This window comes from Podarcis melisellensis (genome assembly GCF_964234715.1).
Source record: "Podarcis melisellensis genome assembly, chromosome: 14".
Classification (NCBI taxonomy): Eukaryota; Metazoa; Chordata; class Lepidosauria; order Squamata; family Lacertidae; genus Podarcis; species Podarcis melisellensis.
The window spans coordinates 1,089,514-1,159,846 of record NC_138546.1 but is presented as its reverse complement, the minus strand read 5'-3'; the positions used below and the strand labels follow the sequence as shown (position 1 = coordinate 1,159,846).

Below are 70,333 nucleotides of genomic sequence, written 5' to 3'. Positions count from 1 at the left end.
CCAGAAGCAGCTTAGCCCTGCTGGCCACATGACCTGGAAAGCTATCACTGGACAAACGTTGACTCCCTCAGCCTGAAATTGAGGTGAGCGCCACAACCCCAGAGTCATGTTTGGCTGGACTTAACTATCAGGTGTCCTTTACCTTTTGTTGTTGTTTAGTCATTTAGTCATGTCCGACTCTTTGTGACCCCATGGACTAGAGCACGCCAGGCACTCCTGTCTTCCACCGCCTCCCGCAGTTTGGTCAGGCTCATGTTTGTAGCTTCGAGAAGTTGCCGTGGCAAACGGGCTTGAATAACTCAGAGAAGCTATGAGCTATGCTGTGCAGGGCCACCCAAGATGGACAGGTCATAGTGGAGAGTTTTGACCAAACGTGATCCACCTGGAGCAGGAACCGGCAAGCCACTCCAGTATCCCTGCCAAGAAAACTCCATGGACAAAGGCCTTTACCTTTTAGTTCATAATAACTGGCACCTTCAAGAGTGAATGGGAAAGAAATAGGAGTCGGCGGGCTTCTCCTTCCCTTTTTCATAGAATTTTAGAGTTTGAAGGGACCACAAGACTCCTCTAGTCCAATTCCCTGCAATGCAGGAATCTTTTGCCCATTGTGGGTCTCAAAACCACAACCCTGAAATTCAGAGCCTCCTGCTCTTCCAGTGCTTTTGAAGTGGTGCCTTCAACGCCGCAAGACTCGGGCTGCTGCCTCTTCCCGATTCTCCCTTGCTATTTCCAAGGGCAGATTTTCAGCAACAGAGGTTTTCTGGGCTTTCTTTCATGGCACAGCACTTGGGGGTTTGTGCTGCTCCGAGATCTAAGGTCTCCGGTCCTTCTTTATCCCTGCGTGGGAACGCTGTTGCCGGTTTTGCAGATTTTATTTTATTTTATTGCATGGCGAGTCCTACGCCTTGCTAAATGCAAATGCACCAAGTTAACGACTCTCGGAGGCCGAGTAAAGACCCTCCGCCGACTCCTTCTTACAGGCAGCAAAGTTTGCTTGGCATGGCAGATCTTGGCTGAATAACCGATCTATGGTTGTGTTAAAAGGGGGCCCTGGAGAGAGATCAAAAATGGGGGGGGGGGGGAGACATCATTTGCATGCTTGGGACGCCTTCATGCGTGGTGTCTGTGTGTGTGTGTGTGTGTGTGTGTGTGTTTGAAATGCACAGGGAAAGAAGAGCAAAGGTAGCAAGATAATCACAAGCTGCCTGCTGGTGTAATGGGGTTGATGAATATGGATGCCACCCTGACAGAGATGGGGAATCTGGATGGGAAATTAAGATTCTAAACTGTACCGCCGCCTTGCTCAGCCGTCACAATTAGGGGCATAACTAGCCCCATGCTAAGCGAGATGCTGAGAGGGGCCAGTTTTATTGGTCTGGAAAACGGGCGCAGCAAAGAGTTCATCGTCTGCTCCGTTGCAATATCAGACCTGGTGTGCGGTGGGATGTGGTTCACATCCACCAGCACTTACTTTCTCCCTAGGCTGGAAATAAAACTGCCCGTAGACTAGAAAACCCTCGCAGTCCCTTCCAGCCCTACAATTCTATGGTTCAATGATCAAACCTCTCCATTCTGAAGGAAATCAGCCCTGTGCTCCCTGGAAGGACAGATCCTGAAGCTGAGGCTCCAATCCTTTGGCCACCTCATGAGAAGAGAAGACTCCCTGGAAAAGACCCTGATGCTGGGAAAGATGGAGGGCACAAGGAGAAGGAGACAACAGAGGACGAGATGGTGGGACAGTGTTGTCGAAGGGACCAGCATGAGTTTCACCGAACTGCAGGAGGCAGTGGAAGACAGGAGTGCCTGGCGTGCTCTGGTCCAGGGGGTCACAAAGAGTCGGACACGACTAAATGACTAAACAACAACCACAACAATGATCATGCCATGATACAAATCTAGGGTGCAACCACATTTGGAGTGCCGCGTACAGCTCTTCTCAAAAAGGATATTGCAGAGTTGGGAGAAGTTGAGAAAAGTGCAACCGACATGATTTTGAGGGGATGGAGAGACTCCGCTATGAGAAAAGGTGGCAGTCTGGGACTTTTTAGTTTAGCGGAAAGGTGAGAAACAGGAGATACGGTAGAATTTTATACAATTATGCACAGCGTGGAGAAAGCAGCTAGAGAAGTTTTCCTCCCTCTCTCATAAATACAACCCAGGTGGTTTGTTGTTTAGTCGTGTCCGCCTCTTCGTGCCCCCCTGGACCAGAGCACGCCAGGCACTCGTGTCTTCCACTGCCTCCTGCAGTTTGGTCAAACTCATGTTCGTAGCTTCGAGAACACTGTCCCACCATCTCGTCCTCTGTCGTCCCCTTCTCCTTGTGCCCTCCATCTTTCCCAACATCAGGGTCTTTTCCAGTGAGTCTTCTCTTCTCATGAGGTGGCCAAAGTATTGGATCCAGCAGGGTTCTTCTTATGTTCTTAAGATAGATACCTCTAGAAAACCACCTTTGGTGGTTGCAAAATATGCCTGCGTATCGCAAGCACTGATGGCTGTCAGTGAGTCGTGGCTGCTCCCTGCTGGACCCATCTCCCCGGCTCAGCTGAGATGGAGGCTCAGAGGAACTGTTTGGGTGGATGGCATTGTTGTAAACAAAAACCTGCCCTTTTCCCTTATGGGGTATCCAAGAGCCCATAAAGAGTCCTTATGTAGGTTCCCTATTGGTAGGAGAAAACAACAGAGGCCAACCAGAGAATATTGAGAAGCAAAGCAGCTAGTAAGCTTGATCTTTATTGATCTGTTGCAACAGGGTGCTCCCCTCACCCCACGCAGGAGGGAGGAGGAACCCAGAACAATGGTGTATATAGACTTTTGAAGTTGCCACCCTGTAGATCAAGACCACCCCTAGAAACATCATACATACATCACAGAAGGGGTATAGCTCAAGACCCCCCCCCAGATACATCATACCTACATCACAGAAAGGGCGGTCTACAGCAGAAATCTGAGTGCTTTGTTTACCTCCTGTCTGCCAGATTCCCTGTTTAATGGTCACTTGACTGGATTGCCTGGGGAGCCTGGCCAGTCTTTTGTGATGATAAATACTTAGTTCCTGAGCCAGGACAGGCTTACACCCTATTCATATCTTAAATATGCCCTCGTGAGGATTTTTGAGGAAAGAGACAATGGGGAGGTTTCTCACTTTGAGCTTGCAGAGAGGTAATTGAGGTCAGTTTGGGAGCCAAAAATGGTTTCAGGTCGATCTTCCTGTGCTGATCTATGTACGTGCTTGGTTGGTACATTTATGAACATTTAACATTTGAATCCTGGAAGTGTCGAATATGAGAATCAGAGAGTATTGTGGAGTTGGAAGAGATACAGTGCAAAATTCAGCGGCCAGGTTCCTCAGCAGGGCTAGACAGTCTGAACATATTATAGGGCTGCCATATGTCTGGAATTTCCAGGATGTAGCTGGAATACTAGTCAGAAGCAGTGTCCAGGCAGAAATCGCTGAAATGTACGGGAAAATCCGGATGCAAAGTCTAGATTTGGGTAATTTTGCTTAAATATGGCTCAAAAACTTTGGGCAAAAGTTTAAAAAAGCTTAACCCCCCCACCAAAAGCTCAACATCTCTTTTGAGTCTGGGTTTTCACTTTCTGAAAGATGGCGAACCTAATATTACACCAATCATGGTCTGACTGCACTGGTTGCCAATCAGTTTCCGGGCCCAATTCAAAGTGCTGGTTTTGACCTATGAAGCCTTAAATGGCTCAGGACCACAATACCTCAGGACCAATACCTCAGGAAAAGTTCATTTATTTCAGTAATTCAACTTAAAAGGTGAGGCTAATATATGAGATAGACTCATGACAGGCAAAGCGAGATACATCAAGCCTTTATTTGTTATAATTGTGATGATTATGGTGTACAGCTGATATTCTATTTTTTCGAGTTTCACCTGCAGGGCAGTAGACAACTGTTGTTGTTGTTGTTGTTGTTGTTGTTCATCATCATCATCTTGGAAACTAGAAAACCTAGACAGGTGGATGTTCCCTACTTCCTAAGGAAATCCCCTCTTGTTAAAAAAAGATGACATTTTTATACCTATACAAAAGTCAGTGTTAGACTACTCCATGGTATGCTGTGTGGGGCTGCCTTTTTACGACACGAAGAATGTGGCTCTTGCGCCAAAGGGACTGGCTGTTAGGAACATAAAGAGAGCCTGCAGGATCAGGCCCATGGCCCACCTAGTCCAGCATCCTGTTCTCCCAGTGGCGGAACAGTGGCCTCTGTGAGAGAGGGTCAGTGGCTCTTCCGGGGGCCGAGTGCGAATCCTCCGCAAGGGGCCTCTCCTTGCAGAGCCAGCAGCAGCCCACCCAGGAGGCCGAGGGAGGGACTGTCTCTCCCGCAGGGGGGAAAGGCGATCCCCTCCTTCCTGGTAACGTGAGTGCCAGGAAACATCCTTATCAGATCGGCACCCGGTGTGGCTCTCCGTTCCGCACCACCTTGTGACATTCGGATAACACTTTTGGTAATTGATGTCTTAATCGAGCTTGTAATGGGATGCAACTCTGCTCAGCTTCCGCAGGAGGCTTCTAGAATCCTCAATGAAAACCGGAGGCCTTGTTAATTAATTAATTAAGCCTCTGTCCTGTAGTGCAGGGATCACAACTAAAGCAAGGGTAGGCAAACTAAGGCCCAGGGGACGGATCCAGCCCAATCGCCTTCTCAGTCCGGCCCACAGATGGTCCGGGAATCAGCGTGTGTTTACACGAGCAAAATATGTCCTTTTATTTAAAATGCATCTCTGGGTTCTTTGTGGGGCACAGGAATTCGTTCATTTTTATTTTTATTTTCGAAATATATTCCGGCCCCCCACAAGGTCTGAGGGAAAGTTGACTGGCCCCCTGCTGAAAAAGTTTGCTGATCCCTGCAACGGAAGCATCCATGACAGAAGGGTTATTGCTGTTTGTTTGTTTATTTTTAAGTATTCTAAATTATTGTCATTATTTAAATCTGCTCTCCTCCAAGGAACTCAAAAGCGGCTTGCCTAGTCCTCCTCCTTCCCATTTTGTACTCACAACAGCCCTGTGAGGTAGGTCAGGCTGAGAGGAAGTGATTCCCCCCCCCCCCGGTCACCCCATCAGCTTCATGGGAATCTGAACCCTGGCCTTCCAGGTCCTAGTCTGACACTCTGAGCAGTGCCCCACACTGGCACTCTTTATCTTCCCAATGACCCTGTGAGGTAGGGGAGAGAGAGAGAGAGAGAGAGACTAGCCCAAGGTTCTTCAGTGAGTTTGAACCAGGGTTTCCCAAGTCCTGGCTTCACCAGGCTGCCTCTATCAGCAGTGCAGGAAAGAGCTCAGCTTGGATCAAAGCGGAATCGAGGTATCAAATATGCCTTTGTATGGCAACAGTTTTCGAATTACTGTACAGTGGTACCTTGGTACTCAAACACAACTTGGAACCTGAACACTGCAAACCCGGAAGTAAGTTGCAAACCTTTTTCGGAAGCCGAACGTGCTCCATTTTGAGTGCCACGCTTCCAATTTGAGCGTTACGCTGAGGTCTGTTTTTGCTATTTATTTTGCATTTTTGTATTGCAGCTTTTTTTTTTTTTGTTTTTGTGTGGAACCCAGTTCCGCTACTGATTGATTGTGTGACTGTCATACATTGTTTATTGCTTTCATTTTATGGATCAATGGTCTTGTTAGATAGGAAAATTCATGTTCAATTGCAGTTTTAGGGGTTGTTTTTAAAAGTCTGGCACGGATTAATCCTTTTTGCATTACTTTCTATGGGAAAAGGCACCTTGATTTAGGAATGCTTTGGTTTTGGAACGGACTTCCTGAATGGATTAAGTTTGAGAACCAAGGGACCACTGTATGTCCATTTTTTTCTTGTACAGAATAATTCATCCTGTTTTCAAGACCAGCAAACGAAAAGTCAGGTGCTTTTCACATGCAATGTCAAACCACAGTTGACTGTTGCATGCATGAGTAGCAGCAAGCCTCGGTTTTGGGTGCTCTCCCTTCCCCTCTCCCCCAGCATGGCTGTGAGGAAGAGGCCGGAAGCATCTATTTCTGCTTTTCAACTAACCAGAAATTCTTCTGTCATCCAAATGTGCAAAGAGGTGTGGGGCTTGTTCAGAAGCTTAGGCAGGGCCTCATATCACAGACGAGGACTTCATTTTCACAAATGGGTCAGACAGTGCACAGAAGACACATCATATGGGGACTTCTGGAGAGGGAAAATGGCGGGCGCCACGGCAGCGAGCAGCTCCTGAAGCCAGCCAGAGCCAACCACGCTACCAGGCTGGCTCCGGGCTTCTGAGGCTGCCGCTGCCACGTTTCCCGGGAACAGATTTGCACATCTGGGGATATTCCGGGGATGGAATTTCTCTGGGGACAGATTTGCAAATCCGGGGACTGTCCGCGGGAACCGGGGACGTCTGGTAACCCTAGCTTAAAACCCTCCAAGGAAGTCCACCATCTTCAAAGTGAGCCCATTGCAAACAGGTCACAGGCAACAGGGCGTTGTTTTTTTAATTGCTAGGTTTTTGCACGCGAAGGCCAATTCAAAATTTAACAGGGACATTTTGATACCAGGGACATTCCGCACTGTGTGAGCCCCACCAATTCTCCAAGAAACGCTCAACCCCTCCAGGCTGCACAAACAAGGACAGGATCTTTTGCTGTTGTGGTGGTGAACGATTAAACCGAAGTGTTCCCAGCCCTTCGAGGGGATAGAGACTCCCTCTGGCCTGGTCCTGGGGTCTCCCAGTCTGCTCAGCAGTGTCAGGAAGGGCACTGCAGCCCAAAGGACAAGTTAATATGTGTTTTTGTTTGCGTTTTGCAAATGGAAAACCGTACCACAGAGCTATCAAAATTCCTTCTCACAATTCCCCAGGCTTTCATTTGCGAAAGAAGCAGGCAGCCCAGTCGCTTCCTCTGTCTCCCCCCCCCCCCTGGAGTTTTAAAGTCTGCTCTATTCCATTGCCCGCCCCTCCAAGGGCCCTTTTCCTTTGGATATCGTTTCCTCTTCTTTTGCCTTCTGGAAAATGTTTTGCTGGAAATGTCACTAGTGTAGATTCATCGTTCTTCAGTCCCAGGACCGGCACCAACAGTCAGGGGTTCCTTGGTGATGACACCGGTCTTGTAGGGGGCCGAACCAAATGACCCTTTGGGGCCTAGGTAGGCAATCGTGGGGTGCTCCAAGGACTCCCTTTTACACTTCCAACCTGCTTGTCCACCAGCCTCTTGCCAATTTTGCATTTGCTGATTTAGGTATATGCATGGGTGCAAATCTGCTAATTTGTTGTTGTTCTTTAGTTGTTTAGTCGTGTCCGACTCTTCATGACCCCATGGACCAGAGCATGCCAGGCACTCCTGTCTTCCACTGCCTCCCACAGTTTGGTCAAACTCATGTTCGTAGCTTCGAGAACACTGTCCAACCATCTCGTCCTCTGTCGTCCCCTTCTCCTTCTGTCGTCCCCTTCTCCCAGCATCAGGGTCTTTTCCAGGGAGTCTTCTCTTCTCATGAGGTGGCCAAAGTCTTGGAGCCTCAGCTTCACGATCTGTCCTTCCAGTGAGCACTCAGGGCTGATTTCCTTTAGAATGGAGAGTTTAGATCTTCAGCACCAGAATTCAAAAGCATCAATTCTTCGGCGATCAGCCTTCTTTATGGTCCAGCTCTCACTTCCATACATCACTACTGGGAAAACCATAGCTTTTACTATATGGACCTTTGTTGGCAAGGTGATGTCTCTACTTTTTAGGATGCTGTCTAGGTTTGTCATTGCTTTTCTCCCAAGAAGCAGGCGTCTCTTAATTTTGTGGCTGCTGTCACCATCTGCAGTGATCATGGAGCCCAAGAAAGTAAAATCTGCTAATAACTGCCTCTAAAATTTAGGCAGAACTGCAGTATGTCTCGCCATGGCAAGGAAAGCTGTGACCAGGTGACCTGCTCAGTCTCCTGCCTATTACTGATGGGCACCTTCAAGGTGCCTCCCTAAACAGAGGGTGTCTTTGGATAGAGGCAGTGGCATAGCGTGGGTTGCTATTGCCACGGGGCCACGTGGATGGGGAGTGGGAGGGAGGCAAACAGATGTAGTATGCACGCTCATTAAGCTGCCTAATGGCATCTGCATCACCCAGGAGATCGCAATCATTCCATGGAGAGGTCACTTCCTGGTTCACTGGAAAAGACGTTTTTCAACGGAGCCCAGGCACGGAAGCGCACAGCTGTACTGAAGCAACGCTGGGTGTTGGATTTTTGCACCTGGGGCACCATCCCTGAAGTGTAGGTGGGTTCCCATAAGGCAAGACGTAGTGATAACAGCAAGAACCTTTAGTGAACTACATAGCTGGGAAACAGAGGCAAAGCAACTCCTTATATATATTCCTGAAGGCCTGGGCCACTCCCACTCCCAACGTGATTGGCTGTCTAAACTTCCAAGCTGCGAATCATGACTCAGAGGTCAAGAGCCAATGGCAGAGGCCCAAATCCTGAAATGTTCTGTGATTTGACATCATGTATCAAAACAAAACACAGGTGCTCAGAATCCTTAGTCCAGACTTAAGCTCAGACAGACACAGACCACTGAATACATAACATTCCCTGTGCCGCCCCCCATGCCATGCCACTGGAGAGCGGACTGTCCTCCCTAAAGTAAGACACACATACCCGCCAACATTTCTCTGATGAAAATAGGGACGTCCTAAGGAAGAGAGGGACACTCTGGGATCAAATCAGAAACCAGTACTGCTTTTGCAAATCCAGGACGGTCCCTGAAAACGTTGTTTTTATATGCAATGACGGCAGCAAGAATATTATTGGCACAAAAATGGAAGCAAGAAGAATTACCGCCGAAAGAAGAATGGTGGATGAAATTGATGGACTATGCAGAACTGGATAAATTAACGGGAAGGATACGAAACCTGCGGGACTAGAGATTCTTAGAAGACTGGAGTAAATATACAAACTATTTGAAAAGCAATTGTAATGAACAGATTACGTTAGTAGGACTGCAAGAAGTTTTGTAAGGAGGACTATCTGAAATATTGCAAGAAAGACTATGAGGAGAATTATTAGTTAATGATAATTAAGAGTAATAGAGAAATTAAGAAATGCAGAATAAGTGATAAAGTACGAAAAATCATCAGAGGTGTCGACAGAAGTCGAAAACATTGTAGAAGATAAGTTATGTTACCGTATTTTTCGCCCTATAGGATGCACCGTCCCATAAGGCGCACCTAGTTTTTTTGGGGGGAAATAAAGGGGGGAAATAATTATTTTTTTTCCCCCAGGCACGGGCCTGGGGCGGGGGAGAGGTCCGCGAAGCCTGGACGCGCTGAGCTCAGCGTGCGCAGGCTTCGGCATGCAGGCAACTCTCCGCAGCAGCGGGAGTGCTCCCGCTGGTTGCGGAGAGGTCCGCGAAGCCTGGAGAGCGAGAGGGGTCAGTGCGTACCGACCCCTCTCGCTCTCCAGGCTTCAGTGAAAGCCTGCATTCGCCCCATAGGATGCACACACATTTCCCCTTCATTTTTTGGGGGGAAATAGTGCGTCCTATAGGGCGAAAAATACGGTATATGACTGTTGGAAATGATATATTTAAAAAACCAATAAAAGTGTGTGTGTATATATAAATATAAAAGGAAAACGGGGGCACTTGGAGGGTCTGGTCAATCCTGCACCTTTTGCCAATGCAGCTACCCGGTAGAAGGAAAGGCAGCAGAAGGGATCTCGCAATCGCACTGCTTTCGAAACCAAAAAATGCTCAGGAATTGGGGGCACCCCGTGGCCGCACCTGTCCAGAACGAGCCAAGAGGGCTCCCGCATACAAAAAGTGCGCCCGCGGTTCCACAAATGCGAGTTCCGGCAAGCTGCCTGCAGCACTGGAACGAGGCTTCAATCCTCATTAAAAACTCCTCATCAGATTCTCAGCTGGCCTGCTTCATTTTGTTTCAACATCCCTTCAGAACAAAACCCTGCTTTTCCCATTCAAAGCGCTCCGCCTTTCTGCAAATTTCACATTCCCTGGGAAGTTGGCATCTGAGGCGCTGCTGCAATAGATTTTATACACACACATATATATGCCTGTGTACATTTAAAGCAGGGCCCATAGAATAGCATGTATTTATACTTCAAAACAGCTTGTTTGTATAATTGCCCATTTCCTTCCCCCACCCCCTTTTATTACAATGGCTAATTAGTCGGTTTCTTGCTTGGTACCCTGTAAACAAAAAACTGTTTTTGTTGCCAATTTGCAAAGCACTTTTGCAGAAGCCTCCAGAACACTCAGGCCTGTTTGATGCGTTTGACATTAATTTGATAATAGCGGCTTAGCAAGAAACCCGGTCTCCATGCCTATAAATGCAGTGCTTTCAGTACTTCCTTTTATCTGCACTGTGAAATAATGCGTCCCCCCCCCGCCCCGCCCCACAGTAATAACAAGCACCCAGGTCCTTTTTTCATAAATGCCCTGCATGTCCTCTTTTCAAAGCATTTGTTCAGCAGGTGGGGTTTTGTTTTTTTTGTTTTGTTCTGTTTTTAAAGGATTTTTTTAAAACATAGCTTTTCTTTATTTATTTTATCTGACAGTAAAAAGCCATTTGACAGTGGGAACGGTGGTGGACTCTCCTTCGTTTTAAGCAGAGGTTGGATGGCCATCTGTCAAGGATGATCTAGTTGAGATTCCTGCGTTGCAGGGGGTTGGACTAGAGTACCCCAGGGGGTAACAACTTCTTCTTCCTCCTCCTCATCTTCTTCTTCCTCTTCTTCTTCTTCTTTGGCGATCCCTCGTAGCTGAGTATGATCGTCTTCCATGAACACGGTTTTAACAATGAGTCTGTAAGTGACTGTGGAGGCCAATTCTGGATCCACACTCCTTCCACAGTGGGGACATTGGTTTCCAGGTGGCAGTTGATCACGGTGTGGATTTGCCAAGTGTGCCTCCCTCTTAGCATGTTTCTCTCTTGCGTCCTGAGTTCAAGTATCTTCAAAGTCCATGACGCCTTTGGTAAAGGCTGCTCTCCAACTGGAGCGCTCGCAGGACAGTGTTTCCCAATTGTTGGTGTTTATACTACATTTTTTAAAAAATTGCCTTGAGACAGTCTTTAAGCCTCTTTTGTTGACCACCAGCATTACACTTTCCATTTTTAAGTTTAGGAATAGAGTAGTTGCTTTGGAAGATGATCATCTGGCATCTGCACAACAGGACCAGTCCAACAAAGTTGACATTGACGAATAATTGCTTCAACACTGGTGAACTTTGCTTCTTCCATTACACTGGCATTAGTTCGCCTGTCTTCCCAAATGATGTGTAGAATTTTTGGAGACACCGTTGCTGGAATCTTTCAAGGAGTTGGAGATGGCGTTTTTAAGTGGTCCATGTTTCACAAGCAGACAGTAAGGTTGGTAGTACAATAGCTTTGTAAACAAGCATTTTGGTTTCCCTGCAAATGTCCCAGTCCTCAAACACTCTGCACTTCAATTGGGAAAAAGCCGCACTCAAAGACCTCAGGCAATGCTGGATTTCGGCATCAGTGTTGGCCCTTGTGGAAAGATAACTGCCCAGGTAGGAGAAGTGATCGACATTTTCCAATGTTACACCACTGAGTTGGATTTGTGGCGCTGCAGAGGGGTTATTTCGTACTTGTTGGTGCAGCACTTTTGTTTTTTGGATGTTGACTGACAGACCAAGCTCTTTGTAAGCTTCTGCGAAGATATTTAGGATGGTTTGGAGGTCATCCTCTGAGCATGCACACACTACGCTGTGGTTTTATGAAGGTGTGAAGGGGAAGTTAAGGGACAATGGCGATGACGGAGGTACTTTGAAGCTTGCATAGATTTGCTTAAAGGTGAGTGATGAGTGAGCGATAATAGGATACGAAGTGCCCATGCATCTCCTGGTCCAACCTCATCCCTTTTCTCCCAATATTTCATTATTAAACCATCTACCAGCTCCCTCTCCTTTGCTCACACAAGCAGTAAATGTCAATTTGATGACATTTAACTTTTAAGTCATTTTGGTTTTTAAACAAAGCTATAATTCCAAAGTTGCCACGCAGGCCTAGAACCATGTTCCGCTGGGTAACAAATTAAACTATGCCGGGTTGGTTGAAAAGGAGGGGTTGCTTGTTTTGTTCGACTCTCAGACCCAGCTTGTCACTTTGACCATGGATATTAAGTCCCAGAGTGGTAAGATCCAGATCTCAAAAATGTCTGAACCATCTTCATTGATCTACACCAGCGAGACTTGAACGGGGGGGGGGGGGGGCACGTCACACAGCAATTGCTGGAATGCTTGGGCGAGACTTGATTGACAACCACAAACCTAGGCAGGTCTACTCAGAAGTGAGCCCCTTCCCCAATCCTAGTGCCTTCCAGATCCGTTGGGCTACAATTCCCATTGTTATGAGAATTATACGGTCTAAGATATAAAATAAATGTTCATAAATGGACCAGGCAAACACATACACAAATATATAAACCACATGTCTGAAACAGTACAGGAAAACAGTCCTAAAGCCATTTTGACTCTTTCAGTGACCTCAAATATTCCTCTGCAGTTTGGATGCAAATGAGGGAAACCTCCTCATTGTCTCTGTGCTCACAAATCCTGCCTCAAGGGCACATTTGGGTATGACTAGGGTGAGCCTAAGGGACGCAGGTGGCGCTGTGGGTTAAAGCCTCAGCACCTAGGACGGCGGTTCGAATCCCTGCGGCGGGGTGCGCTCCCGCTGCTCGGTCCCAGCGCCTGCCAACCTAGCAGTTCGAAAGCACCTCCGGGTGCAAGTAGATAAATAGGGACCGCTTTCTAGCGGGAAGGTAAACGGCGTTTCCGTGTGCGGCTCTGGCTCGCCAGAGCAGCGATGTCACGCTGGCCACGTGACCCGGAAGTGTCTCCGGACAGCGCTGGCCCCTGGCCTCTTGAGTGAGATGGGCGCACAACCCCAGAGTCTGGCAAGACTGGCCCGTACGGGCAGGGGTACCTTTACCTTTACCTTAGGGTGAGCCTATGACCCTGACTCAGGAATTAAATATTTATCATCTCAAAAGAATGGCCAGGCTCTCAAGGTAAACCCATTAACAGCCAGGTAAACCCATCAACAGGTTTATTGCCAGACAGGATTTCTGCTGTAGACCACCTCCTTCTGTGATGTATGTATGATGTTTTGGGAGGTGGTCTTGGACTACAGTGGAGGCAATTTCAAAAGTCTATATAAGGGCTTTCACACCATTGTTTGGGGTTCCTCCTCCCTCCTGCGTGGGGTGAGTGGGGGACCCTGTTGCAACAGTTTAATAAAGATCAGGCTTACTAGCTGCTTTGCTTCTCAATATTCTCTGGTTGGCCTCTGTTATTTTCTCCTACTGATAGAGAACCTACATAAGGACTCTAAACGGATACCCCATAAGGGAAAAGGAGCAGTTTTTTTTCTTATAACAATTTAACACCATCATGCCTGACCAATGAACCTGCTGGCTGGAGCTGATGGGCACCAGAGGCCAAAGCATCAGAAGGACATGGGGTTGCCGGGTCAGGAGCACCTAGGGGAGGGCCCTGGTGATGCCATATTTCAAAAAGTGAAAACACGGAAACAAAAGTTGTTGAGCTTTTTTTCTTGCTAAATCTCAACAACAAAAAATGAGTTTTTGAGCTAATGATTTTCATCATATCCTACATTTCTGACGTGGGCTGCCATATGTCTTGATTTCCACCCGCTGTTCACGAAGGTCAAATACTGGCTTTGTCAGAGAAATTCCGGACGTATGGCAGCCCTACACAGCAGCAGGCCTTGGAGATGGAGGTTAATTGGGAGAAGAAGAAGAAGAAGAAGAAGAAGAAGAAGAAGAAGAAGAAGAAGAAGAAGAAGAAGAAGAAGAAGAAGAAGAAGAAGAAGAAGAAGAAGAAGAAGAATTTATACCCTGCCCATCTGGCAGGGGTTCCCCAGCCACTGTGGGTGGCTTCCAACAAAATATTAAAATACAATAGTCCTTCAGATATTAAAAGCTTCCCTAAACAGGGCTGCCTTCAGATGTCTTCTAAAAGTCTGGTAGTTGTTTTTTCCTTTGACGGATAAGAGGGCGTTCCACAGGGTGGGCACCACCACCGAGAAGGCCCTCTGCCTGGTTCCCTGTAACTTGGCTTCTTGCAGGGAGGGAACCATGAGAAGGCCCTCGGAGCTGGACCTCAGGGTCTGGGAAGAACGATGGGGGTGGAGACGCTCCTTCAGGTATACAGGACCGAGGCCATTTAGGGCTTTAAAGCTCAGCACCAACACTTTGAATTTTGCTCGGAAACGTACTGGGAGCCAGTGTAGGTCTTTCAAGACTGGTGTTATGTGGTCTCGGCGGCTGCTACCAGTCACCAGTCTAGCTGCCGCGTTCTGGATTAGTTGAAGTTTCCGGGTCACCCTCAAAGGAAGCCCCACGTAGAGCGCATGGCAGTAGTCCAAGCGGGAGATAACCAGAGCATGCACCACTCTGGCGAAGGAAGAAGGGAGCAGAGGAGGGCAGACCCTCTGCTGGTTGTGTATGCTATAATTTGCAGCCAGGGCTGAAGCTTGCAAGCTGCCTGCACAGTGTTCCATACATATATAACAAATTTTAGCTACTAAAAAGTGAAAGGGGGGAAAGGAAGCCCTCCCTGCGCAGACCAGCTATCCCTTTCACTACTTTAGTAAAAATCCACTGTTTTTATCAAATACTCCCATTTATGAGCATTATGGCTTACAAATTTAATAAAATTGCTTCCTACACACTCACACACAGTTTTTAAATCTCTCACAGCAGTTTTTAAAGTTTTCACAAGGAATTTTTTTTTTTTTAAAGGACACATTTATCCCACAGCCACGGGCAAGAACTGAGCGCAGCTTTTACTTCAAAGGGAGCACATGGGGTGGAGGAGAACTTCACAAATACATAAAGAAAGCAAAAAAAACCCAAACCCCAATGTCCTAATGGTGTTTTTTTTTTGCTCCATGTTCCTTAATTGTCAAATGGCTAATTAGCAATGCCCAATTTAACATTCTCAGTGTGTAGAGATGGGAGTTCAGGAGCCCCCCTTCCCCTCCCTTTTTAAGGCAAAAAAATGGGATTAACTAAAATAAATAATTTAAGACAAAGGCATGCCGGCTTCCGCAGAATTAGCATAAAAACGCTACACTCGTGAGCATTTTGAAAGCTAAAAGAGAAAAGTGGGAGGAGGGAGGACGCACAGCAATTAAACTGAAATCCCTCTGCCTGCCTTCAGATCTAGCCATACGGAATATTTTCATGGGGCTTAAATGTGACTTTGGAAGGAGACGCACTGCAAATCTTTCTCTCTCTCTTTGGCTAGGGAACATCAGAAGCAAACGCGGACACCTCTGCTCTATCTCTTCAAGGCCGGCTCTGCTGTTAGGCAGGAGGAGGAAGCTGGCTCGGCCAGCTGAATACTGGAGATTCTTTCCTTTAAAATATAAAGCAATACTGAAAATGACGAGCATAGCAATAAATTCATGGGAAACAAATGGGCATCTAGACATTTTGTTTCGGCAACCATAACCTTGGTTTAAGGTGCCTTTTGGTTGTTAGCTGAGAGATTTGAGTTCAAGGCTGCTGGGAAAAAATACCCATCCCTAACCCTCTTTTTTGGGACGTGGGTGGTGCTGTGGGTTAAACCACAGAGGCTAGGGCTTGCTGATCAGAAGGTCAGCGGTTCAAATCCCCGCGACGGGGTGAGCTCCCGTTGCTCGGTCCCTGCTCTTGCCAACCTAGCAGTTGGAAAGCACGTCAAAGTGCAAGTAGATAAATAGGTACCATTTTGGCAGGAAGGTAAACGGCATTTCCGTGCGGTGCTCGGGTTCACCAGAAGCAGCTTAGTCATGCTGGCCACATGACCCAGAAGCTGTACGCCGGCTCCCGCGGCCAGTAAAACGAGATGAGCGCCGCAACCCCAGAGTCGGCCTCAACTGGACCTAATGGTCAGGGGGGTCCCTTTACCTTTTTAACCCTCTTTTAGCTCAAACGGCAAATGTCGGGGTCTCCCCTTATTGCTAGACGACCAGCCTATCCTACCCCACCCCCCGCTACTAACCAGCGACAGCGGCGAGGACTTTTCTTGTCCTTTTAGAAACCCTTATTAATTTGAGCCATGGGGGTCGCTGCTGGGAGGGCCAGGAAACCTTCAGAAGAGAGCTAGTTGCTTTGCTAAAAAGAGGAGGGTGAAGCAGGATGGAAAACGTGCTAGGGAATAGGCTGCCTGTGGAATTCGCAGGCAAAATGGTTTTCATTAGCTTTATGGGCACCTGCCTCTCCCCTCCCCCCCCCATGTCTGCCTCTGGCCCTCTCTGCCCCCTAAAAAATTGAAGAGGGCCCGAGGCAGCCTCCCTCGGCTATTAATCACAGCCCCTTCTCCCGCATCCTGTCCAGTTTCTATGGAAATGAGGCTTTTGCCGGAGAGCCGGTGGGGTGCGCCTACGGCATCCAATTGAGCATCTCGTGGACCTCGCGATGGAGGGCAGCTTCCCCAGGAGGCGCCGAGAATATTGCTCCTTTGACAGGCTTCAGGGAGGGGTGGAAAGGTGTCAGCGGGCAGCCGCCCTGACCTGCGGACGGTGCGCGATGAATATGGATCGGTGAGAGTGGGAAAGGCAAACCCCTGCCCTCCCTCCAGAGCTCAGCACCAATGAGCCCACCACTTTTATGACAAGACCTCCTCAGGGCCGGGAAGAGCCCTGGAAACTGGCCAGAGGCAGAAGGGGGGCCAGTGGCTCTGAAGCAGAGGCAAGGCTACCGGTCACTGTCCCCCGGTCATGGCCGCACTGCTTCTGAGTAGCAGGCACTGGGAACCACAGAAGGGGGAAAGGGCTTTTGCGCGCAAATCCTGCTTGCGAGTTTCCCATCATGGGCATCTGGCTGGACATCTATGAGAACAGGATCCTGGGCTGCTGGCTTGATCCAGAGGGATCCAGTGAGGAGATTCGGATTAAACATCAGGAAGAACTTTGGGTTAGTGTCGTACCTTAGATCTCAAACGCTTTGGCTCCCGAACAAATTGGCTCCCAAACGATCATAACCCGGAAGTGGCTGCTCCGGTTTCCGGAAGCCGAACGTCCGGCGCACCTTCCAATTGGCTGCAGGAGCTTCCCGCAGCCAATCAGAAGTCACACTTTGGTTTCCGAACATTTTGGAAGTCGAACGGACTTCTGGAACGGATTATTATTACCTGGGGCGAGAGGGTCACTGGTCCTCCATTCCACCTCTGGAAGGCTATGGCCTCCCACCCAAACGACCTGGAACACGCTCAGGGACCTCATGGAAACAGCTCCTTCCTTCTCCCAGGTCCTGTGATAAGGCTGTTCTGGTCACCCTGGGTTTGCTCCTGCTGGGCTGGGCTGGGCTTGGGGTTCAGGCCCTTAAAACTGCCAGAAGCAGTGAAGAGCTCCCTGGCTTTGTGTGTAGAAGGGATCGGGCCCTGGGTGGAGCAAGGCGGTCGTGGGCCTGACCTCACTGGGGCCAGGCCTCTCTTGCAAGGGCTGGGCACTCCACACGCAAGAACGCCGCTTAGATTTCAGACACTGAGTGGTTCAGAAACCCTTTCAAACAAACCAAACGGGTAAAAGGGAGCCTGGGGCTGCCCCGTGCTCTGGGGGTGGATGTTCAAAGGGATTGTGGGAGAGGTGGATGGAGAATTCAATGAGAATGCACTCAACGCTCATTAGACTGGGGGGGGGGGGTTTGGGGGGAGACTCTTAGGTCCCCACCCCTGAGCCATTCCTTTCTCTTCCAAAAGGTGATGCTAAAAGCAGTTCCATGTATTAAATATGAACTCATTCAAGCCGTCCGCAGGGAGCATGTGAAGCCGCTGAGCGTCGGCGGATGAAGGGGAGGAGGTCACAGAATTGTAAAGTTGAGCAGGACCCCCCAGCGGTCATCTAGTCCAGCCCCCTGGAATTACAACAAATGCATCTCTGACAGATGGCCACCCAACCTCTGTATAGAAACCTCCAGAGTTGCTCTGGGCTGAAATGAAACCTGGAAGGAAAGGAGAGAGAGTCCAGGGACACACCTCCTTGCCTGGCACCCCATCAAACATATGGAGCTCCGTTTAACAGCCCTTTGCCCACCCCCACCCCCGTCAGTTGGGGACCATTAAGGTGGGTTTCTTTTCCCAACATAAGCGCTGCCAAATATAAATTGTAATTAACACCAATGCCAAAATGGCACTTAGAGAGAAAATAAGCACATTATTAACATCTGCTGCATCCTGTTTGGAGCAGCGGCGGCAGCAGCAACAACAACTCAAATGCAGCTTCGCGTTAGGAGGATTTGTGGCCGGGATTTGGGTTGCAGAGCCAGAGAGCAGATGTGGAGTAATGGCCAGAGCTTCGGACTCAGGCCTGGGAGGAGATCAGGGTTCGAATCCCATTTAACCGCAGAGAAACCTTTCTTCCCTGCATAGGGCTGCAGCTCCAGATTCCACCTGCCGTGAAGAGGTGATTAAACCGCTCTGGGAATTGTAGCTCTGGGAGAGGAAGAGGCGGCGGCGGCTCATAACCACCGGCAGCGCCCTTAACAAGCGACAGCTTCTCTGCGGGAAGGCTTGGCTCTTCAATGCGGCATCACAGGGTTCTCGCTGTTTGGGGCGGATGTGGCCTTTGTAGCTCCTCAGCACCAGGGGACAGCAAAGATCTGCCCCAGTCCTCAGAGAAGGCTGCAAACGAGAACCTAGGCAAAGCCGTTGGGCTTCTCTCCCCACCTTTCCATCGTTCCGGGGTGCGGAGTCTCTGCTTTGCCTGCAGGTTTCCTGGTTCAATCCCTGGAAGCAGCTCCAGATAGAGAGAGGTGGAGGGGTAGGTCCTAGAGAACCGTATATTTGGGAGGGAACCCCAGAGGTCCTCTAGTCCAACCCCCTGCAATGCAAGAATCACAGCTGAAGCATCCCTGACAGATTGTCCCCCCACACCTTTCTTTAACAGCCTCCAATGAATTTAATGATATTTGGAATGTATTTGTCTAAACCATAATGATACATGGATTAGCATACGCTTGAGGGAGACAAGTTTATCCATCTACTAACATACTATATAGTTTTGTAGCCTTAATTATATTTTATGATTATTTTGTTATTGCTGTTTCCCTCTGCTTTTTAAACTGCTTTTTAATGTACTCTCCTCACCCTCTTTTTCTAATTTTTTTCTTCCTTCCAATTCACTTAAACGTACTCTAATAATCTCTATAAATTCTAAATTTATAAAAGAAGAGCCCACCACCTTCTGAAGGGGTCCGTTCCGCTGTCGAACAGCTCTCAATGGTCAGAAATTTCTTCCTGATGTTGAGTCGGAATCTCCTTCCTAGTAATGGGAAGCCCTGGGTTCGAGTCCCACCCTCCAGAGCAGGAGAAAACGAGCTTGCTCCCTCTTTCGCATGACAACTTTTTAGATATTTGAAGATGGCTCTCACACCACCTCTTGGTCCCCTCTTCTCCAGACTAAACATACCGTGGAGACCCAGTGCCAGGGGAGAGGAGACTGGTTTAAGCTGGCTGAGGCTGATGGAAGTTGCAGTCAATAACCTTTGAAGCTGGACAAAAGAGAGAGAGAGTCTGATCTGATAGAAGGCAGTTTTTTTTGTCATCATCCCCCCCTGCACACACAAAAAGAGCATACTAAGATAGCAAAGGTGAGTACAGAAGTGTTTATATGCCATATTTGACAGGTAAATCCACTGTTGATCCAATTAACACAGATACCAGCATCACATTGGAACAGACACATTGCTACGGATACTCAAGCTGGCCCACGACTTCAAGCGAAGAGCAGCAGAAGCTGAGAAACAGTGACTGAGGGAGATGGGGGCTTCTTCTACCCCCTCCTTCCATGCCCCCCATTGCAAACAATGCAGCGTTGCTAACACCTAAATCTGCACCCAGGAGAAGCTGCAGCGTTGCCACTGTCGTCCCCCCAAGTGGAAAGCGAAGGGCCTTTTAATAAAGGAGTGTGGAACCCTCTGCGCCCCCCTCCAAGATGTTTGTGGCCTTGCAGCTCCCATCGCCCCCCTGCCCAATGCGACCAAGCTGGCTCTCGGGGAGCTGGGGGTCCCAACGACGTCTGGAGGGGGCACCGGGCTCCCCACTCGTGTTTTAGGAGAATGCAAAAATGGGAGTGGGAAGGGCCCTGTGGTACGATGGAGGGAAGGACCAGGGTCAGGTTACCCCCATGGCAAAACAGTTGCATGCCCCCCCCCCCGGAAGAGGGCCTTGGCAAAGGAGCATTTTGGCACGGTTTTGATAAAATTATGTCAGTCCAAGCTAGCACCTCCAGCAGAACTAGCCTGATAAAGGCAAAGCCTGCTTTCAAAAAAGCTGTTAGGAAGGGTTGGTTATTTGGGGAGCTGTAAAGAGAGGTGTGTGTGTGTGTGTGTGTGTGTGTGTGTGTGTGTGTGTTTTTATGCTCACAATGGCAATTTGGGATTGGAGCTCAATGCCAGCCCCTGCTTACAAGGTGTGCTTGCTTTTCTTTAGCGCCATAAACGGCTACAAGGTTGTAAAAGCTGAAGGACACAAGACTTTGTGCTGTGGGCCTTTCAGAGCAGCTCCCAGCTCAATGAGGGTGACCTGTGCAGTGACCCGGGAGTGTTCCTGCACAGCATCCACTCATTTCATTGGGGCTTGTGCAGGAGAACTTCCTGGCACTTGGCAGCCATGCTTGAGACGGAACAGTGAGCTGGAGAGGGGAAGCAGGAGACTTCCACCAGAAGACATGGAAATCCTGTAAATTTTGTGTGGGATATTTTTATTTAGATGTAAATGAAACTTGGAGGATACTCTGGCCTGGCAACTGGCTGCACCCCAGCAGGCAAGTGTATAAACATCCCAGGTGTCTCTGGCTAAAAAGATGGAAACTGGAATTGTATCCAGCACAGCAGGTCCTAGCGGCACAAACTATCCCCCCTCAAGGTAAGAGGGCAGGATCAGCTGTACGACATATGCACACCAACCCCCCCCAATAAATAAAAGCTCAGGCACGCCCACTCTCTGCGTCAGCCTACAAAGTCCCTTAAGACATTTGAGTGAAGACACCCCCCCCCAAAAAAGCACAAGAGCCAACCGTCTCCAAGAATAAGTAACGGGAGGAGGAAGAAAAGGGAGCACATTCTTTCAAGTTAAATTCCTCTCCCCTTTTAACTACATTTAAAGCTGCATGAGAATTCATGTATTAAATAGCAAGGAATCACCAGCTCCATGTGGCCCAGCCTGAGTCCCTCAGGGGTGGGGCGGGCTGTTAATTAAAACCAATAAATATTAAGATTTTTCTTCGGGGGCAAATTTTGCCCAAACGGGATACGCAAGGCCTGCCTGGCACCCTGGCAAGCTTGCCCTCGAAGCGGCATCTGAGTTGCAGAACACTGGAATACGGTGGCCCCGCGAGGCTCAAGGGCCGGACCACCTGGCAAAGGAGAAGTAGCAGCAGCAGCAGCAGCTGTTTTGCGCTCATACCGAGGCTCCCACTCTGCTGCGCCGACGCCGCCATCACCCCCACAGGTTGGGCGGCTCCTCGGCCACCCGGCTTTTGAACAAGGTGATTTCGTCCAAGTGCATCATGGGAACGTCCCGGATGACCTCCGTCAAGTCCTCGTGCAGGAGAGGGAAAATGACAACGTTCAAGGCGGGTCGGCTGGCCTGAAAGCTAAACCAGACACAGAAGAGGTTAGGGGGTCAGGGCGGAAGGAAGAGGAGCTGGGGTGGGTGTCAGAGTCCACAGCACGGGAGAGCAGCCGCCTTACGTGACGTGGGGCCCCCAATGCTCTCCCCAAAGCCACCCCCATCTCCCTTCCTTAGCCAGAAAGGAATCCCTTTCCCTTGCAAATCCATACCGTGACCAACTCCCGCCCGAAACCAATGTCCCCACTGTGGAAGGACGTGTGGATCCAGAATTGGCCTCCACAGTCACTTACGGACTCATTGTTAAAACCGTGTTTATGGAAGACAATCTTACTGGGCTAGGAGGGATCGCCAAAGAAGAAAAGCCATTCACTTGCTTTCCAGAAGAGCGTTGGTCTTTCAGGCTAAGAAATCATCCCCTGGTACAGTGGTACCTCGGGTTACATATGCCTCAGGTTACATACGCTTCAGGTTACAGACTCTGCTAACCCAGAAATAGTACCTCAGGTTAAGAACTTTGCTTCAGGGTGAGAACAGAAATCAAACAGCAGCAGGAGGGCCCATTAGCTAAAGTGGTGCTTCAGGTTAAGAACAGTTTCAGGTTAAGAACGGACCTCTGGAACGAATTAAGTTCTTAACCCAAGGTACCACTGTATTTATTTCAGAGTTTGTCCATCAAGTCCAGAGAATCTTGCTTCTGATTAAACCTGCCTATGATTTGGAATTCCGATCCGAGACAGGCATGGTGGAAATGGAAGAAGGGGGCAGTCTAAATGAGAGCGCTGGCAGTGCCCATCCTGGAACCCTTGACAAAATCACCCCGGAGGGAATGGGACCCTCAACATGTAAGAAGCGCTTCCAATATGCTAGGGCAGACTTCTCAGCTTTTGTAACAGGGACAAGGAACCTGAAACCTACCAGCTCCAAATTCCCACCCAGCTCTGAGGTCGGGGATGGTAACAGCTGGAGTTTAGCAACATCTGGAGGGCCACAGGTTCCCCAACCCCCTCCTAGAACCTGTGAAATAAGAAGTGGCCTCTCAGAGGAGTCCTCCCTGTGGCTTTATTGCAAGAGCCGCGGTTCCAAGTGCGGCTACAGTGGGGCCCATATACAGTGGTACCTCGGGTTAAGTACTTAATTCGTTCCGGAGGTCCGTTCTTAACCTGAAACTGTCCTTAACCTGAAGCACCACTTTAGCTAATGGGGCCGCCTGCTGCTGCCGCGCCGCTGGAGCACGATTTCTGTTCTCATCCTGAAGCAAAGTTCTTAACCTGAAGCACTATTTCTGGGTTAGAGGAGTCTGTAACCTCAAGCGTATGTAACCTGAAGCGTATGTAACCCGAGGTACCATTGTACAGAGAATACTTCCACTCCTAAGCATAGAAAGTTAGGGGTCAAACCAGATGCTCTACCTCTCAGCCTTTGCCTCTCTGCTTGGATCCTGGCCTCGGCTTGTGGCTCCCGCCCCCCCTTTCTGACACTTCATTCACTGCCCCTCAACTCTGGCTCACTTCCACAACTCTAATACCTCCTGTCCTTGATTTTCTGCCACGCCGCTAATTTTGCTGCATTGGAAAAAGGGGGGGGGGAAGTAGACCGCCATAAATCTCCCCTCCCCTGGACTTTGGAAGTGGAATTAATGCACGGAGAGAAAGGACTGCGCCAGCAGGGCTGTAATTGCAGAGAAAAGGGCTGCTGCAGCTAAGCCCCCTACACAATGTTTACCAAAAGGGGTGGAGGGAGAAATCATTTAAAGCTGGCTTAGGCAGAAAGCCCTATATGATGATAGCCACATAGGGAGGCAATAGGACTCACAGCAGGAGGGGAAAGATAAGGCATGCTGGGAAACCGGGGAGGGAGGGAGGAAGCCCACACACTCACGCACAGAGCAAGTTAAAATATTTGGCATTGATTGCCAGAGGGGAGAAGCACGGGTCATGGCTGTCTCCGCGCGGGAAGGGAAGGGGGGACAACCGGAGCCTTAAGCCGAGGCCACGGAATCAATTGAGGGGGCCCAGGACCCTTTTGCCCTTGCCCAGGGTTTGATCCTTGAACCCTGCACTTTTCAAACCCCAGGAGAGCTGGCTGCACGGTCCTTCTCCCCCCAAAATCAATCCTGGGAATGTGGGCAGTTCTACAAAAGGGGGGCTCTCGGGGAACGCAGCAGAAAGGGGAAACGGCCTGCTCAGAAAAGAGGCGCCTTCAGAGGAGCTGCTCATGCAGGGACACGGCGGGCAGCCTCCTCCTCTGAGAGCAGGTCATTCCGCTGCAACAGGAGCCATCAAAAGGTCGGGTTGTGGGGGAGATGACATTTTCCACCCCCAGTTTGCGGGCAACTGGGAGGCACGGCTGCCCCTTGGCTCAAAAAAAAGGTGAGCCCCCAGAGGTGTGGAGGTGGGTATTTGACCACAGGGCTGCAAGTGAAGGATGTCCACACCTTAACTGGAATTACTGCCGCCCGTACTGGTCCTTGCCCTGTGATGTGGGGAGCTGTCCTTGCCACCCCCCCAGCCACCGATGGGATGGTCGCAGGCAGTTCTGTTCAACAGTCTCCGGAAAAGGTACGCTGTCACTCTTTAAATTCCATGCCCACCTTAACGCAAGGCAAGGAGGTGGTTTATTTCTACTCTGTCGCGGCGCCTGGCAGGGTGTGGAATGAGGACTCTCTCAAATCCGACTCGGTGACTGCAAGGACAGAATCCAGCTGTGCAGTTACTTGGGATTAATGCACACAGAATAACAATGGCCAAAAGACACCATAAACTTGCTGGGAAATACAGAGGTGACAGGAGCCAGGAAACGCCAGCACCCAAGGCCTGGTCCTTCTTTCTGAGCATGCTTTCAAGGGTGGCTTCCGTTTCGTTTTCACCCTTGTTCTTTTACTTATATGCATAACCGCTCTCAAAGCAGCTCACGGGAAGAGGAAAGGACAAAAATCAATATAGAGACAGAACAGAGACAGAGGCGTAGAATTGCAGAGTTGGAAGGGAACCCAGAGGTTCTCTAGTCCAACCCCCTGCAATGCAGGAATCACAACAAAAGAATCCTTGACAGATGGCCACATACATGGATAAATATGCCAGATTCATTAAACATATTCAACAAACTCATGTTTATGAGTATCAGAGGGAAGGTTCTTTGTACCAAAATGTCTGCTGCATACAGACATGTAGCACGTCAAGGACAAAACCTCTAGCCTGGCCTTCTCCCTTAATACAGTAGTTTTCTATACGCGGGGACTATTTGTCTTTATTGGGTAAGGAGGAGAACGAGATCATATCACCTCCAGCAAGTACAAGCCCTAAAACTGAAGGTATGTCCTAATCAAGACTTGCAAATATGTCCACAAAAGTACCCAGCTTTGGTTGGCACCTGTCTGTCTCGAGAGACAATGGAGTGCACCTCCGGAGGTGAAGTTAAACAGCTGTGTTTGCAGCACCCACAAAGTGGCCTCCTTGGGGCGCAAGCCTGGGCCGTGTGTCTGGAGGTCCTGAGCTGCCCAGACGACAAGAGGGCCCCCCCCAGCCTCCAAAGGAAAGCACAGCCATTTGTTTAGCACCAGCTTGGAGTTGTCAGAGGGAGGCATACAAAATGCCATCCAACTGCCTTAGGGACTCCATATTTCTGTAGGGCTTACTCCTTAGCCTTTTCTTCTCCCAAATATGTCCTGCAAGGCAGTGGAGGTTTAGGATCAGAGTTTTCTTTCTCCCAGTTGGGCTACCTTCCCACGTGGAAAAGCACCATCTTGCCAGGCAGGGAGTATTTTCCAAACCTTACTGTCTGCTTGTGAAACATGGACCACTTAAAAACGCCATCTCCAACTTATCGAAAGATTCCATCATCGGTGTCTCTGAAAAGTTTTATACATCACTTGGGAAGGAAGGCGAACTAATACCAGTGTAGTGGAAGAAGCAAAGATCACCAGTGTCGAAGTACTGATTCTTCAACATCAACTTCGTTGGACTGGTCCTGTTGTGCAGATGCCTGATGATCGTCTTCCAAAGCAGCTACTCTATTCCGAACTTAAAAATGGAAAGCACAATGCTGGTGGTCCACAAAAGAGGTTTAAAGACTAACTCAAGGCAAATCTTAAAAAATGTAGTATAAACACCAACAACTGGGAAACCCTGGCCTGTGAGCGCTCCAGTTGGAGAACAGCTTTTACCAACGGTGTCCTGGGCTTTGAAGACACTCAAACTCAGGACGCAAGGAAGAAACATGCTAAGAGGAAGGCACACTTGGCAAATCCACACCGTGATCAACTGCCACCTGGAAACCAATGTCCCCACTGTGGAAGGAGTGTGGATCCAGAACTGGTCTCCACAGTCACTTACGGACTCATTGTTAAAACCGTGTTTATGGAAGACAATCTTACTCAGCTACGAGGGATCGCCAAAGAGAGAGAAGGTTTTCCAAACCTCCCTGGAGATGCCGGGGATCAAACAGGTCCCGGGCACAAGAGCAACTCTCCCCTCCTGTGGTTTCCAGAGACTGGTACTCAGAAGCAAAGCAGAGCCATCATATCAAGTAGCCTTATCCTCCACAAATTTGTCTAATCTTCCTCATAAATATATCTCTAGAACTAAACATATAAGAACAGATTTCCATACCCAAATCAAATACAATAAATTAATATCACAAGAGTTCCAAGCGACACAAGCGGGTTCTCCCGCATCTTATTACTCTAGCACATTATTGTAATCCTCCTTTCTGGCCCCCAGAGTCAACTTAAAAGCTCATGCAATCAAATTGACCGATTTCCCTAGCCAGGTGACAGCACCTTTTAAAACCCTTTCCAAGGATTCTCTCTATCAAGTGATTTATCAACAGCAGCAGAAAGAAGAACAGACACCACTAAAAGATACGAGGACAGACGTAAACGTGCGCATTGCCCAAACCAATAAGATCAGCCCGGCTGGTCAAGAAATTGAAGTGGCAGCAGCAGGATCTTCGGAGCACGACAAGCACACTCGACTCACCCCAGTGCTGCTTCTGGGCATCAGGGGGCAGAGAAATGGGAGCCGGCCCTGGGTGCAGAGATGACTAGATAGGGCACCTGTTTGGCGCATAGGTGCCAAGCCTCCAAGCATGGGGAGCTGCCACCTGGGCACACATGAAAGCCCACAGCTGCAAGGCGGCCTCTGTGGATGCAGAAGTGCATTGTTCTCTTTCTTTTTCTCTCTCTCTCTCTCTTTCTCTCTCTCTCTCCTCCCACAACTCTCCTCTGACAGTGAGCTATGCTGTCGAGGTGAATTCTTACATTCAGAAAGCTTTGTGGTCTCAGAATAGATGGCGTTGGACGTGCGCCAAGAATGATACCCAAGAAGCCACTTCCTAAAAAAGGGAAATGGGAGCGGGCAGCTGGGGGTGGGCAGGGATCAAAGGGAAGCAGCCAGAGCAACCTTATCAAATCTCAAGGCCGGGCGCTGCCACAACAAGCTCAAACAGACTGGGAAGTTGTTTTCCAACATCTTCCGCAAATTAAGAAGTTATTTCAATAATTGGCCAATTAAGCTTAATTTCTACTTGGGAAACACATTACGGCGACGGTTGATGCCTCTTGTTCTGCCTTCCCCCTCCTGCATACATAGTGGGGAACGTTAACAAAAACAGGGTGCCGTGGCAAAGCTCCCGGGCACAGAGGGGCTGCCCTGACCCAGACTTCAGAAAGAGAGGGGGAGGGGAGAGGAACTAGCAAATGCCCGCTGTGCCCTGCAACTGGCACCACCCAAAATATCACCCCCCGAGCATATGGCAGGGGATGGGGGCTTTGGGCTGACCACAGAGAAGCTAAGGGGAGGAGGGTGGGGATTTGGAAGTGCCCTTGGCATGTTTCTGAGGACAGCACAGATGCAGTGCTTTGAGAACTGCATCAAGTTTTGATCTCTCATTCCTGTTGGGGTTTTTCAAAGGCATCTGCATCACTTTCGCAACACTCTCTATGCAACGGTTGTGGAGAAAAGCTTGCTAACAGGTTGGTGTCATGTGCAGAGGGCTCAGAAACACCCAGGAGCAGACTAGAGGCCTGGCAAGGCTGCACACTTAACCAAGCATCCCAGATCCCCCCCCCCCCAATTTCTGAATTATGAAGACGGCCTCCCCTCTGCTAATCTTAACATCCAAGAAGGTCTGCAGGGAAGGAGGAGGCAGTTGTCTTCAAGGGCAGCCCCACACAGAGCACGTTGCAATAATCCAGTCTGGAAGTCAGCAGTGTGGGCGAACCATAGCCAAGCCATCTGTGCCCCAAAGGAGTCAGTCTGACAGGGCCAAGACAGGACACGAGGCAGGAAACCAGGCAAGGACAAGGACAGGATCTCAGGCAGGATCTAGCAAATAGCAACGTTGCTCCCGCAACCTAGGGCAGGGTCCGAAAGCCTTTTATCTTTGTCGGGGTAGCGGCCGGTCCTGATCCCCCGGCAACTCACCTCCCTGTCTCACCCAAAGATGAGCACTCCTCCTGTAAGCGCTCAGGTCTCTCCTTCTCTCAGACCTCAGTCTCTGCAGCTCGGGAGATGTCGGTGGGTTACTAGACCCAGAGGCCGCCTCAGCCTCCCCTGACCCAATTGGTAGTGGAGCAGCTGCATGTGAAAAAGGTAGTCCCCGCATCTGAAGCCAGGGCAGGCTCAGGCCCCTGACTCGGCCCAGCTGGTGTTTGTTGCAGGGGGACCTGGGCAGACTGGGACTCCTCAGGATCAGGCTCCAGATTTGGTTCAGATGATGCCTGAGGCAAAGGATCCGGTGCAGACTGAGTCTCCTCTGGTTCTGAGTCTGAGCCTGAGTCCCAGGCCATCACACAGAGCTGGATGTCATCTTGGCGACAGCTCCCGGAGGCTTCTTGTAGATGTTAAATAGCGTGGGGAGCAAGAAGGAATTCTGTGGCACACCATGGAGAAGCTCCCATGGCGTCAAGTAGTGGCTTCCCACATCTACTGCAAGGGAACAGCCCTGAAGGTGGGGGAAAGACCACAGAAGCACAAACAGCAAACTCCTTGAGCTGCTCCAAGAGGACGCCATAGTCAACGGTATCAAAAGCCGTTGAAAGGCCAAGCCGAAAGGGCAGGACCATTCTCTAACTATCTCACTTCCAACAAAAGCCACGAACCAGGGCAACTAAGGCAGTTTCATTGCCTGAAGTCAGATTGCATTGGAGCCAGACATTCAGTTTCTTCAAAGTATGTCTGAAGCCGGACTGCCCCATCCTCTCAAGCCCCTTGCCCCAAGAGGGGGATATCTGCCACTGCGTGGAAGCTGTTTGATGCTTCTGGGTCCAGGGAGGTCCTCTTAAGGAGGGGGTGCAGCACCCCCTCTTCAAGGCGGATGACACACATTTAAAAACAAACACTGCGCTTCTTCACGCAGCTTGTCTACGCCCTTGGATCACAACAACCGAAACCGATACAGTACAAACGGCAGAGGTCACTCTCTAAAACACTTCCTGTCGTCCGCCACAGTCTCGATCAGAAGTATTTGCAAAAACCTGAAATGCAGCTTCAAGGCATCGGTTGCAGAATCTGGGTTTCTGTACACCAGTGTGAAATTTGAGGGTTTTCCTTTAAAAAAGCTACCTACCTGCCCTTCTTGCAAGAGATGCACACGGCTTTCCCCCTGCAACTTTGCAGTTTATCCTCAAAGCCGCCCCACTGGCTAGTGTACACAAGACTGGCCCCCAATGAGCTGCTACACTTCATGGCCAAACTGGGATTGGAACGCAAATCATGGCAACCCTTGGCCACGACACAGCGCAGGCATATGCGTAGAGCAAGGGGGTGCTAGACCTTTTGGAGACGCCTTCCAGTCAAGGGAGCTGCAGCAGCTGCTCTCTTCAGCAGTCCTTAAAAGTGGAGCTGTGGATGAGGGATGGAGCCAGGGGTGGCTCTTTAACCATTCACACTCACCTGCTCCAGCAAATGTTTTGCCCTGCTAGAGGCAGGCACCTTGTGCCCCCTTTCGGACCACAATTCAAAGTGTTGGTGCTGACATTTAAAGCCCTAAATGGCCTCGGCCCAGTATACCTGAAGGAGCATCTTCACCCCCATCGTTCAGCCCAGACATTAAGGTCCAGCGCCAAGGGCCTTCTGGCAGTTCCCTCCCTGCAAGAAGTGAGGCTACAGGGAACCAGGCAGAGGGTCTTCTCGGTGGTGGCACCCGCCCTGTGGAACGCCCTCTTGTCAGATGTCAAGGAAATAAACAATCTGACTTTTAGAAGACATCTGAAGGCATCCCTGTTTAGGGAAACTTTTAATGTTTGATGCATTACTGTACTTTAATATTGTGCTGAAGCATTGGAAAACTCAAGATCTACCCACACTGGAAGAATAGCAGATGCAACTGATGGACTATATGCAACTGGCTGAGATGACCGGCAGAATCCGAGATCTGGGAAAGGAGACGGTAGAAGAAGATTGGAAGAAATTTAAGATTTACTTGCAAAAGCATTGTAAACTGTATGAATGTTAAGCAGGATGCTTGATTATAAACAATTTGGCACCATCAAAATAGATGAAGCGAAGTAGGAAGATAAGTTAAAATGTAAGAAAAAACAATTTTTATTTTGGATAAACAATTGTCTAAATTTAATTGATAATTAGACAGTAAGGATGGAAGTAAGGCGATAATTTGCTGGATTAATTTTTTTCAACGTGGAAGGTAGGGGCGGGAGATGTGAGGAGGTCACAAGAAGATAAGAAAGTATGTTATGTTTTGTTATAACTTTGTTTGTTTATTATATTGTAACTTAAAAATTTCAATAAATATTTATTTAAAAAAAATATATAATATTGTGCTGGAAGCTGCCCAGAGTGGCTGGGGAAACCCAGCCACATGGGTGGAGTATAAATAATAAAGTATTATTATTATTATTATTATTATTATTATTATTATTATTAGATGAAAACAAGGGCCATACATGAGAGCATGATGAATACAGAAGCTTTAGACCAGGCATAGGCAAACTCGGCCCTCCAGCTGTTTTGGGACTACAACTCCCATCATCCCTGACGACTAGTCCTGTTAGCTAGGGAAGATGGGCGTTGTAGTCCCAAAACATCTGGAGGGCTGAGTTTGCCTATGCCTGCTTTAGAAACACACCTGAATAGATAAGCCCTCGGTGGTGAAGTGGTTTGAGTGCCAGCCTAGGACCTGGGAGAGACCAGGGTTCAAATCCCAACTTGGCCATGAAATGCGCTAGGGTGACCTTGGGCCACTCACTGCCTCTCGTTTTTTTTCTTGTAAAATGTTTCAATTTCAATTTACATAAAACAGAGAGAACAGTTATAACAACAAATGAAAACAAAAATATGAAATTGGGTCTGCTCCTGTTTTTATTATGCATTTGTTTCTTTTTTTTATCCTAGTTACATGCCAACAGTGCCCTTCAGCTCTCTATATTGGACCAACAGGCCAGACCTTACGCCAAAGAATAAACAGACATAAATCGGACATCAGGAATCACAAGACAGAGAAACCAGTAGGAGAACACTTCAATCTCCCAGGGCATTCTATACAAGATCTCAAAGTAGCTGTCTTACTACAAAAGAATTTCAGAAATAGACTGGAAAGAGAAGCTGCTGAATTGCAACTTATTACCAAACTTAAAACCATGGAGAGAACTGGTCTGAATAGAGACATTTTTAGCCATCTCACCCCTTGCTTTTTCCTGTAAGACCAATTGCAGTCATTAACAGTCATCAACAGGTTTACCACACCTATCAGCCAATCACCCATCTCCCCACCTTCTCACTATATAGAAGGGTCTGGTGACTTCTGTTTCAGTGTATCTGAAGAAGTGTGAATGCACATGAAAGCTCACACCAAGAACAAACTTAGCTGGTCTCTAAGGTGCTACTGGAAGGAATTTTAATTTTTTTTTATCCTTTATTTTTATGTTGTGAACTGCCCTGAGACCTACGGATGAAGGGCGGCATACAAATTTAATACATAATAAGATAATAATAATAACAACCCTAAAATAGGTACACAGAACGAGTGCCGTCAAATGTGGGTTAAAATAACAAAAGTCCAAGTGAAGGATATTAGCGCTATCCGGTTATCAGGCATCGTTCCAGATCTGCCAGGCTTGTGGCACGGCATGTCATGAACATGACTGTTCCGTTGTGTATGTAATAAAGGAATGCCAAAATGATATAAAAAGTGTTTGGAGGCTCCCGCCCTTGTCGAAATCTCAAATTATGCGCAGTTTCCGCCCCCCATTGCGGCTATATTCTGGAGCGGTGAACCCCTTGCACCACCCTGGAGCTCTCTGGAGATGAGCGGCAGGGTAAAAATCAAATAAATAAATGAGCCAAGCAAATTAAATAAGGCAGGAGACTCCTCTGCAGGACCCTTGGATTACCTAACAACCTGCTGTGTGTGTGTGTGTGTGTGTGTGTGTGTGTGTGGCCCTCCCCACTACTGAAAGTGGAAGTTAGCAAGTACAGGCCCCCACCGCACCCCCAACAGCCGCAGTTCAACAAGTGCCTGTCTGCGCTCTCGAGTAACGCAAGCCAAGGAGGAGCCCTCTCCCCCCCCCCCGCCGCCAGCCTTTATTATTAATTCAAAGTGACAGCCTTACTGGAGGGTTCCAAGAGAGCAGGAAGCCAAACAGACAATGAAAGCTGGAACGAGATCTTAAATGATTCACTACGCCAGCCATACATTAAGCCTTCCGCAATCGGAGGCGGGGACCCAGCCAGCAGACATGCTTAGGCTAGCAAAGAGGGGTTTGGCAGCCGCACCAGCCGCTGGCCCACGGCAGGCAAGCAAACAGCGACCGAGGAGGAGGAGGAGGAGGAGGGCAGGAGCCTTCTCAAGGTCAGGAAGGGGGGGGAGGGGGGAGGCAGGCAGGGAAGGGGGGGCACAGCAGAAAAGTAAGTTTTAAATGAAATACCGTTCAAGGACCATTGTTTACACTGGAAGAACACAAGGTGCTCCTGCGTTACACAAACCTTTGGTCCACCTAGTGCAGCCCCACCTGGGGCTTCAGGCAGAGGGTCTGTCCCGGCCCTACCTGGTCGGGTTTTGAACCCGGGACCCTCAGCTTGCAAGGCAGATGCTCTGCAGCTGAGCTACGGCTGCTCTCAGGCCTCGCAGTGATGCAGCTGCAAGCCTGGCGGGCCAGGATCCTTTCCCTGCTCCCTGGGTGAAAACAGAACAGCCGGCTCCCCTGCGAAGGCTGCGCTGCATCCCAGAATCCTCTTGGCCCTGGGAATCAGGTGAGTCCAAAGAGCAGCAGCCTGCTCTGATGCTGAAGGATGTGCCGCAGTTCCTCTCCGTCTGGGAAGCTGGTTGTTGAGGGGGGGCGCCAAGGCTGATGCTGCACCCCCAAACTGCCGGCCTCCCCCGAGTGGCAGGAAGGCACCCCTTTCATCCCCCCAACACCACCCTTAAAAACACAACACTTAGAATCATAGAATCATAGAGTTGGAAGAGACCACAAGGGCCATCGAGTCCAACCCCCTGCCAAGCAGGAAGCACCATCAGAGCACTCCTGACATATGGTTGTCAAGCCTCTGCTTAAAGACCTCCAAAGAAGGAGACTCCACCACACTCCTTGGCAGCAAATTCCACTGTCAAACAGCTCTTACTGTCAGGAAGTTCTTCCTAATGTTTAGGGGGAATCTTCTTTCTTGTAGTTTGGATCCATTGCTCCGTGTCCGCTTCTCTGGAGCAGCAGAAAACAACCTTTCTCCCTCCTCTATGTGACATCCTTTTATATATTTGAACATGGCTATCATATCACCCCTTAACCTCCTCTTCTCCAGGCTAAACTTATTTCATCTAACACAAGGCACGCATGTTCCAAACAGAACCGGCGCAAGGTCTGCCACTGGATAGAAAAGGGATTGAAAACCTGCCTCCTGGCAAGATGTTAAATTGTTTTTATATGCAACAACAGCAGCAAGAGTATTGGTAGCCCAGAAATGGAAGCAAGAAGAAATTCTGATGAAAGAAGAATGGCAGATGAAAATAATGGACTATGCAGAATTGGACAAAATGACAGGTAGGATTCGAAACCTGCGGGACCAGAGATTTACAGAAGATTGGAAGAAGTATATGAACTATTTGAAGAACAACTGTAACCAACAAATTACGCTAGTGGGACTACAAGAAGTTTTGTAAGGAGAAATATATGAAGTGCTACAAAGTAGATAAAGAACAGAGATATTAGTTATGGGTTTTAAATATAACAGGGAAAATAAGAAATGCATACTAAGAGATTAGATTGGAAAATTTTCAGACAGGACTGATGGAAGTAAAAAAAAAATTGAATAAGATGTAAAAATATGTTGAATTACTGCTGAAAATGTCATGTTAAAAAAACTAATAAAAATTTATATACAGTGGTACCTCAGGTTACATACACTTCAAGTTACATACACTTCAGGTTACAGACTCTGCTAATCCAGAAATAGTGCTTCAGGTTACGAACTTTGCTTCAGGATGAGAACAGAAATCGTGCAGCAGTGGTGCAGCGGCAGCGGAAGGCCCCATTAGCTAAAGTGGTGCTTCAGGTTAAGAACAGTTTGAGGTTAAGAACGGACCTCCGGAACGAATTAAGTACTTAACCTGAGGTAAGGTAAAGGTAAAGGTACCCCTGCCCGTACGGGCCAGTCTTGACAGACCCTGGGGTTGTGCGCCCATCTCACTTAAGAGGCCAGGGGCCAGCGCTGTCCGGAGACACTTCCGGGTCACGTGGCCAGTGTGACATCGCTGCTCTGGCGAGCCAGAGCCACACACGGAAACGCCGTTTACCTTCCCGCTAGAAAGCGGTCCCTATTTATCTACTTGCACCCGGAGGTGCTTTCGAACTGCTAGGTTGGCAGGCGCTGGGACCGAGCAGCGGGAGCGCACCCCGCCGCAGGGATTCGAACCGCCGACCTTTCGATCGGCAAGTCCTAGGTGCTGAGGCTTTAACCCACAGCGCCACCTGCGTCCCCCTAACCTGAGGTACCACTGTATATAAAAAAGGAAACTTGTCTCCTTTTGGATACTGCTGGACCCCAACCTCCACCAGTCAAAGTGGAGAGGGAACAGGGTGATGGGAGAAGGAGTCTGACAACATCCCTAAGACCACAGGCACAGTGTCAAGTTTCAGACATGGGACTCACACCAAGCCTTGTCTGGCTCTGTCCAGGACTGAGGAGCCAGGATCCTGCAAAAAGGCTTAGGAGAGGCTTCCCACACCCAGAGCAAGCCTCTAGCATCGAGGCTACCCAAGCTGGTGCTGTAAATGCCAGCTGGGAATCCAGCCCATCTAGAGAAGGGCTCTCCAGGCAAGGGGGCAGAGGAAGGAGGGTGTGGCAGGTGCGGTCTGCCCCGGGTGTCACCACCGAAAAGGGTGACAAAATGCCGGGTGGCACTCACCGTGGCACCTGCACCAAGCCATGCATCTCTCCTGGGAGAGACGTGGTGGATTGTGCGTGCGCAGGCTCCGTGCTGCCCAAATGGTCCACCCGCTGCCTCCCCCCCCCCCCCAAGCTGTAGGGCGGCAGAGCGGGAGGAGGCAAGCAGACTCCAGAGGCCCCGCAGTGCACCCTGTTAGGATATAGTTCCGTTCCCCCTTTAGAACAGGCATGTGGAGTTGTTGTATGTCACGTGTCTGTTTCCTTCCAGCACAGTCTGCTGGGGACTTCGGTTGTGTACAGCTTTTGCCTATGCTGCTGTTTGCTTGGACACGAAGGGAAGCAGACATGTTTTTCCTTTGTCCTGATGCTGAATAAATGCCTGTAAATACGCTTACATATGCCTCTGTCCGCTACTTCTGTTGCAAAGCGTTCTTATCTCTGCTGGCTTGCGTGCTCAGTCCCTAAAGGTCTCTGAGGCTTTAGTCGCAGTTTAGATGCTCCTCCAAGAACCGGAGTTCGCCCGGCTGCCGGCCGGTGGGCTGGAGCCACCTGGGGGCCTGCCAATTGCCCCCGTCTTCCAGACACATCATAACAATAAGGTCATGGGCCCAGATCCACGTTGTCCCAGAAGCCCGAGCTTCTTTTGCCACTGCAAGGATGCCTCAGGAGTAAGACCCTCCTCTCAAGGAGACCTCCGGGGGGGGGGGATCAGCTGGGGTGTGGCTCCATCAATTCCCACTCAAAATCCCCCCAAAGAGCGGCTGGAGCGAAGCCTAGGCTCTGGGCACTTCCTCTGCCAACCTTAACCCTGGACTGCTCTGACTGGCCTCTCTCCTCACCCAGCCTGCTTGGACTCTGACCTTGGCCAGCCCTGGATCCTTCTCTGGATGCTGGCATGACTTCTGGCAAATCCTATGGTGGCCAAGAATGGTCAGCAAAAAACACAGAACTAACAAGACTCCCAGGAAGTGAGCATGGACCTCTTGCTCCCCTCCTCCCCACTCAACCACCCGCCAACTCCAGCAAATGCCAGATGCCCGCTGACTTCAGCTGCAGCCACACTTGGACCTACTCAGGAGCAAGCAGCGAGGAATGCACAAGTCCCGGCGCATGTTTTGCGTGAGAGCAATCCTACCATCCAGTTTTCCCCAGGATCTGCAGAGAAGAGGCTGAAGTCCTCCTCTGCCTGCTCGGATTGGAAACCGCGGCAAACCCAGAGACTCTCACACCTGTGCTCTGGAGTTCAAGGCCAAATGCCACAGAATAAAAGTCCGACTTGCACACACGCTTCCCTGCAGGACAAGAGGGGGCATTTCAGAGAAGAGGAGGAGGAGAGGATGGCGATGCTTAATGAGCTGCAGGGCCGTCTGGGGGTGGGGGGGAGAGAGATGGGAATTAAATATTTACAGCTTGACTAAACGACAATTAAAGGGAGTGGGGGACAGAAGAGAGAAGATAAATATTTTAAGGGTGCGATCACCGGAGCAGGGAGGGGAGGGAAGAGATGCCGAGGGCAAGCGAAGGAGCTGGAGCTGGGAGAGAACCTGGGGAGGCAGGAGGGAGCCCCCCCACCACCACTCTGCACTCTGCAGGCCAGTGCGCCCACATTGCAAAGGCTAACGGGCAGAACCTGCACGTCTAGAAAATGTAAGCACATAAGCAAAGCCTTCTGGATCAGGCCCATCTAATCCAGGATCCTGTTCTCACTGTGACCAACCAGGTACCCCAAGCAGGATCCGAGCGCAAGAGCCCTCTCATTTCCTGTGGCTTCCAGAAACTGGTATTTCCATCATAATAAGAATAAGAATAAATTTTATTTATACCCCGCCCTCCCCAGCCAAGACTGGGCTCAGGGCGGCTAACACCCGATATAAAACAAATTGAATGAAATGCAACTTAAAAACAAGATTAAAACACAACATTAAAATGCAGCCTCATTTCAGTAGAAACTCAAATCAAAAACTTTTTGGGGATGAAAATGTCAAATCTTCAAACAAGGCCAACTATCCAAACTGGTCCTATGAGGGCCAGAAAAAAGCCAGGGAAGTCCCCAAATAGGAGTTCCATCACAGAAGGAGAAAGGAAAAAAGAAAGAGGGGAAGGGAATCAAATTGGCTCCAAGCCAAAGGCCAGGCGGAACAACTCTGTCTTACAGGCCCTGCGGAAAGAAATCAGATCCCGCAGGCCCCTGGTCTCATGAGACACAGCATTCCACCAGGCCGGGGCCAGTGTTGAAAAGGCCCTGGCTCTGGTTGAAGCTAATCTGACTTCCTTAGGGCCCGGGACCACTAGGGTGTTGTTATTTATGGACCTTAAGGTCCTCCACAGGGCACACCGGGAGAGGCGGTCCCGTAGGTACGAGGGTCCTAGGAAATATCCTTCACCAGATTTGGGCGGTTCTCATGACTGACCTAGCAATGGAGGAACTGCACTCTGCACCTGCCCCAGAGGCACTTTCCATCTATTCTTTGGGACAGAGTCCGGACCCAAAGTCCGCCCTGCTTCTAGAGCTCTCTTGAAAGAGACTGCCATGGCTGGAGTGGGCAAACTTAGTGCTGCGCTCAGCTACTGGGCAGTGCATCTCCCTGGGCTGCAAAGAGTTCCCCCTTCCTTTGGAGAGGGAGCGTTACTCCATGGTAGAACACACCACTTTGTATGCATGATATCCCAGGTCCAATCTCTGGTGTTTCCCAGTCGGGCTGAGAAAGATCCTACCCTGGAGGCGTCCCTGCCAATCAGGGTCAACCTTCTGGCTGGGGCTGATGGGAGTTGTAGTCCAAAACATCTAGAAGGCTGGTGCGGACAATGAGTGAGGTGGACCAGTGGTCTGGCTCAGTGTAAAGTAGCCTCCCATGGCCACGTCAGGACTTGGCCGGTGGAAAAATAGACCTTCCTCTAGCTTGAGCTTCACTTCCAGGCTCTTCATGCAGCATGTAAACTGTGGAACTCCCTCCACAGAGACGGAGACAGTGATGGTCATCAACTTGTTGTTGTTTAGTAGATTAGTCATGTCCGACTCTTCGTGACCCCCTGGACCAGAGCATGCCAGGCACTCCTGTCTTCCGCTGCCTTCCGCAGTTTGGTCAAACTCATGCTGGTAGCTTCGAGAACACTGTCCAACCATCTCGTCCTCTGTCATCCCCTTCTCCTTATGCCCTCCATCTTCCCCAACATCAGGGTCTTTTCCAGGGAGTCTTTTCTTCTCATGAGGTGGCCAAAGTCTTGGAGCCTCAGCTTCAGGATCTGTCCTTCCAGTGAGCACTCAGAGCTGATTTCCTTCAGAATGGAGAGGTTTGATCTTCTTGCAGTCCATGGGACTCTCAAGAGTCTCCTCCAGCACCAGAATTCAAAAGCATCAATTCTTTGGCGATCAGCCTTCTTTATGGTCCAGCGCTCACTTCCATACATCACTACTAGGAAAACCATGGCTTTAACTATATGGGCCTTTGTTGGCAAGGTGATGTCTCTGCTTTTTGAGATGCCGACTCAAAAACTCCATGGACAATAACAACAGGTCACCAACTTAGATGGGCCGGTCCACTGTCTCTCAGACCATGTGGTGGCCCCGACTATATTTTGGAAAAGAAAAAAATGAACGGATTCCTATGCCCCACAAATAACCCACAAATGCATTTTAAATAAAAGTACACATTCTACTCATGTAAAACATCAGGCAGGCCCCACAAATAACCCAGACATGCATTTTAAATAAACGGACACATTGTACTCTTGTAAAAAGACACTGATTCCTGGACCGTCCGTGGGCCGCATTGAGAAGGCGATTGGGCCGCATCCGGCCCCCGGGCCTCAGGTTGCCTACCCATGGCCTAAAGCAAGGGTCAGCAACCTTTTTCAGCCGTGGGCCGGTCCACAGTCCCTCAGACCATGCGGTGGGCTGAACTATATTTGGGGGGGGGGGATGAACAAATTCCTATGCCGCACAAATAACCCAGAGATGCATTTTAAATAAAAGCACAGATTCAACTCATGCAAAAACAAACTGATTCCCGGACCGTCTGAGGGCCGGATTGAGAAGGCGATTGGGCCACATCTGGCCTCCAGGCCTCAGGTTGCCTACCCCTGGTCTAGGCTCTTGGCTCTCCTTTGGCAGGTTCCCGTATCTCAGCTCTGACAGACACCAGGAAGCAGCAGGACTTTGACCATCCTAGAGTTCATCAGTGACAGGGATGGGCCTGGAAACCGGAAGATCTTGGTTCTTGTGCTGAGGCAAGAGCAGACAGCTTTCCACCTTGGGTTCTCGGATGCCATGGCAAAAATAATCTCTCTCTCTCTCTCTCTCCAGTGCAGGGGAACTGCAGAATGAGCTCGCCAAGCATGCTGGGACTCAGACCAGGGAAGCCCCAAAGATGGCACTACTGGGCACACAAAGGGCAGCCGTGTCAGGGGAAAGCAAAAAGACCCGAAGGCAATTCCACTCCGCTCTTACCCAGCAGCTCCCTCGGCCGCCCTTGAGCAAGGAAAGCCACATGACCGTGCAGTCTGAAGGGCCCTGCGGCTTGCCCAAGGCATCCAACCGAAGGGCAAGGCAGAATAATTGCTCAGAGAGGAAGGCTCAGGCCAACCCCGGGAGAACAGGAGGCGAGCCAAGCACAAGCAGGGAGAACTTGGCTCCAGGGCAGAGCGCCTGGTTTTGCAGCCAGGAGTTTCCAGGTCTGGTGTCCGGCATCTCCAGTTTGGCAGGCGATGAGAAAGGTTCTTCTCTTCCTGAAACCCAGGAAAGCCTCTGCCTCTGGTCAGAGTGGGCAAGGCAGAGAAATAGGCTGTCCTGATATAAGCCACAAAGAGGTGGATTAGCATCCTGTCCTCACAGGAGCTGACCAGATGCCTGTGGGGAACCTGCAAGCAACCTTTGAGCACAAGGGTATTGCTCTCCCCTCTGCAGTTTCCAGCAACTGGTCTTCAGACGCATCACTGCCACCAAATATGGAGACAGAACACAGCCATCCTGGCTAATAGCCATCAATAGGTCTCTCCTCCATTGTCTAATTCTCTTTAAGGCCACCCAAGTTGGTGGCTGTCACAGCCTCCGGTGGCAGTGAGTTCCACAGGACAAGGGACCAATCACAACAGAGCAAAGCAAGGAGCCCTTCAACCTCCTGGGAACGTACCAAGACCAACTTCCTTTAGTGATCTGTTTATTCTGGCTGACGTTTCCTCAAATCCGTACAAAACAGGCCCCAAGACAGCCCAAAGTCTTTCTCTCTTACACACATGCACACACACCAGCTATGTGTTGCCAGGCCAGCAAATGCAAGGAATGATGGCAGGCAGCAATAGGGAAATGATGGGCAGGCCGCAAAAGCCTGGAGGGGATGCCCTGTGAGTGTTATATGTTCCTGGAACAAGCACACTGGATCTGGCTTGGCGAGATTTCAGCCCTTGTTTATTTGAATCACGGGGCTGGGCTGCAATCCTCTGGGGTTGGGCTCAGATTCTCTTGCTTCCGTCATGCCAAGGAACACTCGTTGACTCTCTGGTTAAAATCCCAGTGCAAGTTGTGGAATCTGATTTCCAACGAGGTTAAAATGGCACATCCAGCAGTTCCCTGGCAAAGATTTCATTTTGAAAACGGCCAAGTTCTTCGCTCTCTTGGTTTCAGGGAGAAGCTTGAAAAACGAAGGCGGCGCCTGCTGCTGGTTTTGGGGTACTTAGGGATACTCCAGGTTTCTAAGGCCCACATTTAATTCCTTCTGTCTCAGCTTCTGCCTTCTCTTAAAACAAAAGTCATAAAGGGGAAAAAGGCGGAGGTGTTTGTGAGTGTGCTTGTGTGACTCCACCTTTAAGTATGTGAAAGACTGGCCTCAACCCACCAGCTGAGGATAAATATTCCTGAAAACAGGACTGAAGGAAACCTTTTGCACCATGTGGTAGGAATACGAAGGAAATTCAAGGCATGGAGAAAGTTTTTCTTCTTCTCTCATAATCTCTCCTGCGAGGGAAAGCCAAGATGTTTAGGGGCTTGGAGAGAGGTGACAGAGGGATCCGACAGAGGTGCAGGAGAATAATGCATGGAGATAAATACATTCCCTCCCTCCCTCCCTTAGGAATGGGAAGCTGCCTGGTACAGAGTCACCATTTACGTCAGTCTTGTCTACACTGTCTGGCAGTGGTCCACCAGGATTCCAGGCAAATTCTCCAGGATTGGCGATCATCCTGCCCTACCTACAGGTTGCCCCCCCTCTCTGCCGAGGGTCTGGGGTCATGGATAGCGGCTTTATTTTAGGTGGGGCTTTTCCGGGCGGGAGAAGCAGGAATGTGTTTTGCTATTGAAGGTTTCGCTTGTGCATGATAATTCAGATTGTGTCATTGCGCTTTTAATATTTCATGATGGAAACCGTCTTGAGAGAGCGTGCTCTTAAAGGCAGCCTATAAATCTTTCCCAGACAAATAACAACAAAAAGAAATAAAAACAAATATTTTCCTCTGCTCCAACAGGGGCTCTGATGACATCCTTCTGACACCCCACTCTTCCCAATTCCCTATCCTTTTTCCAAGCCCCACAGCACCCCCCCCCCACGTCCTAGACCTCCCTGCTTATCCACATCCGGTCCCAGCCAGCCAGCCAGCCCCCCACCCCACCCCCAGGTCTCCAGCCATTTACAACAGAAAACCTCGTCGTCCGCGCTGGCTGCCCCCCTTTCTGCTGATGCTGAATGAAGCGCAAGTCTCAATAATGAGATCAGGTTGTTAAATCGAACCGGGCACACCATTCGGACTGCTGATCCCGCTCGCCCTCTCAGCGCTCCTGCCTTCCCTTCTCTGCAGAATGCGCACGTATGACTTGCCACGAGTCAACACTCACACGGCCGGCGTTTGGCATGTCAGAGCCGCCCCCCCTCCAGCTTCTCCTGCGTCAGCTGCTTCTTAAAGGCATGCCTGCTGCGGTTGCTAATTGTTCATGGGTGTAACTAGCTTGCACGCTCCCTTTCTCCCACATACACCCTGCCCTTGAAAAGACAAGTCTCTGCAGTGCTTATGCTGAATAAAACAGGTACCTGGGGGCGGGGGGTGGGGGGGTGGCAGGGGGTCCAAAAGGACACTTGCTGCAACACAAACGTTTCTTTTAACGCCGCCCTCCAGCTCCCAGCAGGTTTGGCGGGAGGGGCGGGGGGAGGGCCGCCTCTGCAAACACTTGTGCTCAAGGCACCGTGCAGCAAGTGCCGTTATCGCAAGTCATTGGGATTCTTTGCTTGGCGTGACTTCTGCAGTGGAGAACGAGCGGCGACGACAGGGGCTGCTGGTGGTGGTGGAGAAAAATACTTAGCCTGCAGAATTAGCGGGTGGGGGGCGGAGAGGCGTTCCGGAGTTTTTAACACGAAGCCACAGCTCCATCTAGGGGGAAATTAATGGAGAGCCCCTCAAGCGTCCAGGAGGAAGGTGTGCAGGGCCACGCTCCGCTCTCTGGGTCTGTGAGGTTGTGCTCCAGGAGGTTCCCCGCAGAGCCAGGGCCTCTGTCCAAGGAGGTAAAAGCGTTTATCCAGGAGAGTGGGACCCAAGGTGTAGCAGAGCCCCAGTGAACCGTTCTGCACCTGGTTATCGGCCACTTGCGACCAGGTGAAGATGCCTGGGGATCTGCGGGTCTTGCCTGTTTTCACAATATAACAACACATCCTGTAGAATTCTATCCGCTCTATTGTATCTGCACAATCAGAATGAAATTCAAGAACCAGAAATTGCATTGGAAAACGCTACTTTCGAGCCCCCAAATTGCAGCTAGGCATTCCATTGTGGCCACTGTAACCCTGGTTTAAGGAGGGTTTGGCACCTAGCTTACATATCTGAGTTTCTAACACTGCTCACAACAACGGGATGCGGAAGCAAGGTCAGGAAACTCTCCAGGGTCTGCATCGCAGGGAGTTCTGCAAGGAGAAGGAGCCAGAGGCCGGTGCTGTTTCCAGCAACTAAAAGGCTCAAGAGCCCTCTATGCCACACCCTAAGCCCAGCTGCTGGTAGGAAAGGAATTCCAGGGATCGCTTACTCGGGAGTAGATCCCTTACGCACAAGCAGCGCAAGGACTCTGGGTCTCTGGACATTTGCCATGCCTTTGCTCTTTGGCCTGGGCGCTCTTGGAGCCAGCAGGGTTATTGAGGAGCGGAGGTAAGGCTCCACCTTCTCCTCTGACAGCTCCAAGGGTCTTCAGAAGGTCTCATGCCAGAGGACCCTCAGCCCAGGTTCTGGAAGACAACCACCTGCATCTCAAGGTCCTTGAGGACCTGTGGGGTCTCTCTTCCGAGGACTCAGTCAGGGCACCAAGTCAGCACAAGGCAGGACCACTGCAGGAGTCCTACCAGCTCAGACCATAAGGCCTTCCTCCTCCAGTATCCTGATTCCCACATCATGCACTACAGAAAACTGACCCACACAAAAACCAACAAATGAAATTAATTCCTAAAACAACTACCTAGAGCAGCACTGACATGACAAAGACTCAGCCAAACACCTTCCTTGTTCTATCCAGTTGCCTAACAGCACAGTGCCAAAGCCTGGCAGATCTCACAAGGAAGGGCGTTGGCCAAGGGGGAGGCCACCGCAGAAAAGGCCCCGCCCCTGGGAGCTGCCAGTTGTTTCTCATGGTGCTGATCAGAATACAGAAGGAGGAACCTTTGGAAGGGGGCGAGTGAGCCGTTTCCCTCTCTTTAGGGCTTTGCCCCCTGAATATTTCTGACGCTTCAGCAAACCTGAGGGTTCCCTGAAGGCTGCGGATACCTGCCTCTTGTGAATAGGTGGTGCCATTTTGGAAACACAAGCAAGGGAGAATTGGTGTTGTAATTAGTACTGATGAGGAAAAGGAGGATGTCAGCAAAGCCTCAGAAGACCAAACACACACAAGGGCAGCTAGCATCACCATCACACCCCGTCCGTGAGCTCCCTAGAGGAGGGCTTTCCAAAATGTGTGTCACGACACGTTAGTGTGTCGGCTGCAGTGTGTAGGTGTGTCGCACAAATTCTCCCCGTGCTCCGCAGGCTGGAAAGGCGTTCATTTAACCTTCGGTTTGCTAGTAAAACTGAATTACTGTGTCGCGAAATGATGCATGTCTAAAAAGTGTGTCACCAACACTGAAAGTTTTGAAAGCTCAGAGAGATCTGGGTGGCTGCATTTGGGAGACAGAATACAGGGCAAGTGGATCGGTTTGATCTAGCAAGGCTCTCTCTCTCTCTTTGAGAACAGAATGGCAAAAAGTGAAGGGGAATAAAGTAAGGCCGACAGGGAAATTGTTGTGTTGTTTGTATTGGTGCTGTAAATAATAAAAATTTAAAAAAGAAGAAGTCTGCATGAAATGGAAGAAAACAGCTGCCATCTGGTTGCTGGGCAGTATAAGCCAGCACAGGAAAAAGGATATTAAAGTTTAGATCAGCTCTGCTATGAGCTATAGGACAGGCAAAGAACGATAAGACTGGAGAAAGAATTTCTGGTTCTTACAGGGAGAGAGAGAAAATCCCCATAGATGAATTCAATTAAGACACAGGAGAGGGTTCTGTTGAAAAGAAACCCTCGACACCACGGGGAATTTAACAGCCCACGTCTTGGCTGGCTTCCCAAAAGCCGCACTGCCAAAAGCAGAATGGTTGTGAAGGCAGCAGCTCTACAGAGAAAAGTCTCCTCTGAAGCTGATTTAAGACACCCCACAGTTCTTTCTGGGTGTAATAGAAAAGTTCCAAAGTTGTGCAGCACTTTTCCTGACGGTTCAAAGCGCTGTGAATTCAAGGCTGAAGCTATTCTTCAACGGCAGGGATGGGGAATGTGTGGCCCTCCAGGTGTTACCAAGGCTACATATGCGGTTAGGCAATTCCAGGTGTTGTTGGAGAATAACTGGGGATGACTGGCGATGCTGGGGGGGCTGGAGTATGTCAGCATCTGGAGCTGCACCTCAACCTACAACAACTCTGCATGTGAAATTGGCAAAGTAAGGCTGAAATGTGGCCAAGACCGGCCACGGGAGACACTTGCTGAGAAGCTATTGCATCGTCTGCTTTTCGTGTTACAAGATGCATTGTGGGTTTGGGAAGGCCAAAAGACGAGACACCAACTACATGAATGATCTCACCACCCCAATATTGCCGCCACTGTGGAGCTGAGCCTCTCACCCTCTAGCCACTGACAGAATTCACAGCAGAGGAAAAGCCTTCTTGGTCCCCAGCTCTGGCTGCCGTCTTCGACACATTTACCCGGGAGTAAGTCGTACTGAACTCAATAGGGCTTACAGTACTTCAAAGCAGTTGGGTATGGGGTGGTCAGTCTACTAGCTATGCTACAGGAGTTATTGCAGCCCCAGGAATTGTAGCCTACAATGACAGCTTGCTAGGGCGGCAACTTTTCAAGAGTGAATCTGTGAATAGATTAAAATGCCACTTTCAGTTACCTGGGAAAGTTTTTAAATAAAACCAAGCACCTGCAAAAACAGAAGGTGAGCGCAATCTTGGAAGAGAACGGGGACAGCTTCTCCCGTACAACATGCCTGCATCATCCAAGCCAGTTCTGATTTAAGGGGCAACAGCACAGTCTTCTGCATGCCTACTGAGAAGTGGGTCCCACATAATTCGACCATGTGGCCTTCATGGCCTATTTTCCCCTATAAAAATACTGTGGGTTTTATATGCAAAACTTTGCGAATGCTTTTAATCAATCAATTAAATGATGAAACTCACTCAACTAAGATATCTTTTAAATCAAGCCATAGCCCTATTCCCTCTGTCAAGGCTGCAAACTTCACCTTCTTCTCATAGCCGACGCCGTTTCTATTCTGCCACTGGGATGAGCAGGGATTAAATCCAAAGTGTTGCGATATGTACGGGGGCAATATGGTGGTTTCCTTATAAAACTATAAAGAGGGGAGGGTGAAGCGAGCAAAAAAGCACACGAGTTTGACTAACACACATGTAAATGCATTCAAAACTCAGCTATTGAAGGATCAAGAATATAGATCAGGAAATTGAGATGAGCTACAAGATGTCAACTCTCCCTGACGTAGGAAGCCCAGCACTGTTATTATCTCCTGTGCTGATACCTGAGCTATACACCCAGGCACATTTTCAAATTTCTCTCTTTGTCATCAGGGCTGGAAAGTTGTCGCTTCAAAGAAAAACCAAGTAAAATTCAGACATTTCCAGCTATAATGATGTGCATGCATAGCTATACTGGAAAATAACACAGAAAAATGCTTGAGTTAATCTCCTAACCACTTAGCCGAGACATCGGCCTGCCCCAAATCAGAGCCCATTCCACAAGCCCCAGGAGCTCTGGTCAGGATGAGGCCGATCTGGAGGGAGGCAACTTGGGAGAGGCTGCAAGTGATGGTCAACTAGCAGCCTGAGGGCGGAAGCAGGTCCACCAACACGGTTCTGCTCACCCGCTGAAAAAACTGTTTAAGATTTCGTTTATCAAAAAGCCAGAGGCTCTTCTGTTAGGCCCAATATCTAATGACATCCCCAGGGATAAGAAAAAATGATTCTTTTATGCAACAGCAGCGGCCAGAATATTGATCGCAAAGAATTGGAAGGGGGAGAAAAGACCATCAGTATTAGAATGGCAACGCAAGCCCTGTGAGTTTGTGGAAATGGCAAAATTGACGGCAATCATTAGAGGCCATTCAAATCAGAGAATAATTAAAGAGTGGGATGGAGAGAAGGAATACATGAAAAAATATGGTTCCGGAACTGGAATATTAATAGATAATGTGTAAAACGTGCAGGGGTAAGCAAGGAAATAATAAAAGAATCAACTGAATAATTATTAAACTACAACAACGCAACAAGATGGAAGAAGTTAAAAAAATATTGAGATCACACATGGGTGAAGGGGAGTGGGGGGTATAGGAGAATTTATAAAAAATTCTAATATACAGTGGTACCTCGGGTTAAGTACTTAATTCGTTCCAGAGGTCCGTTCTGAACCTGAAACTGTTCTTAACCTGAAGCACCACTTTAGCTAATGGGGCCTCCTGCTGCTGCTGCGCCGCTGCTGCATGATTTCTGTTCTCATCCTGAAGCAAAGTTCTTAACCCAAGGTACTATTTCTGGGTTAGCAGAGTCTGTAACCTGAAGCGTATGTAACCCGAGGTACCACTGTAGTATTTCTAATTGCGTTGCATTTATATATAGCAAAGGGAAGTCTATAGCAATTAGGTATATTTTAATCTAGTCAACTATGTAAATGGCTTATGTTACAAAACGAATATGGATTCTGAATTTCATGTTTGTAATTCTTTTTCAGTTTTGGAATAAAGTTTAGAAATAAAACAAAAAAACACTGTTCTGCTCACCCTCCTGCAAACCTGCGGGAGGTTTTCAGCTGCCCTGCCAAGCTTGGAAGACAGGGGAGCCCTTGATGGCAGACGTGTCACAGCACGTAACTCTTGGCACCTTTTGAGAGCAGCTCAGGCAAAGGCAATGAGGATGCACTTATGCCGTCACACAGCGCACTTCCAGCCTCACATGTCTTTACTCTGCAGCCTGAGCCACGATGCCAAGGAGCCAAGGAGGGAGAGCCTGGGGTTCCCTGTTTAAGCCTCAAAAACATAGGACTGCCCAGAGTAACGGTATGGTCTGAACACTCACCTCTTTATCAAGGACTGCTGCAAGGTTTTGCAAACGGTGAGAGACTCCCCGGTAAACATGTGGCACATGATGACCTCGAGGCAAGCGGTCATGAAGGCCATCACGGCGTCCGGCTGCAGGGATCCGCTCCGGGAGATGATGCAGAGGCGCTGGAGGGACAAGCAGTGGCTCAGGGCCTGGAAGAACTGGGCGTTGGCGTTGAAGTAGGGCTGCTCCAGCCTGCGGAGGCAAAACAAGGGTCAACCAAATGACACGCCTCGGAGAGACGACACTTGCAAAGGGGGGGGCTCTACATCTGAAGGCAGCACTGTTTAGGGGAAGTTTTTAATGTTTGATGCATTACTGTATTTTAATATTTTGTTGGGAGCTGCCCAGAGTGGCTGGGGAGGCCCAGCCAGACAGGCAGGATATAAACAATAAATTATTATTATTATTATTATTATTGACATTTTGTTGTGCTTTTAATATTCCATTGAGAGCCACCCAGAGCGGCTGGGGAAACCCAGCCAGATGGGTGAGGTATAAATTATTATTATTATTATTATTATTATTATTATTATTATTATTCCAGGAGGGGAAGGGTTTGCAAAGCCAGTGGGGACGAGGAAAGAACACCCCTGCTTTTAGCAGAGTGGAGCTCAGTGCAGAGCTTTTGGGAAGGCAGAATCCATTTGATTTTAGTTGAAACCTCTGATGTAACCTCTATGAAGGAACTAGCTGGAGAGTTAACTCATCGGTGGGTTTTAAAGGAGAAAGACAATTCCCCAACAAAAAGCTCCAGTTAAGAGGCTGGGTGTTTTGTAAACTGGGCTGCATCTGCTCCTGCCTCACTCCTCTCCCTTTTGTGACTCTTGGACAGGTGAAACCTGTGACAACGCCCTGACTTCTGAGCTTTTATCTATTTACAGGGCAACCTGAGATGGTCTCATCATTGCCATAGCTTGTAAACTGCTGTTTTCCCAGTTGCCTGGAGTGAGTGGGATCAGCTCCAGGAATCCAAAGGAGGAAAACACTATTGAAAATGATCTGCTGGCAGGGTGTGTGTGTGTGTCTTCCTCCACCCTCCCCTCAGGACATCTCTCTACCACAGGGATAAGAATTCCTTTATTTGATACTCAGCATTGTGTCTCAGGTGTCAAACACTGATCTTCCATTTTCTCCACTGAGATCCAAAGAAAGGAAACCCGCTTTGAGGTTTTCTACAAACAAGCGGCAAACAAGTTTTATGAAATAAATCAAATAAATAAAAGGGAAGCAAAGGAAGGACTCCTTGTGTGATAACTACCATGGAAATGTAGGGGAGGGGCGAATAAACAGTTTTCACTGTTGCTCCGTGATCAAAGCAACATGTGAGCAAGCAAAGCTCAGCTGGTTAGAACAGCAAGGTGACAGATTCAATCCCTATATGGGACAGCTGCATGTTCCTGCACCTCAGGGGGTTCGACTAGAAGATTTTCAGGGTCCCTTCCAACTCTACCATTCTATGACATTAAGTTACTCACAACAGTAAGTGGTCAGAAAATATTTTTGCAATACAGCATCCCGTCCACCAGGTGACACTGTTGCCATATTATTAACATCAGAATATACTTTTTTGTTTTCAAGCCCTGACAATGTTTAAATGTGCAGAGTTAGAAAATGGTTGAGAATCAGGGTGAATCACAGGCAGACACCACCCCCAGGGAGTTGCTTTGAAACTATCCTCTTTTGTATCAAAATATTTTTTTTTCTGTTTAGAACGCTGAGTCCATTGGCTCTGTGGTGTATTAATCAGCGAAGGCCAACTATTATCAATGGGCCTGGGAGTTAAGTCGGTTTCCTTTGAGGCTATTTCAGTTTTACTGTTTCATTAGGTTGGGGGAGGGAAGCAGGGGGGGAAATAAAACAAGGAATGGCCTTTGCTACGAACAATGCAGGGATGCTTTGATCATTGAACTCCTTTCCTTGTCTCCGGAAGGCACCCACCTTGCAGTTTTGGTGACAAGCAAACTCACCAGCATTTTAATCAATTGGCCAACCAACTACAAATTCATCAATGAGCTGACAGCCTTTTATGTTAACTGTAAATTGAATAGTGTACGCCCATTGCTTCCTTCTCTAGCCTTCCCCCTTGATACTGCAAACACACGAAGCTGCTTTCTACTTATACCAAGTGAGCCGGTTGCTCTCTTCACTCCTCCAGATGTTCACAGGCTGCATATCCCATCGCAATGTCCAACGACTAGCTGTGTTGAGTTGGGCAACAACATCTGGAGGGCCACTGCATCCTTCACCCATGATCTAGCGCAGCAATGTCTAACCGGTCGACCGTGATCAACAGGTAGATCGTGAGGGGTCTCCATGTCGATCGCGGGAGTTAAAAAAGAGCTCGCCCGGTTCTTCATGAGCAGGGGTAGGCAACCTAAGGCCCGGGGGCTGGATATGGACCAAACGCCTTTTCAATCTGGCCGGCAGAAGGTCCGGGAATCAGCATGTTTTTACATGAGTAGAATGTGTCCTTTTATTTAAAATGCATCTCTGGGTTATTTGTGGGGCATAGGAATTCATCCGTGTGTTTTTTCAAAATATAGTCTGGCCCAGCACATGGTCTGAGGAACAGTGGACTGGCCCATGGCTGGAAAAGGCTGATGACCCCTGTTCATGAGCGATCGCTACCCACCCCAATCGCTGCTGCCGGCGTCTGAGTGGGGGAAAGAGGGAGGGCTACGGATTGGTGAGTGAATTAATGCAACCCTTCCCAAAAAAAGCTCAACTATGGGCAATGACAATGGGTAGATCACTGCCAGTTTTATTACACTGGGAGTAGATTGTAGTCTCTGTAGAGTTGGATATGATATGCCTGATCTAGCGCATACCAATCTAGCCCAAACGAACGACTCTGCCTGGCCGTGGTTTCCTAGGGCGTCAGGCAAAGGTAATCCCCAGGACTAATGACCAAGAGCCTTTAGAGTCAATGTACCAGGGAGGGAACGTGCAGCTTCTACCCGAGTCCAGTGCTAGAAATTCCCCAGGTGCCAGGCATGTTTTGTGTCCAACTGCAACCACACAGAGATCTCCAGCTTTCTTAAGCAGGTAAGCAGAAGGGCTTATTCACTGCCTTTGAAGCCCACCTTTATCTCCAAGTAGTACACCACCCCACTCATCAGTTAATCCTTACGACGACCCTGTGAGGTAGGCTAAAAGCCTGTGACTGACTCCAAAGTCACCCAGTAACCTTCCTGACTTAGTTGGGATTTGAACCCTGATCTCCCAGGTCCTAGTCCAACACTCTACACCACGCTGGCTTCCTAGAATACTTCTGCTGTATAAATTAAGTAGGTAAATACATACATTTGGCTTTATTGCTGTTAAATAAATCATGACATGGTGTAATATGTCATGTGTTGTTGTTCCTCTGAGGTTGAATCTACCAAATTTTAAGACCTGCTAAGGAACAGAGAAGGTCCGTATAGTTAAAGCCATGGTTTTCCCAGTAGTAATGTATGGAAGTGAGAGCTGGACCATAAAGAAGGCTGATAGCCGAAGAATTGATGCTTTTGAATTCTGGTGCTGGAGGAGACTCTTGAGAGTCCCATGGACTGCGAGAAGATCAAACCTCTCCATTCTGAAGGAAATCAGCCCTGAGTGCTCACTGGAAGGGCACATCCTGAAGCTGAGGCTCCAATACTTTGGCCACCTCATGAGAAGAGAAGACTCCCTGGAAAAGACCCTGATGTTGGGAAAGATGGAGGGCCCAAGGAGAAGGGGACGACAGAGGATGAGATGGTTGGACAGTGTTCTCGAAGCTACAAACATGAGTTTGACAAAACTGCGGGAGGCAGTGGAAGACAGGAGTGCTGGCGTGCTCTGGTCCAGGGGGTCACAAAGAGTTGGACACGACTAAACGACTCAACAACAACAACAACAACAAAGGAACAGAGGATTGTTACGATGCCTGATATGTAAAACCACAGAATTCAAAGGCTTTCTTTTTCACATGACTGTGTATCTGAGTTTCTAACGCTGCCTGAGTCGTATGCCCTCTGCCTCTTTAGGAGTTCCGCCTAGCTAAAAACCAAAATGACCCAGCACACAACCTCATTTGCCAGGAAGCAAAGAAACCCCAGGTGCCAGAGATCTCTCCCTGCTGCGACGGGATGGGAAGGCAACAGTGTGGGGCTAATTCAGGAGCTGGCCCACCTCTGCTTCACCTGAGGCCCTCACCTGAGATCTCGCAAACACCTGCAGTGCTTCAACATGTCCACGAGGGCTGGCATGTACATCACTTTGCCCATCATGCCCAGGTTGGCCAGGGAAAGAGTCCGCAGGTGCTGGCACTGGGCCCCAATGTGAACGAGCCCGGAGCCTGTGAGGATATTGGGCAGCTGGGCCAGCGTGAGGCTCTGCAGGAAGGCCAGCTGGGCAATGGCGGCCACTTCGGCATCCCCCACGTGCTGGGCCCGCCCGCAGGGAGGCAGCGAGTTCCGAATGGCCGGCTCGTTCCGCGGCATGGCGGAGGAAAAGCTGGACCCAATCAGCTCCAGCTGCTGCAGAAAGGGAAGGCTTTCTAGCAGGGTCCAAAACACGGAGGGCTGGGGTCTGGAATTCCCCTGCTCCAAGCAGTTCCGCGGATACGTCTGCACCCCGATCCGGACTTTCTTCCCAAAACTCGGGGAGGTGGCGTTGGTCGCCGGCTGCACGGACGGCTTGTCGGCGGGCACAGGGCTCACGTCGGCGATGGAGCAGACGGGCAAAGCCAGCGAGAGGAGGCACTTCAGGTGAGCAAGGAGCTGGCACAGGTGCCTGCCCAAGTCTTCGGAGCTGTGGTGGTGGGCGCACGACAAGTTCAGGTGCCTCAGGTGGCAGCAGGAGGCGACGAGGGTCTCAGCGATGCTGCTGTCAATTTCGTCTTCCGCTTTCCGCAGCGTGGAGTCGGGAGACAGGCAGTGGACGCAGCCGCTCAGGTTCAGGCTGACTAAGCTGCGGAGGTCTTTGCTGCCGTTGAGGACCCTCTGGACCAGCTGGCTGCCGGACAAGCTGCAGCGGCTGAAGCTGAAGTAGACAGGGTTGCTGAACTTCAAGTGCTGGAGGAGGCTGGAGCCATTCATCCAAGACCCGGGCAGCTGCAAGGCATCCAGCGTCACGTTCCGAGCCATGGAGTCCAAGAGGTTTTTCACAGCACAGCTCTGGGGGAAGCCACCGGGGGCAGAAATGAGGAAGGCGTGGAGTTTCTCGGGTGTGCGGTCGCTCAGCACTGCCAAGTACAGCCTCACCACCTCCTGGTTGACCGGCCCGGGCGCCAGCCTAGCGTAGAAGACCCGAAGGTTCTGGTAGTGAGGCACGTTGCTCTCGCCAACCATGAGCTGGCCAGAGATAATCAAGCCCTCCCGCGACCGATCCAGGATCTCAAAGTACAGGAGCAGCTTCTCGAGGCTGGTGCAGCAAGGAACCACCCCGTAGGAGGGCGTGTACAGGGTCTGCTTGAGCTCCAGCACGCGACTCAGCGTGGCTTTGCACTCGCTGCTCAAGTGGGAGGCGTCAAAGCCCGGGTTCACGTCGATGGCCAGGGAGCGCAGGTGCTGCAGGGCAGACAGCATCTTGGAGAGGCGGAGGGAGGTGAGGTTGCAGCCGGACAGGTTCAGCTTCACCAGGTTCCTGCAGCGGGTCACCTGGTCGATGGTGGAGCCGGGCAGCCAATAGCAGCCGCTCATATTCAGCTCCTGAATCTCCTTGCCAATCTCCCGCATGAGCTGCTTCACCTTGTCCTTGTCCACCTGTGTGCAACAGGCAGAAACAAAAATACACGTTAGCGATCCGTAAAAGGAGCCAGCACCACTTTCGATGTGAAGGAAGAGACACTCCAGAGACCTCTTTCTTTACAGGGCTCTCTTTGAAAGCAGCTGAGGGTTAGGGTTAGCTTCCAGTGTTTTCAGCACGGAAGGCCAGATCACCCTGCACTGTGTTCAGAGAGCTAGGCTAACCTTCAGACTGAAGAAACAGCCAGAGGGAAAGAAAGGTTGGGAGAGAGACTGATGGTGAAGTTAAGGACAGTCCTGAAAAGTGTCAGACTCAGACTGAGCCTGTTCCCTCACTCTCTCTGCTAGAGAGAGCCATATAGCAAACCCCGTACCCTGTTTGAGGCCAGAATAAAGACAAGTGAAAGCATTTTCTTACACTAAACCCAGGAAGCACCTTCTCCATGGGGCCTTTTCACTTAAAATACTAATCACCTTCTCCACCCTGATGTACAATCCCTTAACTGAAACCCAGTATCCTTGAGAAGAAGTATCCCTCCCAGCTCTATCCACATCCTGTGATTCCCTCAAGGCTCTTCCTCACCTGATAGTCCTTATGCAGGGTCACAGCGTGGGTAAGGCTTTTGTCGAGACTAAGAATAGAAAGCTTCCGGCAGACTCTTCGGACATTCAGGACAAGGTCTGAAACCGGAGTGTACCTCAGGATGTGCAAAAGGATCTCATCCGAGAACTCCATCAAGTTCATAGCATTGCTCTCCTCTCCACTCTCATCGCTCGTCACTTCCTGAAGAGAGAGAGACAGAGAGAAAGCAAAAGAGCTCAGGACACAGAAATGAGATTCCTTTGGGGACCGTTGGGGAAGAGAATGTGTCTGAAGGAGAGCATATGGAATGACGGGTTTTCCGGTGAAGAAACCTGCAAGCCGGTTAACAAAGAAAAGCGGGGATTTTGGAGAGAGGAAGAGAGTAAAGAACAAAATCGAGAAAAGAGCAATACAGGAAGCAACTTGGAAATGCTGGAAACTTGTTCACACATGCATGTTTATCACCTGATGACTACAATGTGTGAACGTTATCTTTTAAGTTTTCTCTGCTGCAATATTTGGTGACTTACGGTTGAGTGGATAAATATGAATGAAAGGTCGTCAAGTTAACATCTTGTACATGTGAATGGAATACAACAGTTCCCAAGGGAGTGAAGATCACAGGCCCACTGTGAGCCAGCAGGCCTCGAGATGCCAAATGACACATAGGGATGCTTGAACCAGGCCTGAATTAGGGCCCTTGGGGATTGTGTCCTCCAGTTCCTCCCGGGTGCAAAACCACACCTGACTCAAGGCACTGAAAAACTGGTCTGTGAGAGAATGGTGGGCTATGAACTAAAAGTGGTGAGGGTCTGCTGTGTGGAGGGTGGATAGAAGGAAAGGCGCCATAGGAAGGAGATGGATGGAGACCAGAAGCTGGGGAAGAGGGGGAAAGGCTCAAAATTGAAGTAGAGGGGTGAGGAAGGAAGTTAGGGCAAGACCACAGCTGTGGATGAAGAGAAAGTAGAATGAAATATAAGTGGTGGGGGGAGAGAGAGGTGGGAATTGGTCAACTACCACAAATTTGAGCAGGGGATGATGGATGGGTGTGCAGGCTGCACCTCTTAGTTCCAAGATCTCAAGTTACAATGCTGGGAGAGACCGGGGAGGGGGGGCACCTTAACCCAGAGGGTGGTGCAGCTGCTCTGCATAGAAGAGGCCCCATTTTGAATGACCATTAGAATTGCCTCAGGAAGCAGAGCTGCAGAAGCCTCAGCCTTGGAACAGGGGTAGGGGAACATTTGTGGGGGACCCCCCCCCCAAGATATTGCTGAATTGCAACTCTCCCACCCCTCCCATGCGCAGCTGGGGCTGATGGGAGTCCCAATAACATCTGGAGATCACCCACTCGTGCTGGAAAGTAGCTGCCTGTCAGAGCGAAACAGAGGTGCTCAGGCCCAGCTGCCCCCAACTTTCGACACCAGGTTAAGGCCCATGCAATTGTCTTGGGCGGGGGGTATGAACTCTGCAGCCTTACCTTATAGCAGCTGCTGCCCTGCACTTTGAGATTCAAGAGGCTGAAACCTCTGTCCTACCTGCTCTCACTTTAATTCATGGAAATGCTAATAAGTGATACTAATCAGACCCGAAAGGCAGCAAGGCAGGGAAAAGCCAGCAGTGACGAGCAGGCACCTCGGGGCGGGGGATCAGCCCAGCCTGGCACCACATCGGACGCCGTGGAGAGCTGCAAACGTGCTAATAAAGGTCAACCACCCGCATATAGACGCTTCCCCTTTGGGAACCTGCCATGCTTTCTGGATTTTTATGAAATAGATGAAATACATAAATAAGTGCAGCCTCTCCGGCTTGGGGGGGGCGGTTAGCAAGCGCCGAGGAGCCGAACCCTCCCCTTCCCTCCCTGCCAAGCAGCAGGCAGCACTGACTGGGCCGCTTCCGCCCCTGACACGCGACCGGCCCGCTTCAGACGTTCGCCCCCGGGAGGAGCTGCTGGGAGCGGTTGCCATGGACACGCGAGGGGCGGGGGAGCCGGGGTTGCCATGGACACCCAGGCCTGGCTGCTGCTGCCGCGCCTCGTTCCGCGGGGTTACCTCTCCCGGGGAGGCCATGGTCGGCGGGCCTCGGCTCCGAAAGCGCCTCCGCCTCTGCCGCCCCGGCCGCCGGCCCTTCCTCACGCGCAGCCTCCCAGCCGGCGGAGACGAGGACGGAGCAGCTTCCGGCGCGCTCCTGACCTCACTTCCGCTCCCCGGCCGCCTCAGAGGCGCCATTTGGGGAGAGGCGGAAGAAAGCGGAGGCGCCATCTTGAGAAGGTCCGCCCCCCCCCCCTCAGAGCCGTCTCTTCTCCAGCTTCTCCGCCTCCGTCCGGCGCTGGCGCGGGAATAGAGTTTCTGCCTCTGTGTTCCTCGTTATGTCTCCGTCTATTTCTCTCTCTCTCCGCCTCCCTGTCTTTTCGTGTGTGTACCATCGTGTCCCGGACGCCATCTTGGGAGTGGCATTGGCAGGCCCTCAGATTTCTTGCTTTTAGGCTGCTATCCAAAACAGGCCTGCTTTTATTTGCATAGTGACTGAGGGCATACCTGTCCCACCTTCCTCCCGAGGCGGCGTCCATAGCTCTCCTCCCTCTCCCCCTGTTTGTCCTCACAACAACCCTGCGAGGTAGGCCTGACTTGGTATAAAGCAGCTTCCTAACTGCAGAGTCGGGAGGGACCCCGCGGGGTCATCTAGCCCAACCCTCTGCAATGCGGGAATTGCAGCTCAAGAATTGCAGCTGATTGACAGCGGAATGGATTCCCTCTCCTTCCTGGGAGGTTTTTAAGCAGAGCTTGGAGGGCCATCTGTCCTGGACGTTTTAGCTGAGATTCCTGCATTGCAGGGGGTCGGACTAGATGACCCTCGAGAGCCCTTCCACCTCTACTGACCTAGGAATCCCCTGGCAGACGGCCACCTGTCCTCTGCTTAAAAACTCCCAAGGAAAGAAAGAGCCTGTGCCGGACCTCAATGGCTTTAAAAGGAGGACTTGGCAGATTCTTTGGGAAGGCTGCAAGTCATGATGGCTGTGTTTGCTACCTCCAGATGAGAGACTGTGGGCCTCCAAACACCAGCTGCTGTGGGGCAACAGCAAGAGTGCAATTGTACTTGTGGGCTCTGGTTGGCCACTGCATTGCACACCTTTCACTTGTTCCAGCAGGGCTCTTAAATTCCTTGCAGCAAATATGGATTATTAAGGACAGCAGAGGCTGAAATCCCAATTCAGCAGGGTTGACTTCTTCTGAGCAGACATGGCTAGGGCTGTGCTTCATGCCTCTCCCAGAGGGATGGGAACTGTAGTGTGGCGGCCAAGTGCATCCCTCCTCTAGGCTTATATGGTCATAGGATCCTAGAGTTTGAAGGGACCCTCAGGATCATGTAGTCCAAACCCTTGCAATGCAGGAATAGGCAGCTCTCCCATATAGGAATCGAACCCGCAACTTTGGAGTTAACGGCACCATGCGCTAATCAACTGAGCTGTCTGTATTCAGAGGCATATCGGCCTTTGACGGTAGACATAGGCATCGTAGCCCTCTCCTCCATGATTTTGTCTAAACCTCTCTTAAAGCCATCCAGGTTGATCAAGGGTCTGGAAGCCAAGCCTTAGGAGGAACAGTGGAGTTGAGCGTGTTTAGTCTGGAGAAAAGCAGACTCGGGGAGCTACAATAGCCATCTTCACATGGAAGCCACATGGTAGAGGGAGCAAGCTTGCCTTCTCCTGCTCTGGAGGGTACGACCTGAACCCATGGCTTCAAGTTACAAGAAAGGAGATTCTGACTAAACATCAGGAAGACTCCCCCAGGAAATTGTGGCCTCTCCTTCTTTGGAGGTTTTTAAGCAGATGCTAGACAGTCATTTGTCATGGATGCTTTAGTTGAAATCCCTGCATTGGACTACAGGATCCTGGGAGTCGCTTCCAGTGGTACGATTCTGATTCTAAGTTGGTGGCCATCCCTGTCTCCTGAGGGAGGGAGTTCCAAAGTTTTAACTCTGCTCTAGGCAAAAAATGACTTTCTTTTCTCTGCCCTGAACCTTCTAATATCCATCTTCTTTGGGTGCCCATCAGTTCTAGCGTTACATTAAGGGAGAAACACTCTGCTCGCTTTAAAGAACCATCTGTACTGTAATTCCTTTTCGCAGAACTGCTAGTGAGAAAGACACACACCCCATTTCCTCGGTTCAATTCATTCAGGTAAACGCTACTGGAAGTTTTCAGGAACACACGATCAGCCCTGCTAGAACAAAGGTCCGTCTCCTCTTCCAGCACCCCATCGCTCACAGGAGCCTATCTGCAAAACCCATTACTGTATCAGGTACCTTGCCCAGAGATCCACTGCTTCTGATCCTGGAGATCTCTAGAGCGCCATCCTCACTAGTAACCATCAACGGACCTCCTCTCCTCTATGAATCCACTGGATCCCTTTTAAATAGCACCTGCTATTCAAAACACCTTGACTGAAAACAGCCCCACGTCTCTAAGGAAGGAGGAACAGGATTCCAGCAAAAGGTGCACGTAAAGTGGGAAAGCCTCCTTCAAGACAGCTAGAAAGGAATCGGATCAATGGCTGTCCATTAATTTCTTCAACTCCCGTTAGAAGCAGTTCACCCTGGATTCCAGGCATTGCATATTGCCAGGCTGGCACTGTTTGCCAAGCTTCCCTAAGGTTGCTCAGCTGCATCTCAAAATGACATATCTTTAAGGGAAGGACTAAGGGACACAGGTGGAGCTGTGGGTTAAACCACAGAGCCTTGGGCTTGCCGATCAGAAGTTTGGCCATTCGACGGGGTGAGCTCCCGTTGCTCAGTCCCAGCTCCTGCCAACCTAGCAGTTTGAAAGCACGTCAAAGTGCAAGTAGATAAATAGGTACAGGTAAATGGCATTTCCATACGCTGCTCTGGTTCGTCAGAAGCAGCTTAGTCATGCTGGCCACATGACCCGGAAGCTCCCTTGGCCAATAAGGCGAGATGAGCACCGCAACCCAAATCATCAGGGGTCCCTTTTAAGTGGCCACACATACGACCAACATCTGAAGGAACCAGCAAATTCTCCTTCTGACCAAACTGGATAGGGTTGCAGACCCCCGTTCCTGTTGCAAGGCCAACTTGGGCAAGCAGATGGAATCCAAAAGTCTCAGAAGAGGAATCTCTGGCTAGGGGATTAATACATATTTGCTTGTGTTTGCAACTAAAAAGGTTCTGCATAAGGAGACAGTAATATTAAGAGCTTTGGTCAGTTCTAGACTTATTTTCACCAGTTCTAACTCAGTACAGTATCAGGGGTTGCAGGCTGCCATCTGAGAGCTGAATGGCTTTTTCTAATTAGAAATGCTTCTAAATACTCAAGGTGCCAAACTGAAGAAGCTACTTTTCTTTGGTTTCTACCATCCTGTGCATCATCCCAGCCCCTCAGCTCAGTAGAACCTCCAGTACCAAGAGGACTACTTCAGCACAAACCAGAGCAAAGTGCCTGGGTCATGCTCCCAAGGCTTCTGGCTGCTTTGAATTGCCACCCCAATTGTCCTTGAATGCACCTAGAAGCAGATCTTAGTAGATCAAAAGGCAGAACTCACCCTGAAGTGGAACCATGTTCATATACTTTATATACCTGCCCTCAAGCCCATACAGAAAATGAAGTCCAAAGGAAAAAGGGCAGGCATTGTCCAGTTAATCCTGCCCCTGCACGTTATTAGTATTCAGCACCATAGTCTGCCTGCATGAATGAAACTATGCCAAGAGCTTTTGCTTGAAGCTTAGGGCAAGAAGGCTGCCTCCAAGTCTGCTCAGCCCTTAGGCTTCACGAGTTGTTTCTGCAGCAGTGGTTCAAAGCCCAGGCCTGTAAGCAGGCAGAACTTGCACCCCAGGAGCGCTTTTGAGGCACAAGGCCAGGTCTTTCCAAATGGTGCCAGGCTGCTCATCCCCAACCACAGATCCTACAGGCTACGGCTGATAGGAATTGGGATGGCCCCAGGTTCCCCATTCTTGTACTAGTTTCATGCTTGTTCCAAGTTGTAGTCAGACCGCTTTGTACCTCGGCAAGGGAAGGAAGTTCATGTATGGAAGCCTGTGGCTGACTTGGACCATGCATTACTCCAACTAGACTAGCAGCTTGGTTTGGCAACACTTCCCAGATTGGCAATTGATCTTGCCGGTATCAGAACCAGCCCTGGGGACAAACTCCCCCCACCTTCCCCTGGGGTTCCTTCCACCTCTGCAGTTCTGTTTGTATGACCCTCTTCTTTGCCCCAACCAAACCCAGGCTGCGCCGACCAGAGACTTGACACGAAGAGGCAAAAGTCTATCATGTGCATCTTTATTGGAACTGTTTATTTTAAAGTCAGTGTACAGTTTTCACCCCCACCGTTATCCCCGTATACATACTGGCACCAAATTTGGGTAAGGGCTCCCCCAGCTCTGGGAGGGGGAAGGGGGGTACACTGTAAACCTTCACATCTAGAGATTGGGAAGAAGATAAACCTACACAGCCCGTTTCTATTTCATTATTGGTTTTTTGCATGGCCAAAAGTAAACAAAAATTGGAAGAGGACCAAGTGTTTTTTTCGTTTTAAGGCGCAAGATACAGAAAAGACACTTGTTGGATTACATTTGGGAGGGGGGAGGTTTCCAAGTACAAGCAATACTTTCCTGCAACACCAGAAAGCACTCCTGCTCCTTCAAAAAGTGGGCTGCTGCCTCCGCAGAGGCCGGTTTAACTTCCTCTCAATGCATGGTACAATATTTGGAATGACTATTTAAAAAAAAAAAAAAGGAAGGAAGAGGAAGAACACAAATGTACAATCAAAGTCCTCAGATGCATTGCAGAACTTTGGGGGGGGATGTTCGCTCCAACACAATTATTATTTTTCTAAAAGACTGTTGCCGTCAACTTTTCATCGTTCCAGTTTTATATCCTGAGTCAAGCGCCAAAACAAAGAAAGCCATGCCAATCTCAACTCTCACTTTTTTTAAACGCGCAGTAATGGGGTTTTTTGTCAAAAAAAGGGGGGGTAATTGTTATCATGGTAACTAAGTCCTGTTTTAGAAGCATTTGCGGTGGACGATGGAGGGCCCAGATTCGTCGTACTCCTGCTTGCTGATCCACATCTGCTGGAAGGTCGACAGGGAGGCAAGGATGGAACCGCCAATCCAGACAGAGTATTTGCGCTCTGGTGGAGCAATGATCTGTTGGGAGAAAGCGTTGCAGAACTTGTTAAGACTCCACAGGCAGGGAGTGAAAAGGTTTCAGCCATGAAAAAGGCTACAGAAGCTCAGCTGAGTGCTCAGGTGTTGCCCATTCACAAAATCTAACAATGACTATACCTTGCAGTTGCTGAACTAAAACTCCCAACCACTGGCCACTCCTCCCAACCCCTGCCAGAGATCATGGCAGCTCTTTGTAGAGTTGGTAGGATTCCTTCGCAGGCCCCAAATGCCAAGGATGTGATTTATGCACACAGCTTCACGACAAGGAGATGGGCCAAACGCAATCTTTCAGTGGCTGCAAAGGACACTTTTAAACCAGAGTCCTCCAGGCAGCAGAGTTAGCTACAGAAGGACCTGCTTAAAAGCAACGCCGAGTCTCCTGTGGCTCCACTGGCTGAAGAGAGTGTCCGCTGAAAACAGAAAGCTCACCTTGATTTTCATTGTGCTGGGTGCCAGGGCTGTGATCTCCTTCTGCATTCTGTCAGCGATGCCTGGGTACATGGTGGTGCCGCCAGACAGGACGGTGTTGGCATACAGGTCTTTACGGATGTCCACGTCGCACTTCATGATGGAGTTGAAGGTGGTTTCGTGGATGCCGCAGGATTCCATACCTGCCGGAAGGTAAAAAAAAAAAAAAGCTTTTAATGCCTCGGACCCAGGACAAAGTTCCCCGACCACACAACCGAAACCTTGATTTTACCCACAGCCTCCACATTCTGCTAGACTACAGCTACCACTCTTGGAGGCTATGTTTTGAGGGAACAGCTTTGCAAAAAAAAATTACCCAGGAAAGAGGGCTGGAAGAGGGCTTCTGGGCATCTGAACCTCTCGTTGCCGATGGTGATCACTTGGCCGTCAGGCAGCTCATAGCTCTTCTCCAGGGAGGAACTGGACGCTGCGGTCGCCATCTCCTGCTCGAAGTCCAGCGCAACGTAGCAGAGCTTCTCTTTGATGTCGCGCACGATTTCCCTCTCGGCCGTGGTGGTGAAGCTGTAGCCTCTCTCGGTCAAGATCTTCATGAGGTAGTCGGTCAAGTCGCGGCCCGCCAGGTCCAGACGGAGGATGGCGTGGGGCAGGGCGTAGCCTTCATAGATGGGCACAGTGTGGGTGACGCCGTCGCCAGAGTCCATCACGATGCCTGTCGTGCGGCCGGAGGCGTACAGGGACAGCACGGCCTGGATGGCTACGTACATGGCTGGGGTGTTGAAAGTCTCGAACATGATCTGGAAGAGCACAGGGGAGACTGTCAAAACCTGGAAGCCCCAGGGGCACCCAAAACTCATGCTCAACAGGTCACAGCCTGTACCACCCAGATGGTCAGCCCATGCTTAGGCAGCCATGGGCCCCCACACAATTGATGCAACCAGCTTGCATAGTGGCAAACTCTGCCCGCGCCACCCCGATTTCACAACACAGGAAATGTTACAGAAGTCACTCAAAAACAAAGTCAAAAGGGTTAGTGGAAAAGAGCAGCGGCTTTTAAGTGGTGCGAGCAAGTCGGGAGGAGAAAAGAAAAGCCAATTCAGGAGAGATAAAAACCTTTCAAGATCCAGCAAGAGAAATTCAGACCCGGAAAGGAAACCCCTGCAGAGATGGGCAAAAGAGGAGAAAGATGAGCAAAAAGAAAATGGGAATGTTGACAGGTAGCCTTCTTGCACGTTGGCAGGGGAGGGGGAAGAAAGGTGTGCGGAAGCGGGGCTCTGCCGGCACGTACCTGCGTCATCTTTTCTCTGTTGGCTTTGGGGTTCAGGGGAGCTTCTGTCAGCAACACAGGATGCTCTTCTGGGGCGACTCTCAGCTCGTTGTAGAAGGTGTGGTGCCAGATCTTCTCCATGTCATCCCAGTTGGTGACAATGCCGTGTTCAATGGGGTACTTCAGGGTCAGAATGCCTCTTTTACTCTGTGCCTCGTCACCAACATAGCTGTCCTTCTGGCCCATGCCAACCATCACACCCTGGGAGGAGAGACAAGAGGCATCAGAACACAAGCAGGCACCAGAGCCAGCCTTTAGCAGAAGCCCAGCACCGGGCACAAAAAGCAGCCAGGCGTGGCTTGTCTTTCAAGTTCCTGGTGCTCAAGGAGACTCGATTGTGAAGGAGCCCAGGGTGGGGTGCCATTTCCACACCTGGGGCAGCCCCTTCATCACTGCCTCTTTTCTGTATAAAGGCTTTGGAAAGCCCCAAGCGAGGAAGGGACTTTTAAATTTCACTTGCTGGCACAGAGGAGAAAAACTCCCAGCTAAAAGTGCTATCTAGAGGGAGCCGTCCACTGCTGAAATTTATTTCAAGGCTACTAATTTATTCCAAGCTTTTTCAAAAGGGGGCAGAGCTCATTGTGAGGAAGGGCCCTGGTTTGCTTTTGTACACACTTGGCCCCTGGGTTCAACCCCTCCTTGTACCTCCAGCTGCAAGGCTGGGGGGGGGGGGAGAGAAATTAGCAGATGACTTGGATCGAAGTGGACCTGGTGTTGGTAGTGAAAGGGCACTTAAAACTATCAGTGTCAGGCACAAGTTGGCAGCAGCATCCAATTTAGAGATCTATACTTTGTTAAGAGACCTGCAATGCGTTTAAACTCACTTTTGAGCCTAGGAGGCCCCGGCAAGCGACATACCTGGTGTCTGGGGCGACCAACGATGGAGGGGAACACTGCGCGAGGGGCGTCGTCCCCGGCAAAACCGGCTTTGCACATTCCGGAGCCGTTGTCAACCACGAGGGCAGCGATATCATCATCCATGGCGATCTTTAAAAGGAGGAAACAAAAAGGAAGAGTTGGCAATCAGGCAACTGGATCAGAGCACCGTCTCTTCCGCAGGGTGCTGGTTTCGCACTCGGCGCCACCTGCCGCTGCTAAGCGCAACCACCCCACCCACTTCTCCTTCTGGGGATTTAATGGCGCAGGCAGGCCCCCGCCCACCCCTACTTCCTCCCCAGCTTCCTGTTTTGTCATCGTGCGGCGCTTGCCACCCGCCGCCGCCAGGGGGCCCCGCCTCCTCTGTGCAGATTTGGGACAAAGGAAGTCCTCTGCTCCCCGTCTCGCATTATTACCATAAAAGGCAATGGTTTAGAGAAAGGCGAGCTGTGCAGCCAGATTTCGGAGGGCTGGATGGGGAGGGAGGCCACGCCTCCCCCCACCCTCTCCAGAGAGGAGCATATGTCTGAGGGCCACTCCCAGGAGTGGCGCAGGCAGCTCATCTCAACACCCCTTTCAGGCAAGATAAGACCCTTAACGGTCTTGCCCTGAAACTAGGGCAAGTTACACACCCTATAGGTTATTTTTCAAAAAGCGCAAGGGCCCTGGCGTCCGCACCCAGCTCAGAACAGAGGCTCGCCAACCTGTTCGTCCTGCTAGTCTCGCAAGCCAAGATGCGGCTAAAAAGCGAGGAAGGAGCAAGAATATTCCTCCCCGTGATTTTTAAGGGAAGCGGGGCACCGTCTGCCTCGCCTTCCTGCAAGGGGAGGCAGGCATGACCAGGGCCCTTTGTCCCCGGCCGAAGATTAAGATGCTATTTCTGCTGCTGGGCTGGGAGGGAAGGGCGACTCTCCCGGGCATTAACTCCAAGAGCAAATTCTGCTTCCCCACCCGCAAAAAAAGCAGCAGCTCCTCAACTCCCGCTTGTTTCGGAGTAAGCCGCAAATAATTCAGCAGTGCTTTAAAAAATGGGGAATTTCCATCCAGGAGCTGCGTGCCCTGTTCTACTTCCCCACTTGGCCGTAGCAGGACCCCACCCCTCTCCAGAGCGGCCGGCCGCTGAAGTCTTATTATAAAGATAAAACACAATGGAAGGTTCTCAATGAGGACTAGCGCCATGCCACTCTGCGCCAGGAAGCTTAAAAGAAAAAGGCCAAAGAGCTGAAAGAAGGGAGAGGGGACTTTTTGGTACTTGAGCAAAGAAGTAAATGTTCTTTACTGGGGGGGGAGAGCCCTCTAGGGCAGCCAGTGACCCCCCAAAGTAACACACAGACAAGGCTTCCTGCTCCTCCTTCCCCCACCGAAGGATCTAGAGCTGCTCCAAGGAGACAAAAGAGTGCCCATCACCCACATGGGTGGGGCAGCCCCTCCGTGAATGATTGATCGGCTTCCCCTCCCCAAAAGGCACCTCCCTCCCCCCCCATGTGCTCCACCAATACAATAGACATGCCGGCTCCCCCCACCGGAAACAACCCCCCCTCCTTCTGGAGGCACACCCTGGCACGTTTGGGTGCTGCCCCCACCTCCCCTCTTGGGGGGGCGGCTCAGGAGAAAGGGTGGGGGAACAGCACTCCAACAACCCCCCTCCCTTAAAGCCAACTGCCTGCCAGCATGGCCAATCTTACCCATGCAAGTCAAGCCCACCATCTTTCCATTTTGCAATAAATCCCACTTTTTTGGGGGGGCGGGGGAGAAAAAGGCCCCACGAATAACCGACCACCAGCCCGGAAACGGAGCCTACCAGGCCCGGGAATGCCTAGGAAGAGTCGCCAAGCTGCGACCGGCTCTCCCCGGGCCGGGCCGTTGGCTGGCGCAAGGCGAGACTCGCGTCAACGCGTTCCCACGAACAGGGGAAAACCCCGCGCAAGCCCAGCTGCCTTCTTTTCAGCTCCGGGGAGAGGAGATCCGTCTCTCTCCTTCGTTAACAAAAGCTGGGCGAAAGACCTCCCGTTTCTCGGCACCCCCCCCCCCAGCGCTTTACTCCGGAGTTGTAAATCCCGGGCGCGCCGCGGCTTAGGCGCGCAGCCCATTGCGCAGCCCGGAACGCCGAGTCCAAAGGCCCCCGCGCAAAGGGCTGGGGAAAAGGGGCGCGCGATCCTACCAGGAAGCTTCCAAACCCCCCCCCACACCCACCCAACCCAAACTCCGTGCAAAGAGACCCTCGCGGCTTCTCCGCGGAAGGCTGACGCACATGCGATTAATCCAAGCCCTTTGCAACTCCTAGAGATGCAAACCCGGCTCCCCTTTTACAGAGCGAGCCTCCATCTCCGAGAACCCAGACCCCCCCCCAAAAAAGGTCTTCCTTCCCAAGAAAAGCAACCCAAACCCGGCGCGCGCGAGCCCCCAACAACGCGCAACTTTACGCAACCGGGTGCCAAAGCCCCCCGAAGCGCACCACGAAGCGTTTTCACCCGTGCACGTTCACTTACTCTTTGCAAACGCCAAGATCCCACCCCACCCCACCCCCTTGCTTCTTTAGATTTCAATTTTTTGCAAATGCAATAAAATAAAATCAACCAGAGGCGCTTACCTTTTTGCTAGTGGCAAGGCCGCTTGCTGGAGAACAGGGGGGCAGATGGCCTTTTCAAAAGGAGCGGCGGGGGCGGCAAAAAAGGGAGCTTGGCGGCGGCGGAGCACCCACACCCAGCGCGCAAGAGAGATCCGCACGGCAGAAAGAGCGCTTAACGGCTGCCCGGCCGGCGCCGCGTCGCCGGGTTTTATACGGGCAGCGCGGCGGCGCTCTCGCCATAAAAGGCAACTTTCGGAGCGGGCGCCTCGGATTGGCTGCGCCGCCCTCACTCACTCACGAGGCTCCTCGGTGCACATTGCAGCAATTCTCTCTCTCTCTCTCTCTTGCAAAGCGAAAAGGAGAAGGGGGGGGGGGAATGCAAGCCGGGGAGGGGGCAGAGATGCGCGGCTTCTGCACGGGCCGCTTGCACGCCTGCTTCCCTGGCGAAGGGGCTCCCCCGCAGCATTGCACCGCCGAGCCTCCCTCTGCAAGCGCGCCCTTTGGCGCAGCGGGTCTTGCAAAAGGCTTCGCTGCAACGGGGTGGCGGCACGGGGAGGCCTCTGGCTTCGGAAAGAGCGAGCGGCGCGCGTGCACACCCTTTGCCGGGTCTGCCGGCCACCCCAGCTCCGGCCTCCGGAGAAGCGGACCCCCACCCCAAAGGGACGCGCGGGTTATTGGGGACCCCAGCTTGGCACTGGGAGGTTGCAGAACCCGAACCGGGGACCCTGTGCGCCTCCTTGGGGAGCAAAGCCTGCGTGGCGTGGAGTCTTTGTATTTGTTGCCATAATAGATCCCACGTTTTTGTCTCCCAAGGGGCTCGAGGTGGCAGGCGTGGTTCATCTCCCCCTGCTAATCCATCCCCACAACAGCCCTGTGAGGTAGGCTAGGCCGGGAGAGGCAGCTAATAAGGTCACCCGGTGAGTTTTATGGCTGAGCAGCATTTCAACCCTGGCCTTTCCAAGGTCCTAAGCTTCATTTGACCCCCACAACAACGGGGCCAGGTAGGTTAGGTTGAGAGGTGATGCCTGTCATTGCTACCAGCTTCTGGACCCAGCCGGGGGATTTGAACTCGGGTCTCTCCCAGGCCCTAGTTTGGCTCTCTGACCTGTACACCACCCTGCTTCTCACATATTCCCATACACACAGAATAGGATTGACTTCCCAGTAAAAATCCATCAAACTGACCCACAAACGTCTCGGGTGCCCACTCAGAGATCAGGCCAATGGGTCAAAACTTCGCAAGGAAGGCCATGAACCTCGCTGGACCCACAGCAGGGTCCACATTTTAAGGACGGTGCAAGAAGTGCTGTATCTATGCATGCTGGGGCAGAAGCAACTGCTAAATTTAATGGAAACCACACATACACACACCGGCTAGGTTGTAGGCAGGGGCCGCCTTAAAGACACTCCTTTGAACTGTACAGGGCACCTGGATCCCCTGCCCAAATATCCACACAGCATAAAGTTAACCTACGGAACTGGCTGCCACAAGATGTAGGAATGAAAGAGGCTGGGAGGGTGATGCTATTGGCTACCAGCTACGATAATGGCCTGTGGGCTCCTTCAGCCCCTGTGAGAACAGGATGTGGACGAGATCCAGCCACTGGCCTTATCCAGCAGGCTCCTTTCTTAGGTGGTTACAACCCTCCTTTGCCCTGGCCTGCCCAGGATGTGAACTCTGATAATATTATGATCCCTCTGGCCTGCATGAAGGGCTCTGTGCATGGCATGAGCCTCTGGCATTTTTGCATGGGCCGGCTAAAGAAAGGGAAGTTTCCTCCATCCCTCGCTCTGACGCTGGTCCCGCCCACCTCTGGCATGCGGCCAAAGGCTGCTCGTGAGTAGGGGGCCAGTTTCACTGCTCCCAGTTTCTGGTTTTTCCAATCTTAAAATTCAGTTCTCCACATTTTTCAAGCAGCATGTGGGTATTATCATTTTTTTAACATCCTCGTGAAGATTCGTCAGACCTTGTGCACCTAATAAACACATTTCTGCATGCAGTTTTGACGAAGGCCCACATTTCTGCAAGCGGGTTTCCGTAAGACAATGCGGTTTGGTATGTTACTTTCGACGATATATTTCATGTGCATCCCCCCCCCCCCGGACATACACAATTTTGCATTGCGAAATCCGAAATCTCGAAGGGCGACTGTATCTTGGTTCTTGTTTGGGAATGTGTAGATTTGATGCATTTGGCTATAAACAGGAACTGAATCTACCCCATCCCAACTCGAGAAACTAGCTTCGAGATAGATGGTCCTTTGGGTTGACCTAGGCAGGGCCTTTCCTAGATTCCTAGATTCAGCTAGGGGACATACATTACGAAGCCTAAAATGAATGAATTCTGAAAATATTTTCCAGTACGTTTTCCCTTCTCCCATTCAGAGTTGCTTAGATGTGCCAAACACAGCTGGCATAGGATTTGAGGCTCATGGTCGGGGGTTTGCAGACACCTGTGGGAAACCTGCAAGTAGGATCCTGCCCGCCTCCTGCGATTTCCAGCCCCTGCCTCAAATGATGGAGGAATAATAATAATAATAAATAAATAAATTTATACCCCGCCCTCCTCAGTCAAGACCGGGCTCAGGGTGGCTAAAACCAAGTATAACAACAATTGATTAAAATACAACTTAAAACATTAAAGTGCAGCCTCATTTCAGTAGAAACTCAAATCAAACTCAAATCAAAAAACTTTTTGGGGATGAAAACATCGAATCTTCTCCAAGGTCAACTATCCAGACTGGTCCTGCGTGGGCCAGAAAAAAGCCAGGGAAGTCCCCAAATAGGAGTTCCATCACAGCAGGAGAAAGGAAAGGGGAAGGGAATCAAGTTGATTCCAAGCCAAAGGCCAGGCGGAACAACTCTGTCTTACAGCCCCTGCAGAAAGAAATCAGATCCTGCAGGGTCCTGGTCTCATGAAGCAGAGCGTTCCACCAGGCCGGAGCCAGTGTTGAAAAGGCCCTGGCTCTGGTTGAGGCTAATCTGACTTCCTTAGGGCCCGGGACCTCTAGGTTGTTGCTATTTATGGACCTTGAGGCTCTCCGTGGGGCATACTGGGTGAGGCAGTCCCATAGGTACGAGGGTCCTAGGCAGTATAGGGCTTTAAAGGTCAAAATCAGCACCTGATCCTGTACTCCACCGTGTGCCAGTGCAGCTGGAAAAGCACTGGGTGAATATGCTCCCATGGCAGGAACCCCGTAAGGAACCTCACTGCAGCATTTTGCACCCGCTGGAGTTCCTGGGACAGCTTCAAGGGCAGCCCCGCGTAGAGCAAATTACAGTAATCAAGCCTGGAGGTGACCGTCGCGTGGATCACAATGGCCAGGTCGGGGCAGGAAAGGTAAGGGACCAATCCCCTTTCAAAGTCATCCAACCTGAGCATCGCTACCTCTTCTGGAAGTGAATTGCATTGTTTACACTGTGAATAAATACTTCCTTGTGTCCGTCCAACATGCAACTCCATTGGAGGCCTACAAGTTCCAGTGTTATGACACAAGGAGGGGGGATATCCCAAATGCTGCAGCCTTCCTTCACAGGGAGTCGCTAGATCTCATTGCTGAATTCTGATGCCCTTTTCTCAACAGGGCAGTTCAGTACTTCCTGTAATCCTGGGGTGCTAGAAGCAAAAGCATGCTTACAGATCAGGCGGTTTCCAGGAAGTCTTTGGCACAACCTGTTAATCCTCATCCCCTAGGGAAGTTGGGGGCCAAATTAGACTTGGCCTGACTTTCCAAGGCATCTTTGCATCAAACCTGCACATTTGTTTAAATGCAAATTGCATCAGCTCCGCTCAGATAATTAACAGGATCAGGCACCAGCGGGGGATTTCCTCCCAGTGCAAACAGCAGGTTCAGAGGAAGGATCTTTCTCAGGTAGGGGAAAGGTTACGCCCCCATCTCCATGTTTACCAAGCCCGCCCCACCCATCAGCTGATGCAATTTGCATTTAAACAAATCAGCACCAAGGTATGCTCAGTCCTGAGCCAAAATACCTGTAAATCCGCCAGCGTATCTGCCAGCTGTTTACTTTCACCTGTATCTCTGTCCCTTCTTGTTGCTTTCCCTGGGTGGAATCTTAGATTGTAGGCTCCTTCGGGCAGAGGCTGGTCCCCCTGCACTACGCA

General features: G+C 50.3%; 2 protein-coding genes across 2 annotated transcripts; both read right to left on the bottom strand.

The window, feature by feature from the left end:
- Positions 1-19,609: 19,609 nt before the first annotated feature.
- FBXL18 (F-box and leucine rich repeat protein 18) lies at positions 19,610-56,013 on the bottom strand. The gene is made up of 5 exons (XM_081889157.1): positions 55,876-56,013; positions 53,828-54,028; positions 51,713-53,262; positions 47,510-47,728; positions 19,610-21,615 (listed from the first exon to the last, which is right to left on the bottom strand). The coding sequence occupies exons 1-5, from the start codon at positions 55,891-55,893 to the stop codon at positions 21,459-21,461; spliced, it is 2,145 nt and encodes a 714-aa protein (XP_081745283.1). The 5' UTR covers positions 55,894-56,013; the 3' UTR covers positions 19,610-21,458.
- Positions 56,014-60,106: 4,093 nt separating this feature from the next.
- Positions 60,107-66,380, bottom strand: ACTB (actin beta). Its single transcript, XM_081889307.1, has 6 exons — positions 66,232-66,380; positions 63,624-63,752; positions 62,727-62,966; positions 61,797-62,235; positions 61,442-61,623; positions 60,107-60,991 (listed from the first exon to the last, which is right to left on the bottom strand). The coding sequence occupies exons 2-6, from the start codon at positions 63,744-63,746 to the stop codon at positions 60,848-60,850; spliced, it is 1,128 nt and encodes a 375-aa protein (XP_081745433.1). The 5' UTR covers positions 63,747-63,752; positions 66,232-66,380; the 3' UTR covers positions 60,107-60,847.
- Positions 66,381-70,333: the final 3,953 nt, after the last annotated feature.

Bases quoted from the DNA above. Each gene is read 5' to 3' on its own strand.
- FBXL18 (XM_081889157.1), bottom strand. The intron at 53,263-53,827 runs GTGAGGAAGAGC...TGTTGCACACAG, and splicing joins CCCTGCATAAGGACTATCAG to GTGGACAAGGACAAGGTGAA. The intron at 47,729-51,712 runs GTGAGGGCCTCA...TTGCCTCCGCAG, and splicing joins AGGTGTTTGCGAGATCTCAG to GCTGGAGCAGCCCTACTTCA.
- ACTB (XM_081889307.1), bottom strand. From the start codon at position 63,746: ATGGATGATGATATCGCTGCCCTCGTGGTTGACAACGGCTCCGGAATG. The intron at 62,967-63,623 runs GTATGTCGCTTG...CTCTCCTCCCAG, and splicing joins TTGGTCGCCCCAGACACCAG to GGTGTGATGGTTGGCATGGG. The intron at 60,992-61,441 runs GTGAGCTTTCTG...TTCTCCCAACAG, and splicing joins CCAGCACAATGAAAATCAAG to ATCATTGCTCCACCAGAGCG.